Source organism: Salvelinus fontinalis, chromosome 13 (assembly GCF_029448725.1).
Source record: "Salvelinus fontinalis isolate EN_2023a chromosome 13, ASM2944872v1, whole genome shotgun sequence".
Taxonomy (NCBI): Eukaryota; Metazoa; Chordata; class Actinopteri; order Salmoniformes; family Salmonidae; genus Salvelinus; species Salvelinus fontinalis.
The window spans coordinates 53172379-53243175 of NC_074677.1; the positions used below are offsets into that span (position 1 = coordinate 53172379).

General features: G+C 43.2%; 4 protein-coding genes, 1 long non-coding RNA gene and 1 pseudogene across 16 annotated transcripts; 2 read left to right on the forward strand and 4 right to left on the reverse strand.

The window, feature by feature from the left end:
• Nucleotides 1-19233: 19233 nt before the first annotated feature.
• On the reverse strand, nt 19234-20946 carry LOC129869019 (uncharacterized). Of its 2 annotated transcripts, XR_008761845.1 has the most exons (8): nt 20790-20946; nt 20575-20646; nt 20275-20328; nt 20031-20072; nt 19779-19915; nt 19648-19680; nt 19459-19501; nt 19234-19326 (listed from the first exon to the last, which is right to left on the reverse strand). It is a non-coding gene; the product is annotated as an uncharacterized LOC129869019 (long non-coding RNA). The 2 variants fall into 2 exon arrangements; XR_008761844.1 differs by lacking the exon at nt 20790-20946 and having other exon boundaries at nt 20575-20747.
• A 710-nt stretch (nt 20947-21656) lies between these two features.
• Nucleotides 21657-22690, reverse strand: LOC129867875 (cystatin-B-like; annotated as a pseudogene).
• Nucleotides 22691-24786: 2096 nt separating this feature from the next.
• On the forward strand, nt 24787-32242 carry LOC129869018 (thiosulfate:glutathione sulfurtransferase-like). Its single transcript, XM_055943456.1, has 4 exons — nt 24787-25240; nt 31366-31488; nt 31698-31860; nt 31974-32242. The coding sequence occupies exons 1-4, from the start codon at nt 25114-25116 to the stop codon at nt 32035-32037; spliced, it is 477 nt and encodes a 158-aa protein (XP_055799431.1). The 5' UTR covers nt 24787-25113; the 3' UTR covers nt 32038-32242.
• A 2660-nt stretch (nt 32243-34902) lies between these two features.
• Nucleotides 34903-40102, reverse strand: LOC129869016 (palmitoyltransferase ZDHHC23-A-like). Of its 6 annotated transcripts, none has more exons than XM_055943451.1 (5): nt 39640-40100; nt 37744-37892; nt 36952-37623; nt 36273-36440; nt 34903-35929 (listed from the first exon to the last, which is right to left on the reverse strand). In XM_055943451.1, the coding sequence occupies exons 2-5, from the start codon at nt 37860-37862 to the stop codon at nt 35656-35658; spliced, it is 1233 nt and encodes a 410-aa protein (XP_055799426.1). In that variant the 5' UTR covers nt 37863-37892; nt 39640-40100; the 3' UTR covers nt 34903-35655. The 6 variants fall into 6 exon arrangements, with proteins under 6 accessions (XP_055799426.1, XP_055799424.1, XP_055799423.1 ...); XM_055943449.1 differs by having other exon boundaries at nt 39678-40099; XM_055943448.1 differs by having other exon boundaries at nt 37744-37906; nt 39678-40099.
• A 7566-nt stretch (nt 40103-47668) lies between these two features.
• Nucleotides 47669-53940, reverse strand: LOC129869020 (V-type proton ATPase catalytic subunit A-like). The gene is made up of 15 exons (XM_055943457.1): nt 53802-53940; nt 53150-53231; nt 52331-52459; nt 51946-52160; nt 51690-51827; nt 51422-51573; nt 51125-51287; nt 50865-50973; nt 50185-50307; nt 49963-50077; nt 49694-49757; nt 49401-49604; nt 49182-49276; nt 48911-49082; nt 47669-48756 (listed from the first exon to the last, which is right to left on the reverse strand). The coding sequence occupies exons 2-15, from the start codon at nt 53229-53231 to the stop codon at nt 48664-48666; spliced, it is 1854 nt and encodes a 617-aa protein (XP_055799432.1). The 5' UTR covers nt 53802-53940; the 3' UTR covers nt 47669-48663.
• Nucleotides 53941-57789: 3849 nt separating this feature from the next.
• LOC129869021 (actin-binding protein WASF3-like) lies at nt 57790-65768 on the forward strand. 6 transcript variants are annotated; one of them, XM_055943459.1, is made up of 10 exons: nt 57790-59048; nt 59768-59861; nt 61000-61165; nt 62323-62457; nt 62651-62804; nt 62888-63005; nt 63262-63443; nt 63566-63805; nt 63948-64249; nt 64368-65768. In XM_055943459.1, the coding sequence occupies exons 3-10, from the start codon at nt 61033-61035 to the stop codon at nt 64523-64525; spliced, it is 1422 nt and encodes a 473-aa protein (XP_055799434.1). In that variant the 5' UTR covers nt 57790-59048; nt 59768-59861; nt 61000-61032; the 3' UTR covers nt 64526-65768. The 6 variants fall into 6 exon arrangements, with proteins under 6 accessions (XP_055799434.1, XP_055799436.1, XP_055799435.1 ...); XM_055943461.1 differs by lacking the exon at nt 59768-59861; XM_055943460.1 differs by lacking the exon at nt 57790-59048 and having other exon boundaries at nt 59060-59861; nt 60984-61165.
• The last annotated feature ends 5029 nt before the right edge of the window (nt 65769-70797 follow it).

Sequence of the window (70797 nt, forward strand, 5' to 3'; positions counted from 1 at the left end):
TTTACAGACAGATTATATCACTTATAATTCACTGTATCACAATTCCAGTGGGTCAGAAGTTTACACACACTAAGTTGACTGTGCCTTTAAACAACTTGGAAAATTCCAGAAAATGATGTCATAGCTTTAGAAGCTTCTGATTGACTCAAACGATGTCAATTAGCCTATTGGAGGTGTACCTGTGGATGTATTTCAAGGCCTACCTTCAAACTCAGTACCTCTTTGCTTGACTTCATGGGAAAATCAAAAGAAATCAGCCAAGACCTCCTTGGGAGCAATTTCCAAACACCTGACGGTACCACGTTCATCTGTACAAACAATAGTACGCAAGTATAAACACCATGGGACCACGCAGCCGTCATACCGCTCAGGAAGGAGATGCATTCTGTCTCCTAGAGATGAACGTACTTGGTGCGAAAAGTGCAAATTAATCCCAGAACAATAGCAAAGGACCTTGTGAAGATGCTGGAGGAAACGGGCACAAAAGTATCTATATCCACAGTAAAACGAGTCCTATATCGATATAACCTGAAAGGCCGCTCAGCAAGGAAGAAGACACTGCTCCAAAACCGCCATAAAAAAGACAAAGATTGTACTTTTTGGAGAAATGGTCTGGTCTGATGAATCAAAAACAGAACTGTTTGGCCATAATGACCGTTGTTAAGTTTGAAGGAAAAAGGGGGAGGCTTGCAAGCCGAAGAACACCATCCTAATCGTGAAGCACGGGCGAGGCAGCATCATGTTGTGGGGGTGCTTTGCTGCAGGAGGGACTGGTGCACTTCACAAAATAGATGGCATCATGAGGGAGGAAAATTATGTGGATATATTGAAGCAACATCTCAAGACATCAGCCAGGAAATTAAAGCTTGGTCACAAATGGGTCTTCCAAATGGACAATGACCCCAAGCATACTTCCAAAGTTGTGGCAAAATGGCTTAAGGACAACAAAGTCAAGGTATTGGATTTGTCATCACAAAGCCCTGACCTCAATCCTATAGAATATTTGTGGGCAGAACTGAAAAAGCGTGTGCGAGCAAGGAGGCCTACAAACCTGACTCAGTTACACCAGCTCTGTCAGGAGGAATGTGCTACAATTCACCCAACTTATTGTGGGAAGCTTGTGGAAGGCTACCCGAAATGTTTGACCCAAGTTAATCAATTTAAAGGCAATGCTACCAAATACTAATTGAGTGTATGTAAACTTCTGACCCACTGGGAATGTGATGAAAGAAATAAAAGCTGAAATAAATCACTCTCTCTACTATTATTGACATTTCACATTCTTAAAATAAAGTGGTGATCCTAACAGACCTAAGAGAGGGAATTTTTACAAGGATTAAATGTCAGGAATTGTGAAAAACAGTTTAAATGTATTTGGCTAAGGTGTATGTAAACTTCCGAATTCAACTGTCCATATGAGATGAGTAAAGCACTATGTAAACGTTATTAAAGTGACTAGCGTTCCATTATTAAAGTGGCTAGTGAGTCGATGTCTATATATATACGGCGGAAGCCTCTAAGGTGCAGGGTTGAGTAACCGGGTGGTAGCCGGCTAGTGATGGCTATTTAACAGTCGGATGGCCTTGAGATAGAAGCTGTATTTCAGTCTCTCGGTCCCAGCTTTGATGCACCTGTACTGACCTCGCCTTCTGGATGATAGCGGGGTGAACAGGCCGAGGCTCGGGTGGTTGATGGCCTTCCTGTGACATCGGGTGCTGTAGGTGTCCTGGAGGGCAGGCAGTGTGCCCCGGTGATGCGTTTGGCAGACTGCACAACCCTCTGTAGAGCCCTGCAGTACCCGGCGGTGATACAGTTGGATGGGGATCGTCGCTGCACAGCTATTTTCAGGTCTCTCCAGAGATGTTCTATCGGATTCAAGTCCGGGCTCTGGCAGTGCCACTCAAGGTCATTCAGAGACTTGTCCCAAAGCCACTCCTGCGTTGTCTTGGCTGTTTGCTTAGGGTCGTTGTTGTGTTGGAAGGCGAACTTCGCTCCCAGTTTGAGGTCCTGAGCGCTCTGGAGCAGATTTTCATCAAGGATCTCTGTACTTTGCTCCGTTCATCTTTCCTTCAATCCTGTTAGTCTCCCAGTCCCTACCGCTGAAAAACATCCCCACAGCATGATGCTGCCACCACCATGTTTCACTGTAGGGATGGTGCCAGGTTTCCTCCAGACGTGACTCTTAGCATTAAGGCCAAAGTGTTCAATCTTGGTTTCATCAGACCAGAGAATCTTGTTTCTCAAGGTCTGTGTCCTTTAGGTGCCTTTTGGCAAACTCCAAGCAGGCTGTCATGTGCCTTTTACTGAGGAGTGGCTTCCGTCTGGCCACCCTACCATATAGGCCTGATTGGTGGAGTGCTGCAGAGATGATTTTCCTTCTGGAAGGTTCTCCCATCTTCACAGAGGAACACTGAAACTACGTCAGAGTTTCAGAGCATCGGGTTCTTGGTCACCTCCCTGACCAAGGACCTTCTCCCCCGATTTCTCAGTTTGGCCAGCTCTAAATCAAATCAAAATGTATTTGTCACATACACGTGTTTACCAGATGTTATTACGGGTATAGCGAAGTGCTTGTGTTTCTAGCTCCAACAGTGTAGTAATATCTAACAAGTAATATCTAACAATACACACAATCTAAAGAAAAGGAATGGAATTAAGAATATATAAATAAATATTTGGATGGTGTTTCCAAACTTCTTCCATTTAAGAATGATGGAGGCCACTGTGTTCTAGTGGACCTTCAATGGTGCAGACATTTTTGGTACCCTTTCCCAGATCTGTGCCTTGACACAATCCTGTCTTGGAGCTCTAAGGACAATTCCTTCAACAGCATGGCTTGGTTTTTGCTCTGAAAGGCACTGGTAACTGTGGGCCCTTATATATACAAATCATGTCTAATCAATTGAATTTACCACAGGTGGACTCCAATCAAGTTGTAGAAACATCTCAAGGATAATCAATGGAAACAGGATGCACCTGAACTCAATTTCGAGTCTCATAGAAAAGCGTCTGAATACTTGCAGTACCAGTCAAATGTTTAGATACACCTACTAATTCCAGGGTTTTTCTTTATTTTTACAATTTTCTACATTGTAGAATAATAGTGAAGACATCCAAATTGTGAAATAACACATATGGAATCATGTGGTAACCAAAAAAGTGTTCAAAATTGAAATATATTTTATATTTGACATTCTTCAAAGGAGAATTTGCCTTGATGAAATCCTTGCACACACTCTGTTGTTTTCATACAATTATTCTTAACTGTACCATGCTCGCCTGTCTTGCAGACACCGTATATTTTCCTACATTTACAAATCAGAAATGATTGTGTTAATCACTGCTAGAAGCTAGTCAGACAGACAGAAAGGACAGACAGACAAACAGGTAGACAGATATTTCTCACCAACATCAACCACTTTATGAAGCCAGTTCATCACTGAGGGGAAGGAAATGACAACACAGTAACTTCACAGTTAACCATGTGAACACCTGAGCAATGCCATCACCACTTCCATGATCACAACTCACCTTGGGTCGTCACTAGAACAAACACAAAATAAATACCATCAGTTTTTCCCAAAATATCTGAATAAATATTGTGTTCCGAATGCAGATTAATCCTTATATGCTTGCAATAATATTTTTTACTTACATCTCAAATGTTCATTTACAATGGCATCCTCTATTACTTTAGCTAAATAAGAAATAGTAAAAAATGTTTGTTTAATCCTAGAATTGAAGTGCACTAGAAGCTGGAATACTACAGACTAGATATGAATGAGTGTGTAATAGATGTGTGGAGTCTTTAATGAGTCTTTAATGATTGGTTAGGGCAATATGAACTCATCCTGTTGATCACTGTTTTGGGTACAGGAACAAATATTATGGGTCTTTGGATCTAGTTTTTACAATCACCACACAGTGTCACATGCAACTACACATGCAAGGAATCACCCAGAAAAGACAGTGGCGGGGGGGAGAGAAACAGAGAGGAAGAGGACAAAGGCAAGCAAGTAAAGTTATAACATATGACTCACCCAGGGCCTCTTGAATCTTCTTCACTCCTCTGGGTAATGAGATCCTATTTTTCTTGGTTTTATGTTTTCCATCTAAAAATATAAAACAGGGAGGTCCGGTCAACTGAGTCAGTCACTCAAGGTTCTCCTGTAGCCTACCCTGTAACACTGTTATCATAATCACATGACTATGTCCTGTGTGTTGTGCTGCATGTCGTGAGTTATGTCATACTCACCAGATTCAGTCAGCAACAGACACACCACCACAAGCATCACGATCAGCAATGACTTCATCCTAGTGCTGTGATTCTTTGCATACCTCCCGTCTTATTCTGGTGACTTATATTCCAGTTCTGTTCCTTTTCTCCTCCCAACAACCTCTACTTTAAAAAAATATATATATTTTTGTATAAAAAAATAGGCAAGTCAGTTAAGAACAAATTCTTATTTACAATGACAGCCTACCCCGGCCAAACCCAGATGATGCTGGGGAAATTGTGCGCCGTCCTATAGGACTCCCAACCACGGCCAGATGTGATACAGCCTGGATTCGAACCAAGGACTGTAGTGACACCTCTCACACTAAGATGCAGAGCCTTAGACTGCTGCGCCACTCAGGGGCCCCTCATCAATTCCCCTCATCAAACCCCCAAAGACAGAGGGATAACTATCAGTTTTCAGCTTTGTGTGTTTTGGTGAAATATGGTAATCACAGGTTAAAGCAGCCATCAGCCAATCATATGCTGTCATTACAGGTTGTAATCACCTCTTACAATGGGCGTGGCCCTATTTTGGGTTGCATACAGCAGACAACCAATTGAGGGAAAATGTTTTCTGCAAAAAGAAAAGGAAGACTGCACACCGCAATTGACTCTCCCCTTTCCTGTTGCCAGAATTATATTTTAATGTCCAGAACCAACTCAAAGTCTGTTTCGATCTTAAATGCAGAAAATGTTTCAAACAATAGGAGGTATAACCTGAGGCTTCTTCGATGAAGGAAAACTGTACCACTATAGTGTCAGAAATCAAGCCTCTTCCTCCAGACGTGCCGGTTTTAAAAGGAGAACATCCCGATTTGAGGCCTCGATTGGAAGACTGCACTGCACTGCACTGACTCAACTGACAGAATCTCTACCTGATATATGGTACCATAAAATCATAAGAAATGTCAGTCACTACTAGGGATTACGCAATAGGTGTACAGTAATTGCTGTGATAGAGTTGGGGGAAATGTCATCACCTACAAATATGCAAATTGAAATTGTACAACAAGCCACCCACATACGCACTTCACAGATTTTTTATAGATAAAAAAAAAAAGTTTTACAAAAACTAAAGTCAGCTGTCAAATGTTTATTTACATTGTATTGTACCAAAAGACATTTAGTCAAAGGTGAAAACGTATTTTAGTAAAGACAGACATTTACCAATGTAAGTATACAATAAAGTATAGTACAATACAGGTGAGCATAAAAACAAGGGTACACATGATCTAGAGCAGGCATGGAGGCTGGATTATGGGGGTGGCATCCTCTGCAGGGAGTTACAGGTATTCAGAAGAAACCAATAGGGTCATGGTGAGCTTTGGGAGTCTAGATTCCATGCAGCTCCAGGTTCCCGCCAGCGTGGGGTAGTGTTTTATGGACGAGCAGGTGCATAAATTCATCTCCACCAACATGGACCTATGAGAAAGGGAAGGATTAGGGCCTGATGAGTGATGCATAGGTGATAGAGAGACATGACTCTCAAGACTCTTATGTACTGAGTAAAGATCCATTTGTTTAGTGTTTACAAAGCTCTTCCAGTACATGTTTACACCCTATACATTTTTAACACAGCCCAATGCTTTGAAACCCATACAGGGGTTGTGAGGGTGTGGCAGGAGGTCACAGCTCTCACAGAGCTTGAAGATAAAATAATGACTCAATGTATTGCAGGGGTCTCCAACATGTTGATCGCGAGCTACCAGTAGCTCGCAGACCACTTATGAGTAGCTGGCCAAACAATTCTGAAAGTACTTGCAATTTTCAAGTGTTCCACCCAGGGCCTGGCGCCAGAACTTATCAATTGGACAGGCCTTTGATTTTCATAGGCGGCACGTTTTTTCACGGATCTCCAATGTGTGCACGCACAATTTTTGGAACTGGTGTAATAATAAAGGCAGCCTGTCAAGCTTACAATTTATTCTACCAGTTATGATTATGTTATTTGCGCATTTTCGTAGAACAGTATAATTTCAATAATAAAGTTTTAGTTTCTCAAAATCATTGTCACGTGGGGGGAACCGGCTGCAGAAGGCTATATCGGTCCGCTAATACAGGAATATTAAAGCCCCAGTGCACTACTTTTGTGAAAAATTATAAATTTTTCAAAATATATTTGTATTATTTTATATGGGATCATCAGATCATGATATTTTGCTCTATCATACCGAGGCTTGGTGAAGATCAAGGCCGGGAGTGTTGGAAAGATTTAAAAAAAAGACTTTGTTGACTTGTTTGAAATTAAGAACAATTGACTGAGAAGCTCAGCTTATTAGTGGTGTACGTGATGAGTTAAGACAATCAGACACTGCCAAATGGGAAAGTCATGCTCCCGGTTCAAGTATTTTGAATTATTTTATTTAGACTGGAGTTATTATATAATAATAAATAAATAACTTTAGGGCAATCCAGCACTGTGCACCCTCCAACCCTTTCCAGTTCGCAAGAGGCTGGAACCAGATATCTGTATATAATGTCGAGATGCTCATGTTCGCCCTAACAATGGGACTCTTTGTCCCAAAGGCGTGAAGGCAGGCGACAAGCTTAAGCCTGCATATTATTCCCATAGAAAGGCATTGGGATTACTCTGTACAGATTTGGTAAGAGTGAGTCCTCTCGCTTCGCCTCTTCCTCTCTGCTGAAATTTGGCTATATCACTGGAGAAAGGGACATAAATGTGTATATATATATATATTTTTTTATCCGGTCGGATAAACACTCCAAACAGCCGACCCGACTGCTCGGAGGCGTCCGCATGGTCCTAAAGAACACCATTGCCTTGTTTTGTATCACATTCCAATGATACAATTGGGGGGGACAAAAATGCTATTTCAATATGTCCCCGTCCCCGTCCCCAGTGAACGTTACACCCCTGCATGCCATAATCTTTAGTCTTTCTGTCACGGTCAAATAAATGATCAATATTTAAATAATTTATTTGGACAGGCAAGGAGGTATGGTAGGGTGGGCCAGGACCCCTAAGGCCAGCCCTATGGTTCCACTGTAAACTGTCATGAACATATCTCTCAAATATCAGACACTGCAAGCTTCCAGCTCTAACCAACTTAAGAAATATTTATATTATCCCAGCCCTGGTTAGCCACTATTGGCTTAAAAATCAAAACCTAACACAATATGTGCCAATTAATTTCCAACAATATTGCCCATTTCTGTCTGTGTGTTGTGGCCATTTGTCTATTACTCAGTGCATAGCCATAGCCAGTACTCATATGTGAAAGAGCCGTTAATTTGTCTCCCTGATGTGCATACTTTTCCTATTACATTTTGAGCTCCAGACATCGATTATCTGCAGATAAATTATAAAAACATCCTCTGACGATGGCAATTCCTCAGTGCAGGAACAATATAGTGAGACAAGAGCCTCATTCAGTATTAATATTTTTTGCAGGACGTCTAACAATTTGGTCAGGTAAAGATGTATTTGAACTCACATTTCACGATCTGACATCGTGGTAGACAACGGTTTAGGCTTTAAATTCAAGATTTTTTTTTATAGTTTTGGTACATTTCTAAGCGATGAGCAGTTTGGGAGACAAATTAACGGTTCTTTTAAGTGAACGGAGGCAAATGATCCCACTCACAATGACCATGAATGATGTCGCTCTTAATGCTGGTGATTCTCTGATCCACCTCTACGCAGACGACACCATTCTGTATACTTCTGGTCCTTCTTTGGACACTGTGTTAACAAACCTCCAGATGAGCTTCAATGCCATACAACACTCCTTCCGTGGCCTCCAACTGCTCTTAAATGCTAGTAAAACTAAATGCATGCACTTCAACCGATCGCTGCCCGCACCCGCCCGCTCGACTAGCATCACTACTCTGGACGGTTCTGACCTAGAATATGTGGTCAACTACAAATACCTAGGTGTCTGGTTAGACTGTAAACTCTCCTTCTAGACTCACATTAAGCATCTCCAATCCAAAATGAAATCTATAATCGGCTTCCTATTTCGCAACAAAGCCTCCTTCACTCATGCTGCTGAACATACCCTCGTAAAACTGACTATCCTACCGACCCTTGACTTCAGCGATGTAATTTACAAAATAGCCTCCAACACTCTACTCAGCAAATTGGATGCAGTCTATTACAGTGCCATCCGTTTTGTCACCAAAGCCCCATATACTACCCACCACTGCGACCTGTATGCTCTCGTTGGCTGGCCCTCGCTTCATATTCATCGCCAAACCCACTGGCTCTAGGTCATCTATAAGTCTTTGCTAGGTAAAGCCCTACCTTATCTCAGCTCACTGGTCACCATAGCAACACCCACCCGTAGCACAAGCTCCAGCAGGTATATTTCACTGGTCATCCTCAAAGACAACTCCTACTTTGGCCGCCTTTCCTTCCAGTTCTCTGCTGCCAATGACTGGAACGAATTGCAAAAATCACTGAAGCTGGAGACATATATCTCCCTCACTAACTTTAAGCATCAGCTGTCAGAGCAGCTTACCGATCACTGCACCTGTACATAGCCCATCTGTAAATAGCCCGCCCAACTACCTCATCCCCATATTGTTATTTATGTTTGCTCTTTTGCACCCCAGTATCTCTACTTGCACATCATCATCACATCTATCACTCCAGTGTTAATGCTAAATTGTAATTATTTTGCCACTATGGCCTATTTATTGCCTTACCTCCCTAATCTTACTACATTTTCACACACTGTATATAGATTTTTCTATTGTGTTATTGACTGTACATTTGTTTATTCCATGTGTAACTCTGTGTTGTTGTTTTTGTCGCACTGCTTTGCTTTATCTTGGCCAGGTCGCAGTTGTAAATGAGAACTTGTTCTCAACTGGCCTACCTGGTTAAATAAAGGTTAAATAAAATTAAAATCTTTCCCCAAACCCTTCTCAATTAAATGTTAACTACAAAGTAGGCTTACCTGGCAGACGTATATAATTTGTTTTGATTATTTGTTAATTGGAAACTTTGCCATGAAATTAGCATCAGCAGTACAGAACCATTGCTAGACCTGCATATGAGACAGTGCACTAGATAAGCAATTAAAGGGCCAGATGCGTGATTGAAAGGTAACTACATTCAAAAAATAAGATCTGTTTGTTTTCTTCCAGACCTAAAAAAAATTGTCTTCTGATGTGATTTAATCATTGACATCAACTCAGAACATTCAATTTAGTTGTTTCTCTGTGAACAAATATAATTTTGAGAATGAAAACCCTCAACTAATCTAAAACCAGGAAGAATAAAACTGAATAAAAAAAATCGCAGATTTTAATAGGGCCCACCTTCGTTTTTTATTAACCATTATTTTACCAGGTTTATTGACAGTAAACATAGTGTACTACTTTCTCTTGTACACTTAAGGACCCAGGGAAGAGTTTCAGGGGAGAGGAGAAGAGAAGAATGTGCATATTTGAAAGCTAAAAAAGATAAGTAGCTCACCTCATGCTAGAAAAGGTTGGAGATCCATGATGTAGTGGAACCCCGAGACATTTATTTTTGCAAAACATAGGCTAGAAATAATACAATAATTTTTTTATTCAAGAAGAGTGAAGAAGTTGGTCTCCACCACAACTTGTGTTGTGAATGTTTTGACAACGAAAACATCAAACTTCTTTCCAGCATGTGGCTTCATCTGGAAACATTTAAAAGACAATCAGGCAATGACTTAGTTGTTCCAGCAGCATTCCAAATGTACTCCATATAGCCTATGCACACCTATAGGTTTGACATTTGTTATTTACCCACAAATGGAATAACATGGTCGAGGTAATTATTGTGTGTCATCTTTGTTGAAAGATGACCATATTCAGTTGGACAGCTAGACTAAGCAGGCTAAATTAAGGAATTATGCTCACTTTATAGCAGATTTGCTGCACTTCAGGAGTGGCATCCTTCACGTTCATGGCTAAAAGGGATCCAGTTTATGTCAAATTAACGTTAAAAGTAGATTTTTGTTGCATTTTAGCTAACCCTTTTCCTAACATTAACCTAATTATTCTAACCTGCTACGTTAATTATCCTAACCTGCTGTGTAAATGTTCCTTACCGGCAACAAAACGTCAAACCTGAATTTAAATTGACAAAATCTGGATCCTTTCTAGTCATGATCTTCACCTCGAAGGCACCGCTACACATCATCATGATTAGTTACAGCTGAAAAAACCTACGAAAGATTTCACAAATTAATTTTTACTTTCTTGTTTATATTGTCACGATCACATGACTCGAGTCATGCTTTTTGAAATGTACCATTATATTTATGAAGTGGATAAACTGCCTCTGTTTAAATCTACAAGCTGTTAGTATTCACACAATGAAATTGACATTCAACTGATGAGAAAAAGCAGATCCACTGAGCAGTGATCGTCCATTCTAATTAAGCAATAAGGCCGGAGGAGGTATGGTATATAACCGATAGGGCTGTTCTTACGCAAGACGCAACGCAGAGTGCCTGGACACAGCCCTTATCCTTGGTATATTGGCCAAATATTACAAACCCCCAAGGAACCCTATTGCTATTTTAAACTGGTTACCAACGTAATTAGAGCAGTAAAACTAAAATGTTTTGTCAAACCCGTGGTATACATTCTGATATGCCAGAATTCAGGGCTCAAACCACCCAGTTTATCGTAGCACTTAGAAGATATATCTTATATTCGTGGATTCGTTTACCCAATATATTTTTGAAGGTTTTTGATTACGGAAAATTCAAATTAATCGTAAATATTCATGAAAGACATCAGGTAGAAGTAAACTAATCCATAAATACAAATAAAATTCGACATACATCGTAAATGACCACGTTTTCATGAATTTTATAAACTTGACGCCAGTTCAAAAACAGTAGAGGATTTGAACAAGGAAATAGGCGGGACTTTCATAGCGTATTGCGCTTACTGGTGCTGACCCCACATCTTCATATCTTTGTTGTTTTGAGTAGAAATGTCTGTCTGGTCATGGACAATGCCTGGAGAAAGAGTTGACTGCATCATAGCAAATAGCCATGTCCATTGTAAAAGCTGCGGCTTCAGAGCGGTTTCTTTTAGTTGATTCACTTCTTTACACAAAATGAGATACTAGATGTGGTTGTTTATCCCATGGGGGTGGGGGGGATCTAACAGGTAAGCAGTATCATTTAGAACCAACCCATAAACCCATCTTCATACAGATTATTTAACCCCTAATAAACTTGATTATCAGACACCTGAAATATGATGCAGTGCCAGCAAGGCCTTCAGAGTTAGATTGCACTAGATCTGGTACCACAGACTCATGACCACAACATACTTCCTTTACCCAAACACACATCTACTTATGCCAGTGGCCAGGGAGAGGCATTAGTCCCCTGAGGAGAAATACAACTTGTAAAGACTGGTGGTATATTTGTACTCTGGCTTTGACAGTTCCTTCCTCTGTGATCATTTTTGTTTTTATATTTATTTCATCATCATGAACTTTGTTGTATAATTCAGTGTAACTAGAATTCTATAGGAGGCCAATTATTGTTTTGTACACATTTGTAAATAAAGTGTGTAAACACTTAACAAACAAAAGGAGGAATCAGAACTGTGTTATGGATGTACTTGCAAGGAGTAGGATAACGTTTACAATAGAATGATGGTACACCAAGGTTACTTTTAGAGCTGGGTTTACATGACATTTGATCAACACAGACTTCTAAAGCAGCTAACATCACATCTTAGGATCAGAGGTATTAAATACCCAACATATTCTAGTCATCTGAAGAGTAGAATGACTGACAAACGGAAAAAGCACTAGACAGTATTTCATTGGAGCAAGTCAGTGAAGTTAAAAACTAACAGAGCTTACAGCTACGCTGGGCTTCACTAGGCAATTCAGATGCAAGTTAAGGCGGAGCCTGAAGCTAATGGGCCAATGGAGCTAAAGGTGGTTCATGGTTGCCACAGTTGCCATGGGTCTACCGATCGAGTAGCAATGCCATGCAGACTGATCAAGGGAGCATGTTTAGAAAGTAAAAAACATGGATGAAATTACACAGCAGGACACTCATCTGCAGAAAGAGAGAAATAAGGTTGATAATTATGTCTGAAACATTCCACACTTCTATCAAGAAATATTGTGCAACTTAAACACACTTCACAAATGGGCTGTACCGTTTTTGGGGAGGATAGCCTGGTGTCCAGGGAGAACTGCCTAAACTTCTGCAGCATGTCAGGGCTCAGGTCTGTCCCACGGTACAATACATGGCAGACTAAATATACTGTGAAGGATGCAATATTTGGTAATATAAGATTTCTAACAAAGGATGGGGAAAGGAATAGTGAAACAATGAGACTCAGTCATAGGATTTTGCAGAGGAGTGGAAAGGATCGTACCATACAGGTTGGTGAGCACAGCTGAAACACCCTTGGTCTTGGTGTGAATAAGAGCAAACTCGTCATACTTAACGTCAACGACACGCATGTCATTTTCATTACTTCAGCCTAGAGGGGACGAGAGGGAGTTGAATTGACAATATCACACATAGGCCCATTAGTGCACTGTGTGTGTATGTGTTTATAGGTTCTAGACTTACGCTCGCTCTTGAAGATTAATTTCCCCACAAGGTTTGTCTTCTTGGCCAGGTGGTTCATTCTCCAGCAGGAGCCATCAGCGCTACAGAGACAATACAGTTCATACAGAATCAGCACAATGTCTCTCTCTTTCTCTCTCTCTCTTACTTCCGGCTAGAATATGCCATTTCCTGGTCTCCGTCAGCAGTTGGTGTCAGCATGGCGTTGCCCATCTTCATGCTGGCCTTGTGGTTGATGGGCATTAGTGGCAAATCCAATCACATAACACTTTCCTCCCACCTGCAAAAAACATCCCTGATTAGATTACATCACCTCCTTATTCCTGTCTGCAGGAGTCACAGAAAGTTTAAACCTTAAATCTGTGAGAGCTGATACTGAAATATTCCTGAATCATTCATGAAGGAACATCTGAATAACTCTTGTCTCAATATGAACACCCGACAATGTGTCACTAGAATTCCCACATTTCGTTCATCCCTTCCATTTGAATCTTGTTTTCATCACAGGTTTCTTTCTGTATTCTTTCTCCTAATGTTTCTTTTTTCTCCATAACAATCCCTAGTTTGTTCCTCGTCATTTGATTTTCAATGTAACGCTGATTTCTGATCCCTCTCTTCATTTTCTCTCTTACCCCCTGTAGATTGAAGTCTCCTTGGGGCATGACCTCAGCGGTGACAACCAAGGAGCAGAGCAGTGCTCCTAGTGCGCTCAGCAGCATGATCGTCATGGCTACAGCAGAGCAGGGTCGGTATCAAGAATTATAAAGGACAAAACAGGAGATCTGCTTTTCTTTGCCACATCTCACTCCTATATATACTGTAGAGTATGGGTTTACATAAACACCCCCTCCCATACACACAAGCTGCTACCTGCTACCATATCTATCCCCCGCCCCTTAGACACACACACACACACACACACTAGTTATACAATACCCATGGAGATGGGGCTTATGGGGTCACTCCTCCCTCTGTAGAACACTGGAAGTGAACTTATCCACAAAAAGGTAAACCATGAACTGAATTTTGAGATGATGAGAGCATTCATCAAAGTGCAAGTACATAATACACATTTAATCTCAAATAAATTGAAATAACTTTAGAAAACATATAATGAATTGTCTTGGTGATTGTCTGCATGCTATGAGTGTGTACAGTACCAGTCAAAAGTTTGGACACATCTACTCATTCAAGGGTTTTTCTTTATTTTTACTATTTTCTACATTGTAGAACAATAGTGAAGACATCAAAACTATGAAATAACACATATAGAATCATGTAGTAGCCAAAAAAGTATTAAACAAATCAAAATATATGTTATATTTTAGATTCTCCAAAGTAGCCACTGTTTGCCTTGATGAAAGCTTTGCACACTCTTGGCATTCTCTCAACCAGCTTTACCTGGAATGCTTTTCCAACAGTTTTGAAGGAGTTCCCACATATGCTGAGCATTTATTGGCTGCTTTTCCTTCAATCTTTTTTTTTTTTTTTTCACCTTTATTTAACCAGGTAGGCTAGTTGAGAACAAGTTCTCATTTGCAACTGCGACCTGGCCAAGATAAAGCATAGCAGTGTGAACAGACAACACAGAGTTACACATGGAGTAAACAATAAACAAGTCAATAACATGGTAGAAAAAAAGAGAATCTATATACAATGTGTGCAAAAGGCATGAGGTAGGCAATAAATCGAATAATTACAATTTAGCAGATTAACACTGGAGTGATAAATCATCAGATGATCATGTGCAAGAAGAGATACTGGTGTGCAAAAGAGCAGAAAAGTAAATAAATAAAAGCAGTATGGGGGGTGAGGTAGGTAAATTGGGTGGGTAGTTTACAGATGGACTATGTACAGCTGCAGCGATCGGTTAGCTGCTCGGATAGCAGATTTTTAAAGTTGTTGAGGGAGATAAAAGTCTCCAACTTCAGAGATTTTTGCAATTCGTTCCAGTCGCAGGCAGCAGAGAACTGGAAGGAAAGGCGTCCAAATGAGGTTTTAGCTTTAGGGATGATCAGTGAGATACACCTGCTGGAGCGCGTGCTGCGGGTGGGTGTAGCCATCGTGACCAGTGAACTGAGATAAGGCGGCACTTTACCTAGCATAGCCTTGTAGATGACCTGGAGCCAGTGGGTCTGACGACGAACATGTAGCGAGGGCCAGCCGACTAGGGCATACAGGTCGCAGTGGTGGGTCGTATAAGGTGCTTTAGTAACAAAACGAATGGCACTGTGATAAACTGCATCCAGTTTGCTGAGTAGAGTGTTGGAAGCTATTTTGTAGATGACATCGCCGAAGTCGAGGATCGGTAGGATAGTCAGTTTTACTAGGGTAAGTTTGGCGGCGTGAGTGAAGGAGGCTTTGTTGCGGAATAGAAAGCCGATTCTTGATTTGATTTTGGATTGGAGATGTTTGATATGAGTCTGGAAGGAGAGTTTGCAGTCTAGCCAGACACCTAGGTACTTATAGATGTCCACATATTCTAGGTCGGAACCGTCCAGGGTGGTGATGCTAGTCGGGCGTGCGGGTGCAGGCAGCGAACGGTTGAAAAGCATGCATTTGGTTTTACTAGCGTTTAAGAGCAGTTGGAGGCCACGGAAGGAGTGTTGTATGGCATTGAAGCTCGTTTGGAGGTTAGATAGCACAGTGTCCAAGGAAGGGCCGGAAGTATATAGAATGGTGTCGTCTGCGTAGAGGTGGATCAGGGAATCGCCCGCAGCAAGAGCAACATCATTGATGTATACAGAGAAAAGAGTCGGCCCGAGAATTGAACCCTGTGGTACCCCCATAGAGACTGCCAGAGGACCGGACAACATGCCCTCCGATTTGACACACTGAACTCTGTCTGCAAAGTAGTTGGTGAACCAGGCAAGGCAGTCATTAGAAAAACCGAGGCTACTGAGTCTGCCGATAAGAATATGGTGATTGACAGAGTCGAAAGCCTTGGCCAGGTCGATGAAGACGGCTGCACAGTAATGTCTTTTATCGATGGCGGTTATGATGTCGTTTAGTACCTTGAGCGTGGCTGAGGTGCACCCGTGACCGGCTCGGAAACCGGATTGCACAGCGGAGAAGGTACGGTGGGATTCGAGATGGTCAGTGATCTGTTTGTTGACTTGGCTTTCGAAGACCTTAGATAGGCAGGGCAGGATGGATATAGGTCTGTAACAGTTTGGGTCCAGGGTGTCTCCCCCTTTGAAGAGGGGGATGACCGCGGCAGCTTTCCAATCCTTGGGGATCTCAGATGATACGAAGGAGAGGTTGAACAGGCTGGTAATAGGGGGTGCGACAATGGCGGCGGACAGTTTCAGAAATAGGGGGTCCAGATTGTCAAGCCCAGCTGATTTGTATGGGTCCAGGTTTTCCAGCTCTTTCAGAACATCTGCTATCTGGATTTGGGTAAAGGAGAAGCTGGGGAGGCTTGGGCGAGTAGCAGCGGGGGGGGCGGGGCTGTTGGCCAAGGTTGGAGTCGCCAGGAGGAAGGCATGGCCAGCCATTGAGAAATGCTTGTTGAAGTCTTCGATTATCACGGATTTATCGGTGGTGACCGTGTTACCTAGCCTCAGTGCAGTGGGCAGCTGGGAGGAGGTGCTCTTGTTCTCCATGGACTTTACAGTATCCCAGAACTTTTTGGAGTTAGAGCTACAGGATGCGAATTTCTGCTTGAAAAAGCTGGCCTTTGCTTTCCTGACTGACTGCGTGTATTGGTTCCTGACTTCCCTGAACAGTTGCATATCGCGGGGGCTCTTCGATGCTATTGCAGTTCGCCACAGGATGTTTTTGTGCTGGTCGAGGGCAGTCAGGTCTGGAGTGAACCAAGGGCTATATCTGTTCTTGGTTCTGCATTTTTTGAACGGAGCATGCTTGTCTAATATGGTGAGGAAGTAACATTTAAAGAATGACCAGGCATCCTCAACTGACGGGATGAGGTCAATATCCTTCCAGGGTACCCGGGCCAGGTCGATTAGAAAGGCCTGCTCGCAGAAGTGTTTTAGGGAGCGTTTGACAGTGATGAGGGGTGGTCGTTTGACCGCGGACCCGTGGCGGATACAGGCAATGAGGCAGTGATCGCTGAGATCTTGATTGAAGACAGCAGAGGTGTATTTGGAGGGCAGGTTGGTCAGGATAATGTCTATTAGGGTGCCCATGTTTACGGATTTAGGGTTGTACCTGGTGGGTTCCTTGATGATTTGTGTGAGATTGAGGGCATCAAGCTTGGATTGTAGGACTGCCGGGGTGTTAAGCATATCCCAGTTTAGGTCACCTAACAGAACAAACTCTGAAGCTAGATGGGGAGCGATCAATTCACAGATGGTGTCCAGGGCACAGCTGGGAGCTGAGGGGGGTCGGTAGCAGGCGGCAACAGTGAGAGACTTATTTCTGGAGAGATTAATTTTTAAAATTAGAAGTTCGAACTGTTTGGGCATAGACCTGGAAAGTATGACAGAACTTTGCAGGCTATCTCTGCAGTAGATTGCAACTCCTCCCCCTTTGGCAGTTCTATCTTGACGGAAAGTGTTATAGTTGGGTATGGAAATCTCAGAATTTTTGGTGGCCTTCCTAAGCCAGGATTCGGACACGGCAAGGACATCAGGATTGGCAGAGTGTGCTAAAGCGGTGAGTAAGGCAAACTTAGGGAGGAGGCTTCTGATGTTGACATGCATGAGGCCAAGGCTTTTTCGATCGCAGAAGTCAACAAATGAGGGTGACTGGGGACATGCAGGGCCTGGGTTTACCTCCACATCACCCGAGGAACAGAGGAGTAGTAGGATGAGGGTGCGGCTAAAGGCTATCAAAACTGGTCGCCTAGAGCGTTGGGGACAAAGAATAAAAGGAGCAGATTTATGGGCGTGGTAGAATAGATTCTGGGCATAATGTGTAGACAGGGGTATGGAGGGGCGCGGGTACAGCGGAGGCAAGCCCAGGCACTGGGTGATGATAAGAGAGGTTGTATCTCTGGACATGCTGGTCTCAATGGGTGAGGTCACCGCATGTGTGGGGGGTGGGACAAAGGGGGTATCAGAGGTACGGAGAGTGGAATCTGCGGTCCAACTCATCCCAAACCATCTCAATTGGGTTGAGGTTGGGTGGTTGTGGAGGCCAGGTTATCTGATGCAGCACTCCATCACTCTCCTTCTTGGTCAAATTGCCCTTACACAGCCTGGAGGTGTGTTTTGGTCATTGACCTTTGAAGACTCTCAAACAAAAAATATATATTTTGACACTTTTTTGGTTACTACATAATTATATATGTGTTATTCAATAGTTTTGATGTCTTCACTATTATTCTACAATGTAGAAAATAGTACAAATAATGAAAAACCCTTGAATGAGCAGTTGTGTCCAAACATTTGACTGGTACTGTATGTAATATGTTTGTGCATGTGAAGTGGGCTGAAAGCTCTTGTAAGGATCAGCCCATCAATTTAGAAAAGAAAATAACAGGAGCAAAAAAAGACGGACAGTGATAAACAAAAGCAGAATCTGTTCCTCGAATTTGCTTTCTGTGGGCAGGAACTAGTGAATCAAATCTAACTGTCAGCACTTTAGATAGTAAACAGAGCTCCACCTAAGCACCAAAGCATCTCGCTTTGTGTGTGTGTGTGTGTGTGGGGTTTAATGTGAAATTTAACTATCAGTGTAAAACCTTGCTTGAAAAGGAAGACCAATCCTTCATGTAATCATATCATCTCAGTTCAACACAATTTTAAAGGTATAGTCAACTAAAAATACAACCTACCAGGATTTTCCACATACCTTTTGAGTCATATATCCATATATTATACTGTTTCATGCAAGTAATCCTTACATAAGTTCTAAGAAACTGTTTGCCAGTTGGTTATTTTCCACTCTTTTGGCAGTTGGAGGCGAAAGACATACTGTGATGAAACACCTGAAACAAGTGTGGGCAAGTCTTTGTGTCACAGACACACCTACAGCTCACAAAAACTTTCCCACCATCTTACCAGTTGAAACAGTGGTCTCGAAACATATCATTATTCAATCCAATACTAAGAAATCAAACCAAGAAATGTTCTCAGCATGTAATGACAATATTTGTGTGCTTACTTCAGGTGTGTAAATACAATCAAACCATGATTGAGAGGCTAAAATAGTTTATGGGAACATTATTTAATTGAACAAAAAATGTAATTCACATCATTCCAAATAATAAAACCACAAACGATTGTAGTCTATTGACTGAACAACCATGCATGCAAGTTTAGGTATTACTGTGTTATGTTCTATGGTATAGATGAACTGGTATGTACTATGAGCAAGAAATCTGACAGTTATCAATTGTGCTGGATCACTATAAGATGCCTCTATGTTCATTCTGACAGATGGCAGATTCAGCTTGTGGATTGAACTGGGGAAGTTTCAAGATGTGTAAGTCTTTTCACACCAGCTTTGCTCCCAGCTGTCCCGTAGAAAATGTTCATGAGAAAGGTGACCTCTGCTGTCCATCTACAGTATTGACACTGTGTTCTTGAAGTGGAGAGAGGACAGACGAGAGTACAAGTCTTTGTATGATTGGATTAGATGATAGAAGGTAGAACATCGATGACCCAAGTTGCACTAAATAGGAGGCTACTCACTCATATAGTCTTTGGTACTCACCATTACTGTCAAGTCTAGCTTCAAGTCCCTCATACATAGCTGACTGTGAGGGTAAAGGACAAAAAAAATGAGGGAAACAATGCAGACAATCCTCCACTCTAAGGTGTTCATATAGAATGAACAAGATGTGTAGTTGACAGTAGGTTTATGTTGTTTTCATACAGTTCTTCTTAACTGTACCACGCTCACCTGTCTTGCAGACACCGTTAGCAATGCCTTTTCCTAAATTGAGAAATCAAATCAGAAATCATTGTGTTAATCACTGATAGATGCCAACCGGACAGACAGACAGAAAGGACAGACAGACAGCTATTGCTCACCAACGTCAACCACTTTATGAAGCCAGTTCATCACTGAGGGGAAGGAAATGACAACACAGTAACTACACATTCAACCATGTGAACACCTGAGCAATGGCATCATCACTTCCATGATCACAACTCACCTTGGGTCGTCACTAGAACAAACACAAAATAAATACCATCAGTTTTGTCAAAAATATCAAAATAAATATTGTATTAATAATGCAGAATAATCACTATATGCGTGAAACAATATTATTTTTTACTTACATCTCAAATGTTCATATACAATGGCATCCTCTGTTACTTTAGCTAAATAAGAAATAGTAAATTGTTTTTGTTTAATCCTAGAATTGAAATGCACTAGAAGCTGGAATACTTCAGACTAGATATGAATGAGTGTGTAATAGATGTGTGGAGTCTTTAATGAGTCTTTAATGATTGGTTAGGGCAATATGAACTCATCCTGTTGATCACTGTTTTGGGTACAGAAACAAATATGTGTTGTACTTACCCAGATCTTTGGATCCAGTTTTCCATTTCAAAGTATTTACAATTCGATTAGGGTCTGCAACAGACACAGCCAACCACCTCATGAATGAATGAATGGCCACAACACTTACAGTATTAAACACGTGGACATGAAACATTTTTAAATCAAAGCTCTCAATTCTCAATAAAGTTACAATCACCACACAGTGTTACATGCAATTACACGTGCAAGGAATCACCCAGAAAAGACAGTGGCGGAGGGGAGAGAAACAGAGAGGAAGAGGACAAAGGCAAGCAAGTAAAGTTATAACATATGACTCACCCAGGGCCTCTTGAATCTTCCTAACTCCTCTGGGTAATGAGATCCTATTTTTCTTGGATTTACGTTTTCCATCTAAAAGTATAAAACAGGGAGGTCCTGTCAACTGAGTCAGTCACTCAAGGTTCTCCTGTAGCCTACCCTGTAACACTGTTATCATAATCACATGACTATGTCCTGTGTGTCGTGCTGCATGTCGTGAGTTATGTCATACTCACCAGATTCAGTCAGCAACAGACACACCACGATCACGATCAGCAATGACTTCATCCTAGTGCTGTGATTCTTTGCATACATCCAGTCTTATTCTGGTGACTTATATTCCAGTTCTGTTCCTTTTCTCCTCCCCTCCACCTCCACTTTTTATTCCCCTCATCAAACCCCCAAAGACAGAGGGATAACTATCAGTTTTCAGCTTTGTGTGTTTTGGTGAAATATGGTAATCACAGGTTAAAGCAGCCATCAGCCAATCATATGCTGTCATTACAGGTTGTAATCACCTCTTACAATGGGTGGGGCCCTCTTTTGGATTGCATACAGCAGACACCCAATTGAGGGAAAATGTTTTCTGCAAAAAGAAAAGGAAGACTGCACACCACAATTGACTCTCCCCTTTCCTGTTGCCAGAATTATATTTTGATGTCCAGAACCAACTCAGTCATTGCATGTGTGTCTGTTTTGATCTGTTTAACTGACATAATCCCTACCTGATGTGGTACCACGCAATCATGAGAAACATGTCAGTCACTACTAGGGATTATGGAATAGGTGTATAGTAATTGCTGTGATAGAGACATTTTATAACTTCCAAAACACAGAAATGATAGAACAAGCACTTCACTGAGTGTTTTTTAGTTTTACAAAAAGAAAAGTCAGCTGTCAAATGTTTTTTTTACATTGTAGTCCAAATACATTTAGTCAAAAGGCGTCGATGGCTTTTAGTAAAGACAGACATTTACCCATGTAAGTATACAATACAGTATAGTACAATACAGGTGAGCATAAAAACAAGGGTACACATTATCTAGAGCAGGCATGGAGGCTGGAGTATGGGAGTGACATCCTCTGCAGGGAGTTACAGGTATTCAGAAGAAACCAATAGAGTCATTGTGAGCTTTTGGAGTCTGTACTCTATGAAGCTCAAGTTTCCCGCCAGCGTGGGGTAGTGTTTTATGGACACGCAGGTGCATAAATTCATCTCCACCAACATGGACCTATGAGAAAGGGAAGGATTAAGGCCTGATGAGTGACGCATAGGTGATAGAGAGACGGGATTCTCAAGGCTGATATGTACTGAGTAATGACCAATTTAGTGTTTACAAAGCTTGTACAGTACATGTTCACGCCCTATACATTTGTGACGCAGTTCAATGCTTCGAAACCCATACAGGGGGTGTGGCAGGGAGTCACAGCTCTCACAGCGCTTGAAAACAAAATGACTCCCCCCTGGAGTTCAGGCTTTCCCAAACTCGGTACACATTTTGGTTTATGATTTAAACTATGATTAGTTCATTATTTGAACCAGCTGTATAGTGTTTGGGCAAAAACCAAAACGTGCACCGAGTTTGGGAAACAATGCTGTAATGGAACAGAGACATTTATTTTTTCTAAACATAGGCTAGAAAGTAGAAAGAAAACGATTTTAAAATTGGAGAAGTTGGTCCCAGCTACAACTTGGGTTGTGAATGTTTTGGCGGTGATAACATCAAACTTCTTTCCAGGTTTCTCTCTGCATGTGGCTTCATCTAGAAACATGTAAAAGACAAATCGGGCAGCATTCCAAATGTATTCTATGTAGCCTGTGCACACGCACACCTTGAGTCCTATAGGTTTGGAATGGAATAACACTGTCAAGGTAATTATTCAATAACCGTTAAGGTTGATGATTAAACCTTCATCAAGCTTGCATGAGTGTTCTATGTTGAAAGAAGAGTATATTCAGTTGGGACAGTTAGACTACACAGGCTAAATGAAGTAATTATGCTCACCTTATCGCATATTTGCTGCACTTCGGGTGTGGCATCGCTCACCTGGGAAACAGCGCCACACATCATGAATAGTTGAAGTTGGAACGTTAGTTACAGCTTAAAATACCTACTAAAGATTACGCGAATTAATTTTCACGTCCTTGTTTATATTGTCACATCACATGACTCGAGTCATGTTTTTTTTTTTTTAAAGGTACCATTATAAGTGGAGAAATGGCTGCTCTATAAAGCCTATAATCAACACAAAAAAACATAGGGTACTTAAGCAATCTAACATTTGCAGCCAATACATGTTTAAATCATATATTTTGTCATTGAGGGTATATAACCAGAAAGGTGCTCTTTTGTTGATGAAAAAAATCAGCATCTCTGCTTTGGAAAAAAGGTACTTGTCACGGTTCTCTAAAGTAGAACCCAGAAGCAGACCAGGACAAGGAGAGTAAGACGAAGGTGAGTATTTATTTACAAGTTTAAATGTAGTGATAGAAAAATCCAAGTAGCGGAGCGGGCAGCGGAGGTGAGTTGATGGAATTGAGTAAGCAGATCCAAGGAAGTAACTGAAGTCACCGACGACCAGGTAGGGATGGGATGAGTGTTCCGGGTGAATGACTGTAGACAGAAAAAACGAAGGTAAGTTCAAGGCAAGCAAGACGTACAAAACAACAAAACAAACTCTATCAAACTGGAGGCTGATAAGCTGGCACAACATACTGTTCATTGCTAACGATCCGGCAGGGAATGGATGTCAGGTCAGCGCTTATGAAGTGGAGGGGTGATGATCAGGACCAGGTGTGCAGATAGCTGATGGGATACAGGTGCGGGTACTCAGAGATCCTCCAACTAGCTACGTCGCCCGGCAACCAGACAGGGTGCGTTCCAGGACACCGGAAAAAACACTCCAGGACAGAACACAGGCAAAAACAGACTCAGGAAGCGGGATTCGTGACAGTACTTGTATAATTAAGAACAGTATCTTGCAGAATTCAATAGCTGGAATTGTAAGAGCTGTTGCCCTGTCCCTTTCTTGCGATTGTCATTCTAATGGTATCCAGAAATAACAAAATCCTGTCCTCAAACACTTACATCAAAATGTACAAAGTTATGGGAAAAGACACAAAACATCCACATCAAATTAAATATTTTTCTTGATCAAATAACATGGAAAACAACCACTTTTTGTGCAGTATTAATTTACTATCCTTACAAACCACTTAATGTAAATGTACATTACTGTAGGTTTGTACCTGCAGACTTTCTATCACCATGAAGAAAAACAATGACCAATACAGTAACTGAGTACATTGAGGCATCAAGTGGTTTGTGATGATGTGATGTGATGATGTGGCTCAGTTAGTAGAGCATGGCGCTTGCAATGCTAGAGTTGGGGGATTGATTCCCATGGGGGGGACCAGTATGAAAAAGTATGCACTCACTACTGTAAATTGCTCTGGATAAGAGTGTCTACTAAAAAGGAATGAAAAGACCATTTCCGTTTTCATATAGAAATAAGTTGCATTTGAAAAGTATTTCAAGAAACTGGAAAACATATCAAACAAGTCATTTTATATTCCACAAGTATTATCAAATTAACTGTTTGAAGAGATAATTATCAGACTCAAGTTACAAATACTGGTAAACACTCAAATACATTTAGTTTTAAAAAATCACAAAAGTAGTGCACTGGGCCTTTACGAGTCCTGTACTAGTCCTGTGCTAGTCAATGCCCCCCGCACAAATTGAGGTCCATACAGAAATGGTTTGTCGAGATCGGTGTGGAAGAACTTGACTGGCCGGCACAGAGCCCTGACCTCAACCCCATCGAACACCTTTGGGATGAATTAGAACGACGACTGTGAGGCAAGCCTAAGGACCAACTCCATATTAATGCCCATGATTTTGGGATGAGTTGTTCGAAGAGCAGGTGTCCACATTATTTTTGTCATGTAGTGTATGTGCATCACGTCATTGCTTTCTCTCGTCCTCTCGCTCGCTCTACTGTGTCTGCTGAGCATGCCCTGCAAAGTCATTGGATAACGCTCGGCAGGCGTCACTCTAATTGCTAGGGATCTGGCCCATGTGCCGAAAAAGTCATGGCACAGCTTCAAGAAAACTTTGCTTTCAAACTAGGGATTTCGTGGCTAATTGGCGTAAAACAATAATTCTGCTCATATATTATGCTTTTATGAACAACACATAGACACATCCAGCCCAAAGCGGGAGGTTTAAAATTACTTTCTTAGTCGCCAAAGTACTAGAGCATGTCTTTAACTTTTGGTTGAATGTGACTTCACTTCCGTTTTATTTAATAGGCTATCTTGTTTGCGTAGATTTGACTTTTTTTTGTACATACAGTCATTGGGCTGGACAAGGGCGAGACATAGCCAGTGATACAATTATTTGAAATGATGTCGCTCATTAATATCTTTAAATGTTAAACTGTTTGAGTCACCAATGACACACTTGCAGGGCGGGGAGATAGCCTACATAGAGGGAAAGCATGCACTTAGACACGTAGACTAATAACTCTGGACATTGTTTCAAGCGACGTTCAAAGATGCTTCTCGTGGTATGCGCGCTGTCGGTGGTGGTCGTGGCACAGGAGACGCACTGTGGTGGCACGCCCGACCGATTATGTGATGTGAAACCTGAGGCAGTCTACTACAAGGAGCCACCGATCACAGGTAGGCTATTTCTTGACTCGTGACAGGTGCAGCGTCTAAGGTATTCTAACTAGTACTGTGCGTATTGTTGATTTTAAAATGTGCCATGCACATTTCTAGCCAGGGTATCTGGGACACTATACCGAGACAAATTAGCAAACAATTCACTAAATGGATTCAATTGAAAAGTGTGCATAGTTGTAGACAAGTCTATTTGTATCAGTTCCAGAGAGTCAGTAATGGAGGTCAATAAGTGCTCAGTCATTTTTGATAAAGTGAAGGCCAACAGAGTGACACAAACTCAAGATTTCACCACTGCCTAAATGTTATTGGATTTTTTTGGGGGGCACAATTTCACATGTACACTATATATACAAAGTGTGACACCACTTCAAATGAGTGGATGTGGCTATTTCAACCACACCCGTTGCTGACAGGTGTATTAAAAATGAGTACACAGCCATGCAATCTCCATAGTCAAACATTGGCAGTAGAATGGCCTTACTGAAGACCTCAGTGACTTTCAACGTGGCATTGTTATAGGATGCCACCTTTCCAAGAAGTCAGTTAGTCAAATGTCTGCCATGCTAGAGCTGCCCGGGTCAACTGTAAGTGCTGTTATTGTGAAGTGGAAACGTCTAGGAGCAATAATGTCTCAGCCGCCATGGGTTTCCATGGCTGAGCAGCTGCACACAAGCCTAAGATCACCATGCGCAATGCCAAGTGTCGGCTGGAGTGGTGTAAAGCTCGTCGCCATTGGACTCTGGAGCAGTGGACACGGATTCTCTGGCGTGATGAATCAGGTTTGACCATTTTGCAGTCTGGCGGATGAATCTGGGTTTGGAGGATGCCAGGAGAACGCTACCTGCCCCAATGCATAGTGCCAAATGTACAGTTTGGTGGAGGAGGAATAATGGTCTGGGGCAGTTTTTAATGGTTTGAGCTAGGCCCCTTAGTTCCAGTGAAGGGAAAATCTTAACATTACAGCATACAGTGACATTCTAGATGATTGTGCTTCCAACTTTCTGGCAACAGTTTTGGGGAAGGCCCTTTCCCGTTTCAGTATGAAAATGCCCCTGTGCACAAAAAGCAAAGTCCATAAAGAAATGGTTTGTTGAGATCATTGTGGAAGAACTTGACTGGCCTGCGCAGAGCCCTGACCTCAACCCCATCGAACACCTTAGGGCTTGAATTGGAACGCCGACTGCAAGCCAGGCCTAATCACCCAACATCAGTGCCTGACCTCACTAATGCTCTAGTGGCTGAATGGAAGCAAGTTCCCGGAGCAATGTTCCAACATCTAGTGGAAAGCATTCCCAGAAGAGTTGAGGCTGTAGCAGCAAAGGGGGGACCAACTCCATATTAATACCTATGATATTGGAATGAGATGTTTGACGAGCAGGTGTCCACATAGTGTGTGGTGCACTACATGACCAAAAGTATCTTGTTTGTTAATATGGTTGATGTACTGTCAATCAACTACACCCACTATCATTCAACATCCATTCAACACCAATGATTCATCCACCTGAATTGGGTGGACGCATGAAGGGCTAGTTCCAGGCATGAGTGGTCGATTGCTTAGGGCCACCGGCCGCTAGGGGCCCCCCAATCGGGGTCTCCACTTACTGTTGAGGGAGAATAGTAGAATACACCAGGTGCAATTTCAAAAAAATGTATTGTGCATCTGCAGTTTTTCTTTTAGGTCAGTCAGTAGCTATGTTTCCATTTACCTGTCCATTGAATAGTGTTTGAATTCATTTTTTTACATTTAGAAAGTTTGCATGGAAAATGGATACAATTGCCTGCAATGGTGCGTTTCCATGCAACTATTTTGTGTCGATGAAAAACAGCTGGACGTAATGGCGTCCCACCCAAAAAATAAAAACTGTATTTATAAAAATAAAAAGTAGTTGAAGGGTTTCCATTACACATTTAGGTAAATTGTGCATTAATACATTTGGTGACAGCCTGTATGCTCTCACACCGATCTGTTTCATGTCTCAGGTAGCCCGTGAAAGCCAGCATGGATAGAAGGCAATAATTGAATAATATTTGACATATTCTAATAATTCTCATGTGCCAACGTATCACACCAATGATTAACCACCTGAAATAATTGGAGGGTGAAACTTGCATCCAGCCAACCAAAAAAGCAAGGCGACGCCATTCTTGAAAGTCAGGATAATCGAAAAACATTGTTTCCATCATGATTTGTCGTAAGAAAGAAAGTTAGACAAATGAAAAATCCACCCCTATTGAACAGATCAGAATATTGTCAATCTTTCGTTTCCATTACCCAATGTTGCAAAATGTTTTTTTGGCAATACTATTTTTGTCTAATAAACCTGGGTCAACTGAAACCTGCCTTCTGACAGGCACTCAATTAGCCATGGTAGCTAACCATTTTTTGATCGTTAGTTTGTCTAGCCGTCTATCTAAACTTGTAGTAATCACGGCCAAATACTGACTGGGCGCGCAAGGCAGTTGATTTATTTTATAGATCATGCGTCTCCCTAAACAGCAGGTTGTACAGGCAACATTCCTGCCAGCTTTTGATTATGGTGACACCATTTATCAGATTGCAGAAGCGTTTACTCTCAACCCTTGGATGCTGTGTACCATAGCACGCTTCACTTTATCACAGGTGACAGGTTTAATACTCCTCACTACATCTCTCCAAATTCCCATATCAATTTGTTTCTCCCTTTTTATTTTTTTTGTCTTTCTGTCTAAGCTCAGCTGCACACGTTTCCAAGATATCTAATTTCTCTTCAAGTATAAAGAGACAAGAGCACCAAACCTGCTCACGGGGTTGGTTAAATCTTGAGGTCCCTTGTGTCTCTGCCCACCTAGGTAAATCATCTTTTAGTTTTAATGCCCCCCCATGTTTGGAATAATTTACGAACCTCATTACATCTTGAATCTCTGGTGCCAATAGGGCAGTTTAGAACACTGAGGAATGAATTCATTGACGTTTGCGAGTGTTTTGGTTTATTGTAATATATTTGTGTTGTTGAAATGTGTATCTGTAACTGCTGTATTTTGTAGTTTTTTTTTCTTCTTAATTTAAATATCATGCTGATTTGTGAATTGTTTGTTCTCAAGGCACTATTGAGAATAAGACCCTGAATGAATGTTACTTTTATTTATTCAATCTACCTCCTCAGTCAGATGAACTTGTGGATACCATTTTTATGTCTGAGTGCATTTTGAATAAAGTTGCACAAAGAAACGGCTCTTTTTCAGGACCCTGTCTTTCAATGATAATTTGTAAAAATCCAAATAACTTCACAGATCTTCATTGTAAAGGGTTGAAACACTGTTTCCCATCCTTGTTCAATGAACCATAAATAATTAATGAACATATTCCATTTCTGTTAGTCACATGTCTGTGGAACTTGTTCAGTTTGTCTGTTGAATCGTACGTTCATACAAATATTTGCACATGTTAAGTTTGCTGAAAATAAACACAGTTGACAGTGAGGACATTTCTTTTTTTGCTGAGATAGCACTAACACAATGACTGGAAGTTGTATTTTTTTGGGGGGGGGGGGGGGGGTTCAGGTACGTTATACATTTATGAAACATGTTCCTTAGGCTGCCACTCAAAATAAATACATACAGAAGGAAAACAAGTGTTTGTATTGGTCCCAAAGAGTCCAGTAGCTTGTGTAATGGAGGTCAATGACTGCTTCGTTCTCTCTGTGTGTATACAAATACACCCCCTTGGAAAGGACACATGGGTTTCTACTTATGACTCCCTCTGATAAAGTATTAGGTGGACAGGCTAAGTTCAGGACTGTTTCTACCGCCATGGTGCATCAGTCAGGATGTAGGAATGAGGAGAGGGAGCAGAAATCCAAGTACTGGGTTTTTCTTGCAGACACAGGAGTACATGGAGAAAGCTTGCAGGATAATGTTGTGGATTTACTAGGGAAATACAAGAGTGCGATACAAACACAGGTTAATATGCAAGCATGACTGACAATTGCAAAAGGGATAAATAACTGAAATGCATCAAACTTAGAATAGATCTGACAGGAAATTGTACTAAGGAACATGGCTGCAGCACAAACTTTAACTAACTAAAAGGATCTTACTTATTCTTCAATAATGAAAGTTACTCACTTTGTCAGGGTTGTCACTTAACACGGCTACATAAACCCTGACTTTCTACAATTTCTCTTAATCTGTTTTTAAACCTAACTTTAATCACACTGCTAGATATGGTTTATACACGGAGTATACCAAATGTTAAGAACATCTGCTCGTTCCATGACAAAGTGACCAGGTGAATTCAGGTGACAGCTATGATCCCTTACTGATGTCACTTGTTAAATCCACTTCAACCAGGGTTTCCCGAACTCTGTCCAAGTGGGTGCACGTTTAGATTTTTTCCCTAGCACTACACAGCCGATTCAACTAATCAAGCTTTGATCATTTGAATTAGCTGTGTAGTGTTAAGGCAAAGTCCAAAACGTGCATCCCTTGGTGTGCCGAGGACCAAGTTTGGGAAGTGTAGGTGAAGTGGAGAAGACCGGTTAAAAACCCCTAGAGTCGATGTCCATTGGAAATCTTATTTGAATAATATAACAAATCTGTCAGTTTAAGCTAGAGCTCTATTTATTTGCATTGGATGTGTCTCAATCCACCATATCCACCAATGTCGCACTTCTGCATATGTGGTGAAAGGTGGCAGAGCTAGAGCGGCGTTTGTCAGACCATGAGACATCCCGAAAATTAGCCATCTACCATCGTCTGTAGCGTCCGAACGGTTTGGCATACACACTATGACCTCTCTGTGGGAAGGTGAGACTCTCATGAACACATTTAGCTCTAGAACACCCGCATTACTTACAAGACTTGTCTGAAGGTCCCCCGGGAAGAGTTGAAAAAATCCCGGGGTCGCCTCTTCACTGTTGAGACTGGTGTTTTGTGTGTACTATTTAATGAAGCTGCCATTTGAGGACTTGTGAGGCGTCTGTTTATCAAACTAGACACTAATGTACTTGTCCTCTTGCTCAGTTGTGCACCGGGGCCCCCCACTCTTTCTATTCTGGTTAGGGCCAGTTTGCACTGTTCTGTGAAGGGAGTAGTACGCAGCGTTGTAAGAGATCTTCAGTTTCTTGGCAATTTCTCAGAACAAGAATGGACTGAGTTTCAGAAGAAAGGTCATTGTTTCTGGCCATTTTGAGCCTGTAATCAAACCCACAAATGCTGATGCTCCAGATACTCAACTAGCTCCAGATACTCAACTAGTCTAAAGAAGGCCAGTTTTATTGCTTCTTTAATCAGCACAACAGTTGTCAGCTGTGCTAACATAATTGCAAAATGGTTTTCTAAAGATCAATTAGCTAATCCAAGTTCATCATTTGAAAAGCCTAACACAATGTGCCATTGGAACACAGGAGTTATGGTTGCTGATAATGGGCCTCTGTACACCCATGTAGATATTCCATTAAAAACAATACTACAATAGTCATTTATAAATGTCTACACTGTATTTCTGATCAATTTGATATTTTAATGGACAAATGTGCTTTTCTTTCAAAAACAAGGACATTTCTAAGTGACCCCAAACGTTTGAACGGTTGTGTGAGAAAATTAGACACTGCTTAGACCTGATTTTTAAATAATGATCTTAAATTCAGACATGGATTGTGTGCCATTCAGAGGGTGAATGGGCAAGACAAAATATTTAAGTGCCTTTGGGGGTATGTTAGTAGGTTCCAGGCGGATCGGTTTGGGTCAAGAACTGCAACGCTTCTGGGTTTTTCACGCTCGTGTGTATCAAGACTGGTCCACCACCCAAAGGACATCCAGCCAACTTGACACAACTGTGGGAAGCATTGGAGTCAACATGGGCTAGCATCCCTGTGGAACGCTTTCTCATCCCTGTGGAAGGAGTCGAAAGCGTTCCACAGGGATGCTAGCCCATGTTGACTCCAATGCTTCCCACAGTTGTGTCAAGTTGGCTGGATGTCCTTTGGGTGGTGGACCAGTCTTGACACACACGAGCGTGAAAAACCCAGAAGCGTTGCAGTTCTTGACCCAAACCGAGTCCATGTCCCGATGAATTGAGACTGCACTGTGGGCAAAAGTGTATATGGCTGACTGTCTGATTTTGAATGTGTTTTGTGTAGATTCAGAGGTGTCGTACAAGCAGTTGAAGTCTATGTTTCCCAGCAGCAGTATTCAACTGTTTGACGTCCGCAATCCAGATGAGTTTGAGGCTGGACATATTCCTGGCTCCACCAATGTCCCACGTGAGTAACACACAACGACCAACTTATTTTGACATGTTTGAAACATTCCCAGAGCAGCACTGTGCACACTTTTTCTCTGTTTTGTTTGTTTCGTGTTTTTTTTCCTGTTATGATTCATGTTGTCATGTACTTTATTTTTTATTTAACTGCTCTAAACCAATTTCCCATTGTGGGGCAATAAAGTCAAATACTTGTACTATTACTAACAGTTGGGGAACTCCAGGAGGCTCTGAGACTGAGTTCAGACCAGTTCAAACAGAGGTTTGGAGTACGTGCCCCTCATAAGGAGGATAGCAGCATTGTGGTCTACTGCCAGAGAGGTAGACGGAGTGCTACTGCACTTGACATAATGTGGGCTCTGGGATTCAGCAGGTGACGACCGTTTGCAATCACCTTTTTGTCTGCTAGCATCATAACCTGAGTGACGTACCCATACATATGAGTTGTAACTACACCGATGTGCTCATCTCTTATTTCTCTCCTAGAGCTCGTCACTATGCTGGAGGATACAGTGACTGGGTCCAGCATGAAGAGCAGGGAGGTGTTTAAATTGCTTCAGGGCCATTCTGTGTGTTTGAATTCTGCTTATTGGAACAAAAGATATTTAGGAAGCATAGCCATTAAATCGTTACTTCAGAGTAGGGGAAATGCTACACTGGAAATGACAACACAATGCTAGTCTTATTTCATAGTAATTGATTGATTTTTGAAATGGTTGTCCCAAACCAAATAAAGGTCAGGTGTGTGAATGTTACTGCTTTTGTGTGTGTGTATATTGTCTCTTTCTGAATGCATGTCTGTTTGTATGAGAGTGCAGTATTTTCTCTCTCTGCAGAGGAGGCACTAGGTGGAATTTGGGGGAGGGGAAGTGCTGTGACCATGAAGTAATCCCTGTCCTCCTCCTCACTGTTACTCCTCTGTGGTGGGGGAGCATGAGCCTGGCTCTTCTGAAGGGTGGAGGGGTTGTTTTGTGGAAGCACCACCTCGATGAACTAACACGTCCACAGGGTCCTGCTCTGGTCTTCTACACCGCTGTGAATATAGGAACGTCCCATTAAACACTTGGAGTGGGAAAAGGGGTTGCATAGCAGCTTGGCATCACAAGATGCATCAATCGAAGCCACCAAGCTACACTGCAGTCCTGATTTTTATAGCCACCTGAGGGCATTGGAGACTTTCATTTCAAGACCTCTGGACCAGGCTCAAATATAGCTTTGAAGTGAGTGAGCTGTTAGGGTGATTTGTGGGTCTCGTCTTACAGAGCACCGGTGCCGTTATGGTCCCTCCCAGAATCCCACTCGCAATGGACACAATCATTATGAGAGGTTCACTGGCTGACAAAACCTAGAGAGCTCGTTAGAAATCTGTATTACAATAGCTGACGTATACACTCTTAGAAAAAAGGGTTCTTCGGCTGTCCCCATAGGAGAACCCTTTTTGGTTCCAGGTAGAACTCTTGGGTTCCATGTAGAACTTATGTGGAAAGGGTTCTACCTGGAACCAAAACGGGTTCTGCTATGGGGACAGACGAAGAACACTTTTAGAAAAAAAGGTGCCATCTAGAACCTAAGAGTATAGGTTAGCGTGAGACTTCCTATGTCAGAACAACTTGGCGTAGCAGAAAAGGGTGTGTAGTGCATGCTAGCCTGGTTTGGAGCTTGGCGGAAGTGGGCAGTATCTGTTTGTGTGTCCAAATAAAGGTGCCCATCCAGTCCCAAGCGGGAAGGTTGTGAGAGAACAGCAGTACGGCCCAGCATCATCCTTCTGTATCTCTATTAACGTGTATCCATGCATCGTCACAGCAGAGACACGGTCGATATAATCCTTCTCTACGAAAACGGTAGTTTGTGTTAGAAACCAGAGTCCTACGGCCATCGCACCCGCCATGTTCCAAATGTCCGAACTGAATTTGGTAAAAGGGCTTTTATGTACTCTGCGCCATCGTCTTGGAACACCTTACAAAATACTTTTAAACTGGAAGAACTTGTCCCGATTGGTGTTTTTAAAACACTGATGAATGATTTTGAGGCTGATTCCCTGACCTGTCAATGTTTTTAATTTATTGTTTTTGATTTTGTTATACTCTTGTGAATTCTATGGTTTTTACTAGATGTAGTTTTTCATGTTGTCTGTCTGTAATTTTTGTAATGACTTGGTGCTGCCTATCTTGGCTAAGACGCTCTTGAAAAAGAGATTTTAAATCTCAATGAGCCCTTCCTGGTTAAATTTAAAAAATTACAAATTTAATCTACTGGATTTCCAGTCTTTAGTTTGTTATGTGTATTTGTTATTCATTTCTATGTCCTCTCCCATTCTTTATGGAATTATAGCCAATATACTAATTAGCACACAAATTTAAGCATATTCATACACTATAGAAACAGAATATATAGTGTTACTTCTCACAAGTGAAAGGAATTGTATAATATCTGTACATTATAGGAACACGTGTGATAACATCACTGTACTTTTGTATTGCTAGAGATTAAGAATCAGTGGTAGACACATTGCAAGTGCATGAAGAGGTAAACTGTACAAAGTCATATGCCTGTATGTTGAAACTATACTTTTCGGTATCGGCTGGATAAAGGGAACTAAGAGTTCCTGTTGATGCTATGTTAGCAATAAGAGGAAGAAGGATTTGGAAACTAACTCCCAATAACACAATCTGAACTCTGCCTAGCAGAGACAACTTTGTTTTAGCAACTGATAATTATGAGTTTATATGGTATTAAAGTTAAGGGACATCACCCTGGGATGGGTGAACCTCAGTAGGGGATAAAAAGGGAAAACACCATCTTGAGAACGGAGTATCTCGCTTGCAAATTACTGTAAGTGTGTACTCCGGGTTGCAATCCTTATTAAACAAACTAACCTCTGATCAAAGACGTTTTCCTGTGGTCTTTTGTGTGCACATAGGGAAGAATTCCTTTTCACAACATAATGTCTAACACATTTATCAACACTGAGTCTCAAGTTGGAATTTCGGTCTCTTACCAGAGCAGAGGAGCAGGACGACCACTGGTGCGGTGGACCGTAAGTGGACGAGCAGAGACTTGTTAGTAATGACACTCATGATCTGAAATACATCAATGTTGAGGGTGATTGAGAACATCTCTGAAGAATATGCACTGACAGGAAATGAGAGTCAACGCCGAAGATTAAGGGGAGGATTTAAAACCAAGAAACAGAAGCCACACCAGCAAAAAGGATTTTGAGTCATGAGAGGGACAGAGCATGTGCATATCTTCAACAGTAACCAAGCTTGCTCTCATTCTGTAGATTTGTTGCGGTGATGCCACAGATGAGGCCTGAGCTCTCTAGCCACTTTCTTAGTAACCCCAGAAGCCCTGGCCTACTTGCATGAAGGTTTTTTATGGCCCCCTAACCAGCATTGTCTCTCACTCTCATCAGTTGGATTTGATATGCTTTATTGGCATGATAAACAAGATACAAAGGAACATGAGTCTTAGTCTTCTACAGCGAACAGGATAGTTGAAATATAAGACATTTACTGCACATGCAAACTTAATATCAAATTTCACTACAAAGAGTATGTGGGTGAGAGGATGTGTGTTGCTCATGTCTGTCAGAACATGCACAGCTTTCTTCCCTTTAAAGTAATCTTCGCCTGTGTCACCTTATGGCCAGGCACACCAAAAGGGCAATGTGTAGTTTACAGCGTCATAAACATGTTCTTTAAGTCATGCATGTCCATTCATCCATTGCTATTTAGTCTGCCATGTTTAAGAATCTTTACATCCTTTTGGAAAAAGATAGCCAGCAAAATCAAACAGATATTTGTCAACGGTTAGAACTTTATTAAATCAAACATATGTTTGTCAGAGGTTAAAACTTGATTAAATATGCAGAGCAGCCCTTTATATTTACACCATGTTATAACTAATACTAATAGTCATATCCATGACAACCTGGAGGAACATGGTTATTTTCTCTACCTAAGTGTTTGGAATATAGAGGTCTGTTTAACAATTCAAAACGAACATCTTTGAGTTGCAATAAGTTTGCGTGACCCAAGGGCAGTTGAGAGTTCAGAGATGCTCACAATCCCACACAGACCACCATCATGGTTGAGAAAAGGCGTTTCTAGTTGAAACCCAGCAGTGTTGAACTAGTTGGTCAGAGTGGCATGGTGTTAAGCCAAGGCTAAACCAAGTCAGTGAGGGCAGAGGGTTGTCTATCTGCAGGTTCTCCCATGGTCAGGAATTCAGCCCAGTTCTGCCAGAAGCCACGTGAGTAGACCCCTGTGTCGACAACGAGGCCACGCACACGACTCTGGCCATTTTTCTTCCGCAGAGCAAGTTGTGCCTCCCGCTCCGTCAAATTGTAGCTGATATTGATCATTTGCAGCAGCAGCAGGTGCAGCAGACCTCCTGTGACAATACTGCTGTACCAAGCACAGGTGAAGCACAGGGCTGAGCTGTAAAGACATCCACATAGTTACACTACGAAAACAACATAACACTTTCAGTTCTCTTTCAGTTGGTTTAAGTTAGCAGATTTTTAAACAAAATCTTTAAGTACTTATTTCAAGTAACTCAAAACAGTTGGTAACTAGCCACTGGGCACAGATAATTTTGGTTGAAATGATGTGGAAACAGCATTGATTCAACCGTTTTTTGCCTAATGGGTACCTGGTGCCTAACAGTAGGCAATGAAGTGGTGCTTGTTTCAATGAATCCCAAATAAACTCAAATAAATTCTGAATTGTCATTTTGTTTGTGTGTACAATTTTTAAGCAAATACCAGGTACCGTAGTGTACCTGTACTGATTGTAGACACCAGGGCAGTAGAGCAGGGCGGTGAGCAGGTTCTGTCGGGGACACACGCTCCGCAGTACCAGACTGATCCCATACAGAGAGGTCAACAGAAAGAGGAGCAGGGTCAGCAGGAAGTTGCGATGATTGGCCTTGCCGACACAGCTGTTTATCCTGCCTCCGGAGTGACAGACACAACACAGACAATACACCCTCAGTTCAAATGACCAAGTTCTGCTGTGGTTGAACATGTGAAAGCACAATTAGTATGAATGTGAGGTAATGAGCACATACACTGTGTCTGGTTGTGTATCTATCTAAATGCCACAAGTAACAGATTGTCCTGGTTTGAGGTCGCCTCACCCTGCTGAAGGGTGAACCCCTGTGGGCCCTGCACATGTCTCTACAGCCTGGTCTGCTTTAGTGACGTCTTCTTGGCCTGACAGTGTGACACTTAGTGAGATTATGATTATGTGTAGAAGAGTATTGTTGAGCGGATATAAGTGTGAGGGTCTGAGAGATTCAAATATTGTGTGTTTGTATAGTAGGGAAATGTAGGCAGATATGATAAGGCTTTAGTCACTTTTGTGTTGCAGAAGGTATTTTTTATCCTGTTGTTGCACAAATAATAGCATAATAATACTCACTTCCTCCACAACAGACAAAGACGTTTAATGAAACCCACCAGATACAGTGGTGGTCCAGGCGCTGGACACAGCCTCCACAGATCCGGCAATGTCCCGCCCGCGGGGGACGCACCACTTTGCACAGAGGACAAGTGCCCCCCTTCTCTGTCAGGGACTGTGTCTGCTGTTCCACTGGTTTGGCTAGGGATGCTGGCATCATCGACTGGTCCACTCCATTCTGAGAGGCAGAGTGTTTGTCAGGCAGTTGGCTTTGATTGGTGCTGTGTATGTCAGCCAGGGAAGGCTGCACGAAGCCTGGCCCCCTCTTAGTGCGCACAAGGGAGATGAGAGTGAGAACCACACCCGTTGTCACGGTCACAAGCTGCAGGTGACTTACATCCCCACGAGGTAAGATCTCTGTGACAAAGAGGAAGTACATGTAGGCTAGGGAGAAGAGCGCCAGGCTGAGGAAGAAGAGGGTGCGGCCCTTCTTCCGGTGTGTGGCGTAGTAGTACCACAGCACCAGGCCAGGTAGGGCTGTCAGAATGACCAAGCCCAACAGGAAGTGCAGGGCTGCCAGACGCAATAGCAGAGGAAGCAACACTAGAGCTGGGACCATGGAGATCTCCACCCGCCTGTCCCCTGGTAACAGTCTCACCCTCAGCCGGTCCATCACTGCGCCAAACACAGGCAACACACAGTCAGGTTTCTGAGGCTCACCCTTTAGCCACCTGGAAAAGACATGAGGTTAGGGATGACAGAGAGGGGAACACAGAGAGGGCAGTGGGTTAGACCTGAACGCGGACTGCTGAGTCCTGCCATGATCCTCCTCCTCATTCCACCCCCCTCACCTGCTGCAAGCTTCGTCCAGATCGTCACAGTCACAGCAGCATCCATGTGGGTCTACATCACACTCACAACAGCACATGGGATCATCTGGCTCTGGAGGTTTAAACTTCTCCCATTTCATTCTGACTGGTCACGGATCCACTTGAAGGTCCTGTGCAAAAAAAACTGCGACAGTAAAGAGACACAGTCAAACTATTAATAGCTTCTCTCTGGGTGTGGTAAGGGTGTGTGGAGAGTGGTATTCATTCTTCATTCAGTGAAGTGCTTCAGTAATATGGACTGTGTTGGAAATTTTATTCCACCACTGAGGTTGAGGTTACACAACATCTTACATTTGCATGGTGACATCACCTTTGTCAAGGCCGGATGTCAACAGTTGCCTCCTATATGTAAAGCTAGCTTGTTGCTTTACTGGTTTGTATGGTTGGGGTGGGGGATCCTTCCCTTTCTCAAATTTGGACCTCAAGGTGCGCAGGACTGATTCAGGGACTGACTGGCACACCAGATGAGGGGTATGTCTGGGTGCCAATAATCAATCACATTTGACTTGAGTACTCTCTTAGACAGTCTAATTAATGGAGTTAAAGGAAACCTTTGTATTGATGTCCCACAGACAATTGTTCATCATAATGAAGACATTAAGGTTAAGCTATCTGAAAAGGTACTCATTACTTGCATTAACAGACTCACATTGACAGCACGTGTGCATGTACACACACACACACACACTACCAACTAGGGATATGCCTACTAGACCAACCTCAACCTCAGCCTCATGAAAGTGACAAGAAGTTTAATAAACAACTTTTTTAGGTCGTTAATGGAATCGATTAAAATAGCTTTTGATTTTAACAAGTTTTACAATACAATTACTTTCCTCTAATATAAAATTGGCTTTTAGAAATAAGGCCACCATGTCCCTAGGGAAGACCTATCTGGGCCAACTAAACCCGGTTCTCCAAATACGCCTATCATATGGGGAGATGGAACGTGCATTGTTGGAATGACTGCCAGTGTTGGCTTTGTCATCTGACATACTACTTCAAATATAGCCCAGCTCTTCGACAGTCTAAATATTGACTACCTACAATATTTTATTTCTTAATAAGTGAACTTAAAATAACTGTAGACTATAGTCACATTCTAAAGGGAAAGCTGAACAAAAATGAATATCTTTTTTATTAATAACTAAATATGACAAATCAATGTTTCAATTCAATATTCTAAAGGAATGGGGTACCGCATACCAATAAACACATTACCTTAAACCCTTTAACCTGACTCCTAAACTTAACCCTGATAACCTGACTCCCTAACCCCTAGCCTAGCTAACGTTAACCACCTAACCACCTAGCTAAAATTCGTAACATATCATACGTTTTGTAACTACTTAGTACTTTTAGCTACTTTTCAACTACTTAGCATGGTAGCTAACTCTAACTCTGTAAGATAACTCCTAACCCTAACCTTAACCCCTAGCCTGATGTAGCATATCATACTAAAGCAATCAAATGTAATATATCGTACTAAAGCAGTCAAATGTTATATATCCTACCAAAGCAGTTGAACGTAGCATATCATACTAAAGCAGTAGAACATAATATATCATACTAAACAATCAAGATGTAGGATATTATACTTCCTACAATTCATATTATATTGTATGACCGCTATTACATTGGTAGGCCAATGTAATGTAACATATTGTAATGAAACAGGCTGAAGCCCAGCGCGCTATCGACTGTGCCATAAAAGCATGCTCAATTGGCAGAGTAGAAGTCTGCAATTATAAACCTGGGTCGCTACAATATCATACTACATACAGTCGCACGGATTTTAGTCAAATATAATATGTTTTGCTTTGAGACCAGGTTGAAAATGGTGTGCATCTAACTTACCTTTTTGAGAAAATAATAATTGCATAGCCTACATTTACCTGGACTGTAGGTTTTTGGGGAGAATGCACCTTTCCCTTTATTTCATTTATGTTTTTCCTGTAATATATTTCAGACTTTCCCTGTCAAATAGGAGATCCGTATCATCACACCACAATAAACTTCCGTCCGAACTAATTATGTGGCGGCGAATTCCAGGTACCAGGGTATCCGGTAAGCGTTGGCAGGTGTGATATCCCTTTCAGTTAAAAAAAAACTTTTTATCGTTTAATATCCTGTAATCCAGCAGTTTTAGGGGAAGAGCTTGATTATCTTCTATTCCTCATCATTTCGTTGGGAAAGCAACATCGGTCATTGAAGAGGAGCACACGGTTTATTATGAGAGGAGTAGCCTGATTGGGTTGGGTGACAGTGTTGAAAAATAAAATTGGCATGCCTTGCAGTGGCAGCCAGCGACAGCGTGTGGCAGCGTTAGGAGGTGGTATGCATTTCGCGGATTCTCAGGAGGACAGCGTCACCACTGCGCCGGGATAATTTGAATAGATCAAATGGTCTATTGGAATTGCAATACAGCATGGGGGATGGTATTCTTTTAAATGTGCTGATGTAAACAGAATGCTAAACGCTTTGTTGGTCATTAACAAAATGTACTTGTTTCTCACCACATATCCCTTACCTCCGCTTAGTGCTGCATATGGCTGAGGCTGTTCGTCCTGTCAAAGTCAATGTTCTGCACCTGAGACATTGAATAGCTTGCTTATCTATAATTTATCACAACCTGGTCTCAGAGCATTTTGTATTATTCTGTTCGAAAGCCGAGATGTTCCTTTGAGTATGATATGTTTCGTATGGTATGTATTAATTTGTGGATGTCCATCACCCATTTCGTAAGATATGCTACAAATTACAATTGTATTATATGGTACGAATTTACAAAAAGTACAATATGTTACGAATCTGCTACCTGTCCCAGACCTGCTGTTTTCAACTCTCTAGAGACCGCAGGAGCGGTAGAGATACTCTTAATGATCGGCTATGAAAAGCCAACTGACAATTACTCCTGATTGTTATTTGACCATGCTGGTCATTTATGAACATTTGAGCATCTTGGCCATGTTCTGTTATAATCTCCACCCGGCACAGCCAGAAGAGGACTGGCCACCCCTCATAGCCTGGTTCCTCTCTAGGTTTCTTCCTAGGTTTTGGCCTTTCTAGGGAGTTTTTCCTAGCCGCCGTGCTTCTACACCTGCATTGCTTGCTGTTTGGGGTTTTAGGCTGGGTTTCTGTACAGCACTTCGAGATATTAGCTGATGTACAAAGGGCTATATAAAATAAACTTGATTGAAACTTGATTGATAAAGTTAGCTAGGCTAGGGGTTAGGGTTAAGTTGAGGAGTTAAGTTAAATTGTTAAGGTTAGGGTTAGGGGTAGGGTTATCTTAAAGTGTTAAGGTTAGGGGAAGGGTTAAGGTTAGGTTTAGGGGAGGGGTTAGCTAACATGCTAAGTAGTTGCAAAGTTCTTATTAGCTAAAATGATAAAGTTGTCTGTGATGAGATTCAAACTCATAACTTTTGGGTTGCTAAACGTTTGCGTTATACGCCCACCCATCCACCCCGATCAACCACCGTCTGGCTTATGTAACCATACCAAATGTAACATATACTAATTTGAGTGTCCCGGGTTCACATTTACTATGTTACATCTAGTCTATGAGACCAGGATGTTTATCAAAGTCTGTAGAAAGACCTGATATTAGACTATAGTGAAATTGCCTTCATTGAGCATAGAACTCATTTAATTGAGCATAGACCTCACCCCTGACATAACGCTACCGTCACCCTGTGCTGCCATGTGTTATAGGTCAACCACCCTTCTCTAGCCCTTGCTTTAATGGCCTTTAGTTATTACTCTGATACCATTTTGGTTTTACTGCTGCCAAATTGTTGGCTCGGTAAACTGGTGTGCTGTTTTGTTTTGCTGCCACCTTTGCCTAATGCTGCTGTAGCTACATGAAGAGTGTGGGTATTGTTGACCATTTCCACGGATGATCATACTGAGGTGTTAAAAAGACAAACAACAGCCCTGATAGTCTACACTGTTGAGTGGGGGTTAGTGGGGGAGCCAGACAGATGATATGCAGTCATGCAAGAGGAGGGAGGGGGAAGATCTGTGGTACAGCCCCACCCTTCGGCATCATATTTCCTCCAGCCAGCAATATGACCCGTCCACCCCCCTCCCCCCTCCCCCGCCCCCTCCACTCACAGAGAAGACTCTAGAAGAGTCAAGCATGTGCCTGATGGGAAGCAGGAGTCCAACTCTATGTTTATCTATGCCTTGTACATGTTTGTATAGGTAGAGTAATAAAGCAGCGCTTTCTAATGTAAATGGTCTGATACAGAGATGGTGTGTGAGCTGATCGTTATACTCAAACTAAATAAAATGATAATTGACTTTTGACAAATAAGGGTTATGTGCATATTCAGAGGTGACTAATTATAACTCAAACCTAAATGGGGTGTCTGAGTGAACCGTGCCCCAGGCGTGTGTATCGCAACAATGAGCAGCCAACAACCAAAACAGGTATTGTATACCGACAGACAATTGTGAGTGCAACTCACAATGTACACAAACAATTACAAAATAATTATGTAATTTGTACCAGTTGACATGGATTTTGATTATAGGGTTATGAAAAAACATTATAATCATTGACGGGAAGTAAAATGTTGGAAGTGTGCTTATTTAGATTGCACTATTATAGGCTGCTATAGATTTCATTTGTGAAAGAAATTCCCAATTATCACACAATATCCATGCACACACAAACGCACGCACGCACGCACGCACACACACACACACACACACACACACACACACACACACACACACACACACACACACACACACACACACACACACACACACACACACACACACACACACACACACACACACACACACACACACACACATTACAGGTTAATTCGGATGGGAGACAGCTGAATCTTCTCTTTACAGTAATGTCCACTCTGGTGATGCTGTGTAGACGGACTGAATCAATACACAGGATGAAGCTCCCTCTGCCCCTATAGGGTATGCTCCCATTAGTCAAGCTGTAGTCCAGAACCAAGCAGCAGTTAAAAAGCCTGGACCATAAGCTCAATCAGATACAGACTCTCTAATCTATTTTGGTAGGGTTAATGCAGTCAGTCGCAGACAATAACAAAGGCAACGTCTGACTAGCGTTTACAACTGTTGTCAGCAAAAGTAGAATGAACTAGTGTCGGCCTATGTGTAGAGTCATAATAGAGTTAAGGAGGGTATTGTATGGCTTCTGCCTGTGTGTGATGACTTAAAGCTACCACTGGGGGGCCCCAGATCCATGTGACATTTTTAATTTCATCGTAACATCGTCTTCTTCGTACACACACGGGATAATACACGTTTTTAAAATCTGTATATGTGTGTGCGTGTGTCTTTCGGTGGGTTGGGTTAAACGCGAAAGACACCTTTCGGTTGGACCTTGTGTGCAATTGACCAATAAAGTCATCTTAATGCAGTTCTACCATGAGTGGCGTTTCAGTAAAGCAGCTTGATGTTAACCTTTCCTTTGATATCCCATCAAAATGTGAAGATAAAAAAGGTATTGCTTATGCACATAATTTCGTTATGCAGCACATACTGTGGATCTGTTGTAAGTCCTTGTGAACAGGTTTTATTTTTTATTTTGACACTGTTAGAATGGCTGTGATGTCTCTAGGCTGTCTATTCTCAGATTATTTCTGTGTAAATCCTTAGTGTCCATGTTGTCTTTACTAGCAGAGTTGCGTGCCAAGTGAAAGTGTACTGTTGGAAGAGCAATATCTCTGTAGAGGGTGTGTGTGTATGAGGGTATGTTAGTGGGTGAGGGTGTTAGGTTCTATGTGCTTGTGTTGGGTCGTCAGAGGGAGGGAGAGGGGCACCAGAGGGCGGAGGGCTGATTTAGAGGCACTCCTCTTCAACATATCTGTCAGTGCTGCTGAGATCTGAGAGGATTACGGGCCTCTTGTCTTTCTCCCCACCCCGCTCATCCTCGCTCACCTACTGGTCGCCACACTTGCAGGTAAGAACTTCTGCTCACCCCTCATCTCACTCACACACATCATCACACGTATGTCCACACACTCAGACATGACTATAAGACACATGCACAAACATGTAGACATAAGTATACATACCAACCAGTGGAGGTTGGTGAGGGGAGGACGGCTCATGATAATGGCTGGAACGGAGCAAATGGAATGGCATCAAACTCATAGAAACCATGTGTTTGATGTATTTGATACCATTCCACCTTTTCCGCTCCAGCCATTACCACGAGCCCGTCCTCCCCAATTCAGGTGCCACCAACCTCCTGTGATACACACATACATACACATGCACACAGGTAGACATACTAGTAACAACACAAACCACAATCTCAACACATACTGTAGCAATGCAGGCCCACAGATGAGAGACAGACACTACCATAAAACCCACACCACACCATACACACATGCTTTTGTCTTACTCTGATGGCATTGTTAATAATCAGTTATATCACTGTTATAGGGTACTTTATTAAATGTTCACTGTATGTTCACTGTATAATATACTGCAGGCCTAAGCAGCCTTAACAAACACTAGAAACCTTACATCAGGTCAATAGAGTATGTTTGATGATTCTGGTGTTTTGTGTTTATCTGATGTGTTTGTCTAATGCCCCATAAACTTCTCTGAATTGATTTTGAATTTGCTTGGTTTCTGCCTGAATAACTCGTGTTGTGATGGAAAGTTTGTGCTGGGCCCTGTACCTCAGCACAGCAGCACAGTGATACTTTAATCCATGGGATTAAAGTATCTCTAATTTTAGAGGAGATTTGGTGTCACTACTCTACCCAGAACATTTTCAGCTGCCAGACTGGAGCTGTGTGTGTGTGTGTGTGTGTGTGTGTGTGTGTGTGTGTGTGTGTGTGTGTGTGTGTGTGTGTGTGTGTGTGTGTGTGTGTGTGTGTGTGTGTGTGTGTGTGTGTGTGTGTGTGTGTGTGTGTGTGTGTGTGTGTGTGTGTGTGTGTGTGTGTGTGTCTACATTGTGCCTCTCTGTTTGACAGGGGGGATTCTCTCTCTCTGTTTAGTCTGCGATGGTGCTACTCTGCCTAACCCCACTCAAGATGCTGCCCATACCGAAGGCCCTGTAACAGACACCATGGCAGTGTCGGCACTATCAGCGCCTGGCTCTGAGACAGAAAACACCTCACTGTCTACTGATGTCCCTACTGATGTCCCTGTGGAGGAAGGGGGCCATGTGGTGCAACAGCAGCCCGATAAAGAGAAGGCAATGTCGGGAGACGATGTGGTCTTCTCCTGCTTGCTGTATGGAAGTGACCCAGAGGGGATGGGGGTGCAGTGGGTGGTCCATGGGCACAAGGAGAGGCACACCATACTGGAGGGCAACCAGACTGGACAGGCACACCATACTGGAGGGCAACCAGACTGGACAGGCACACCATACTGGAGGGCAACCAGACTGGACAGGCACACCATACTGGAGGGCAACCAGACTGGACAGGCACACCGTACTGGAGGGCAACCAGACTGGACAGGCACACCGTACTAGAGGGCAACCAGACGTCTGACGATGCGTTTGCAGGCCGGGCATTCCTCTCCGGGAACCTCACTGCTGGGGACTCATCCATGATGCTGAGGAACGTCTCGAGAGTGGACTGCAGCGTTTACCACTGTCTCCTCATTCCCCATAAATGGCACCACTGTGGATGGGAGTGGGACCAAGCTCAGCATCCACGAGGAACTGGGACAGTACTGAATGCTAGTGTGCTGCTTGAGGATACAAACTCAGCAGTGTAAAAACACATGTAGCCAGACGAAACAGAGTAACTGGGTCAGTTCTGTAAAGTATCTGGATATGTATAAATAGATCTGTCTTGACACAATCCGGTTCAAAGCACATTGATATGAGTACCAAAAATGGCATTTGGCACAATTCTAGAGTAGTCTTTGTTGTTCAGTTTTGATTCTCACCAGGTCTCCCTCCATAGGTCAGGATGGTGGGCATCATCACGGCAGTAGTTGGTGTGGTGGGGGGGCTAAGCGCTGTGACATTGACGCAGTTCAAAGAGAAGCTGCCATGCCTGAAGAAGTGAGAAGGTGCTCTTGTCAGGTGAGAGAGTGAACTGTGGGTATGTATCCATGTGAGGGGAGGAAACCCCCCAAAAGAACACGTCAGGTAGAATGAGATAATATACTGTATGCCATTTAGCAGACACTTTTATCCAAAGCAACAAACAGTCATATATGTTTTACTTATGGGTGGCCCCAGCAGGAATTGGACCCCTGGCCCTTGGCATTGCTAGCACTGTGCGCTACTGACTAAGCCTCACAGATATCGCTGCCACTGGGACAGTTTGTTCATTTGGCAGCTTAGATGGAGAGGAACTGTAATTTAAACACACAGTGTCAGACTAATATCAGCACACAGAACCAAATCTCTATGCTACTCAGTCTGTCACAAGAGAGACTATTGCCAGATAGACTCCAGGACCATAGACAGGAACAGGCAACAGAAATAAAGAGAGAGTGATTAGGAATTATGTTTGATTCATTGGTTTAATCTGTCCTGTGCACTTCTCTTCACATGTGGAAACAAAGATAATATCGTGCCTCATCAGCTCATTGTTATGGATGTCTCCAAATAAATGTCACTAGAAAACAGCTTATGCAAATGCAGCTACTTTGCTGTTATTCTGGCTGCACTTTTTGACGTGACTAAGTTAGCCATAGTTGGCTAGCTAGCAAGTAAGTGATAAGAACGTTACCAGCAAGTATGGCAATGAAACATTTAGAATGAACAACTGGGTCGCGTCTATAGATACAGAACAAAAAGACTGAACGACTGGGTCAAGTCTCTGGCAACCAAACCAATAGAACCCTAGATTTGTGTCGGGACTATATATTGTGGAAGGATGAAATAGTATGAATAAATTCATCAAAATAATGCTTTTATTTAAGATATGTCAATCATTATTTGAACATGCTGGTAACCCGTTGTATAAAAGTGATAATGCCATCGAAGCTGGTGTTTGGAGAATATACTGGTACAGTTTGCTGGACCTTGACTTCATCTCGGGCCTAACAACACCCGTGCCAATATATCCTCCGAACACCGGTTCCTCAGACTTCATCACTTAAATTGGACCAACATCTAAAACCAAGTCAGTGGATGGTCTCTAGGTATGAGCATCAACCACAATATAACTAATAGGCCCCCATTGTCTTGAGTTTGGTGAAACAGTTCCCCTTTATTTCCTGGTTTGTTCAAGTATCAAAATAATTCACCTTCTCAGTGGTACAAGACAGATTTACTAACTTGCTACGGTTTCTGCCTGACTGCTTCTGGGCATACGTCTTCCAATCAAAAGTCAACCTCATCCTGAGTGACCAACTCCATATCAGGACAATTACTTATGTTGTCCTGTGTGTTCCTTTTCAAAACATTTGAAACCGTGGGAAACTGATGCCTAATAGGAGTACATTGCACGTTTGTTTAGGATTTACGTAAACGGATTTTGATACAATTTCAAAAATACTTATTCTTGTTTTCCAACTATTTTCAATTATTTGTATTTTGGCTTCGCTGTAAAGAAACAATGCATTCTTTCAATATAGGATATTTTTTTATTTTGGGGGGGAAACAGCTGCTATAATGGCTGACTGGCCTCTAGTGTTTCAAATGGTTGCACTAAAAACAGTAACAGTATGAATAAGGAGCTTCTATGCCCATAACTTTTTTCCATTTTGGATTCATGCAAGAAATGTTTATGAAAGAATAAAAACATAAGTAAAAGTAGATGAGAAAGATAAATATGGTTTGGGAAATGATTGTCCTTGGTGACATCAAGGGTGCTAGCTGTAATTACATCTTAGAAACATGTCACCAATACATTTAAGTCAATATTATTTCACTATCTCCATCCAGAATAAAACACCAGGCAAATTGTTCCTCATTCATTTATTTTCTTTAGACTCCATACAATACATGTGACATAAATATACCTTTGTGGAGACAACCGATTCTAACATACACACTGTCTCCGTCGCACACATCCACACAACACAAAAACAGCATTAACGTCAACTACATCAATATATCCACAGAGAGATGGAAGAGCAAAAATCACATCTGTGAGGCGGGGAGAGGAAGAGGGCCTCAACCTCCTGAAATAAACAAGGTGCCTCTGTCCCTTTAACCATGTGTACGTTCCCATTTTTGTTAACAATCTATTGTTGGTGGTCACACCTGGGAGATGAAAGTGACACTCTACTTGAGAGGCCCTGTGTTGCAGCTAGTAGTTAAGTGCAAGTGTAGCACCTGATCGGGGCCCAATGATTATTGGCCTGCAATAACGGCTGTAGTAGTGTGCTCATCATGGATGACGAGGGGGCTGAAGGGAGAGGAGCAGCACATCCATGCGATGTGGTCAGGGATGATGGTATTGTAATGTTAATAAACTAATGGTGAGATTTGGTATCAATGAATTCAAGTTAAAAAAATTCAAATTGAACTTTTATTTAACTAGGCAAGTCAGTTAAGAACAAATTCTTATTTACAATGACGGCCTACCCCGGACAACGCTGGGCCAATTGTGCGCCGCCCTATGGGACTCCCAAGCATGGGCGGATGTGGTACAGCATGGAATCGAACCAGGGACTGTAGTGACACCCCTTACACTGAGATGTAGTGCATTAGACCGTAGCACCACTCAGGAGAAAATATTCCAGTAGCCTCGTACAAGACAATATGGTGAAATAAAAAAAGCAAGGGTTGTAAACGAGGGGCTTGAACATAGTGTTGGAATGTAGAGGAATGAACACTTAGGAATGACTGAGGTGTGACGGTCACTGCAGCAAGGTTTCACAAAACAGGGGCCACTGAGATACTGCACGGCACAGCACAGGGACTGGGGGGGGGCTCAGAAGGGAGGTGAGAGCTCAGTCCTCCAGGGTACGGAAGGCGTTCTGCATGTCCTCCAGTAGCTGGGCGTAGTCTGCTTTGATTTTGACCTCGCCCTCCTTCACTGGGTCCTGAAACAACAGAGGTATACAGAGACACTTAGGAGACACAGCGAAGTGCAATGACACTCAAAGACAAAGTACAACATTGGATGTACAAAGAAAACCAGAGGTGGTAGAGGGACTGGGGAAGTTGGTTAAAGCAAGGGGCTGAACAAGCATGTACCTTGAACTTCATGGAGCTGAGCCTGTAGAGGATCTCTCCCATGTGCTCCCGGATCATGGACCAGGTGATCCTGTTGTCACTCTGAGCCGTGGTCTCCACTGCATGTCGCGCCAAGTCGTAGAACGCAATCGTATTGGAGAGGATGCCCACCGTTTTGTAGAAAGGGCAGAACCTTCAGGAAGGGGTGAAAAAGTCAAATCAATTCGCGCTTAATAACCGACGATTAAGTCAATTTAGTATGTCTATGACACACAGATGTGTGTGTATTTACCTGTCGTATGGAGTATAGCCATTCTGCTGCAGGAAGTCATCCTTGAGTAGTTTAGCAACCTCCAATGTGATCTTGTCGGTCTCAGCGAGAGATGCCTGTTGAGGTGGCAGGGGGCACAGAAATGAGTGCACAGTGCGTGCATACACATGCTCACCGTCAACCTAGGCCGTATATATAAAATCGACCCATAACCTTTACTCACATTGGCCCCTGCCTCACCTTTCCCACAAGCTGCACAATCTCAGCCAGATCCTCCTCCTCCTGCAGGATCTCCTTGGTCTTGGTGCGAAGCGGCACAAACTCAGGGAAGTGCTTGTCGTAGTACTCGTCCAGCGCCCGCGTGTACTTGCTGTAGCTGATCAGCCAGTTCACTGAGGGGAAATGCTTTCTCTGCGCCAGCTTCTTATCCAGACCCCAGAACACCTGTCAGACAGATAATAAACAGAAATGAGGAGGAGGAAGGGTACAAGTTTAAATTGTCCAAACTTTAATATATACAACTGAGGCATTACCTGTACAATACCCAGCGTAGCTGAAGTAACAGGATCCGAGAAGTCTCCACCAGGGGGAGACACACTAGGGGAAAATAACAAGGCCAAGTTATTCAGACACTACAGTCTGCCATCACTGTATCATACTGTAAGTTCCAATGAGGATTACACTACATGGTCCAGGTATCTGGTGTTGCAGGACTGGTACAGGTCAGAACCTGTCTGACCCTTAGAGTCAGGAGGGAGAGTGATAGAGGTTCCCCCTGCTGGTAGAATGATGTAGTACTCACGCTCCAACAATGCTGACACTGCCCTCTCTCTCTGGGTTGCCCAGGCACTTCACCCTGCCAGCACGTTCATAGAAGGAGGCCAGTCTGGCTCCCAGGTAGGCAGGGTACCCGCTGTCTGTGGACAAACAGCACGCAGAGCTCTGACTGGCTCAAAATGGCAGACATGTTTCTGTGATAGGTTTACAGACAACCACCCTCCATTGCTATTGGCTGTGTACTCACCAGCAGGCATCTCAGCTAATCGTCCTGAGATCTCCCTGAGAGCCTCTGCCCATCGGGAGGTGGAGTCGGCCATCATACTGACGTTGTAGCCCATGTCTCTGAAGTACTCGGACAGAGTGATTCCTGCAGTGGCACACACAAGTAAGACTCAAAAGCACAGAATCAGAGTCAATACAAGGTTGAGTATATCCAAGTGGTGACTCATCCCCCAACCATCTAGAACAAAGGATTCACAACTACCAACAAAAATTATTTACAACTGTAAACTCCAGCTATACCGAACAAAAATATAAACACAACAAGTGTTGGTCCCATGTTTCATGAGTGGAAACAAAATCACAAAAAGCTAATTTCTCAAATTTTATGCACACATTTTTTACATCCCTGTTAGTGAGCATTTCTCCTTTGCCAATATAATCCATTCACCTGACAGGTGTGGCAAATCTAGAAGCTGATTAAACCGCATGATCATTACACAAGTGCACCTCGTGCTGGGGACAATAAAAGGCCACTAAAATGTGCAGTTTCGTTATCAAACACATTGCCACAGATGTCTCAAGTAATTAATTTATTTCAATTGACTGATTTTCTTACATGAAGTGTAACTCAGTAAAATCTTTGAAATTCTTGCATGTTGCGTGTATATTTTCGTTCAGTGTTGTAATGTGGTTGCCTGGTACCTGTGTAAATGGAGGCCTCTCTAGCAGCGACAGGCATATTGGAAGTGTTGGCCACTAGCGCTGTTCTCTTCATGATACTTTCCACCTTTCCATCCACTTCCATTGTAAGCTATGGAGCAGGGAGGAACACCATTAATCAGACTGAGGACACATCACAAACTGGTGATCGGCTCTACCAGACACCCTAGTAGTGAAATTCCCTGTAATGTCATGAACCACGTTGTCAATTATTACAATTTGACACGCGTACGGCCACTAACCTCAGGGAAATCTCTCAGCACTTCAGACATCTCATTTCCACGCTCTCCGCAGCCCACATAGATGATGACATCACTGTTGGAATACTTGGACAGGGACTGTGAGATCACAGTCTTGCCACAACCAAAGGCTCCTGGGATAGCGGTGGTGCCTCCCTGGACACACCTGTGAGAACAAGCACAGAGCCAGAAGCAGATGGCTTGTTAGAGGGTTCACGCCAAGGAAGTGTCAGGAGGAAAGGATATAAAATGGAGTGAGTAGAAAAAAAGGTAAATAAAGTAGAGATAGGTATGACTCACGGGAAGAGGGCATCCAACACTCTCTGGCCGGTGAGCAGGGGGTGATTGGCAGGCAGCTTCTCTGTGACCGGGCGAATCTGTCGCACTGGCCAGACCTGGATCATGGTAAACTTCTCCTTCAAACCCTCAAACTCCAGTTCCAGCACCACATCCTGCCGATACACAAACACAATTGACCAAAACAGCGACAAGATAATGGGATTATGCCATTCACATCAATTTTGTATTATTCAGCTGCAAAGACGTTTGTAGGCGGAGGGTGACTCACATTGACATCATAGTTTCCAGGTGGGGCCACGTAGGTGACAGTGCCTCTGCTCCGTGGTGGGAGCATCAACTTGTGCTTGATCAGGGAGTTCTCAAACACCGTGCCATAGATATCCCCACCTGTTATGTGACTGCCGGTCTGAGGTAGAGATGGACAGGGGGAGGAAGAGGACATAATATGTAGATTTAGGAGATGGATCATATTTCAATGGGGACACACCTTACACACACTCAATGAAAATACATTGTTTTCTTACTCGAAGACTCTGGCCAGGTGTAAACTCCCACTTGAGGTCCCGATTGAGGGCTCCAATGTTGACTCCTCTAGGGATATAAATGCTTTGAGTGAGGTCATTGATGTCTTTGAGGGGACGCTGGATACCATCAAAGATGGACCCCATGATTCCCGGCCCCAACTCTACAGACAGGGGCTTTCCTGTCCGAAGGACAGGGTCTCCGACAGACACACCAGCTGCAGCATACATTCAGGAAACCTAACCATATAGCCTATATGCCTTATAAGAAGAAAGGCCAGAACACATCTGAATAGAAGTACACAAGAGTAAGTGAACCATCAACGTTAAGTGAAGGTGGGTGTAACTGTATGTTTAGCAGTAGAGCAGGTATGACTGAAAAGGATACAGGTCTCCTCGTAGACCTGAATGGTTGCCATGTCTCCCTCCAGCCTGATGATCTCTCCCACCAGCTCACTGTGGCCCACACGCACAAGCTCGTACATGGCCGCTCCTGCCATGGCGGTGGCTGTCACCACTGTTGGTTAAACAGGTTAGACAAAGAACAGATGACAGAAAACATATTATTTGCAAGTAGCACTGAGTTTGGCTACATGATCAAGTCTAAATAGATCATATTTTTTGCCATATTGGAACAGAGCAGACCACTCCCGGGGCAGAGCCTGGGATCCTTGATTGGAAATTCAGACACTGACCTGGACCTAGCCTCTATTAACCAGAGAGTGGAAGACTCCTCTCTCATTTCTAACATGTAGGCTCACTTTTTGTGAACAGTCCCATCACAAGTCAGACTGTTGAATAAACTTAATTTGAACGTACTTTACCTGTTGTCATCTGATTTTGTCCTTATGTAGGAGATAATCTGATACAAAATATCCAGAACGCGTTTCAGTAGACAACAGTCAGTTACATTCGGTTAATGTTTACATATTGTGCATCGCGTGAAATACTCAGGAGATGTAAAATACAAGTAACAGAACATTCCGGTGCCGCAAATTGTCAGGGTAACCACGGGAAAGTGTTGTTTACCCATCTCCACTTCTTACCACCAAAAGGACCAACAGCATGGACAAGCGGTAAAGTAAGTTTACATATCATTGTATTCAACATTCTGGCTTGTAGAGACTATCACGTATTTTTTACGGACACTTATTTGAGACTGATATCCATGGAGTAACCATAGTAAAAGTCTAATGTTTAGACAAACCTGGACCAGAAACTCCATGTACATATCCAAACTCGCTTTCCCTCTCCTCATCACGGATTTTAGGAAGCTTGGAAGTGTTCATCTGCAAAGTGTACAGAGGAAAATGAGAGATCCATCATGTGACACTTCACTATATTGATGGTGCATGACACTTAGCTATAGTTACTTAATTGTTTCAATAAATCAAATTACTTAATGGATTTAAAATAATTCACCATGAACACACAGAATCAAGACATTTCATTCATTGGTAGATACATGTATGTAGCTAGGTAAACTAGCTTGCTCAGGTCCTAAAACCTAAAACCCGAGCGAAGCTTTTGCTTCGCTAAAGCAGGAAACAAACAAGCTAGGACTCAGGAAGCTAGCTAATTAACTAGCCTCTACATACCATATTACAAAGCCAAAAAAGTATCAAACACAGTTTTAGTTGTTTATCACAAACATAATATAACGTAACGTTAGTTACTGGTTAGCTAACCTAGTCGTAGAGTCAGTCAGGTGACACTGACAGAACAGAAAGGTAACAGCTAACGTTAGCTAGCTAAGGTTAGCTAATCTGCGTGGTATATCATCATTTACTAGCCAGTTGCAATGAATTGACATTCATGTTAGCAAACTAAATTCGAATAATACGATTCGGTTTGATTACCTTCTCTTACTGTGAAATGTTCCAGGGCCCTTAAGAAAATGTATTTCCGAAGGGGATGAGCCGTGATCAGCTGACCCACGCAAGACTATCTTGGGAAACAATAACCATTTTGGCTCAAAGCCCTGTTTTACATTAGGAAAGACGGGCTGTGGGAGTCAAAATGGCGTAACAGCGCCACAGTTTCATTCCTTTAGCTCGAACGCGGCTGGGGCTGCATTCTAATATCCTTGAGGTTATTTCCTCAATGACATAGTTTACAAGGATACAGTCAGAGTCAAACTATTTCTTTGCATAGCAGCTTAGTCAAATTATATACTATATTTTTATACCCGGTAAATTGACTGAGAACACATTCTCATTTACAGCAACAATCTGGGGAATAGTTACAGGGGAGTGGAGGGGGATGAATGAGCCAATTGTAAATTATTAGGTAGCCATGATGGTATGAAGGCCAGGACACCGGGGTTAACACCCCTACTCTTACAATAAATGCTCCTAATCACTGCCCTGGGCAGTGTTGCCAACTCCTCAGTAAGGAAAATAGCTATTGGCTGTCCTAAAAGTCGCCAAATGACGGCATCGCCTAATTTGCATAATTGGCCATGTGCATGTAATTGTGATGGATGCTGTAGGACAGAGGAATAACATCGTGGGAGAGACAGAAAGTGAGTTAAAAAACACCCTAAATATGTTTAGAACTACAAATGAACTTTCTTCTGTTGATTCTTGTTTTTTTTAATGTCACAATTCCAACCCTTCTCCTTTATCCATACCAGTACCACCCTGCATACCACTGCTGGCTTGCTTCTGAAGCTAAGCAGGGTTGGTTCTGGTCAGTCCCTGGATGGGAGACCAGATGCTGCTGGAAGTGGTGTTGGAGGGTCAGTAGGAGGCACTCTTTCCTCTGGTCTAAAAAACAAAGATCCCAATGCCCCAGGGCAGTGATTGGGGACACTGCTCTGTGTAGGGTGCCGTCTTTCGGATGGGACGTTAAACAGGTGTCCTGACTCTCTGAGGTCATTAAACTTCCCATGGCACTTGTCGTAAGAGTAGGGGTATTAACCCCGGTGTCCTGGCTAAATTCCCAATCTGGCCCTCAACCATCACTGTCACCTAATAATCCCCAGTTTACAATTGGCTCATTCATCCCCCTCCTCTCCCCTGTAACTATTCCCCAGGTCGTTGCTGCAAATGAGAACGTGTTCTCAGTCAATTTACCTGGTAAAATAACGGATAAATAAAAAATATCCGGGCTTGGGACTGGCAAAAGAGACACTCTTGCGGAGTTACTTCGTATTTTGTTTCTTATTTTATTTTTTTGTTTTTTATTTTTGTTATTTTACATTTACCTCCTGCCCTGAATGTAAGCCAGGGCGGGATCAGCCAGCGGTGGCATCCCGCATGCGCGGTTCATTTGCAGTCTGGACAAGGAGGGGTGAACATCTCCTGCTCTGACTGCAGCTGGGAGGGACTGCTGCGTGAGGACTGGGCCGCCTGTGAGTGCTTTGGGACGGGGTGGGGCCCACGGCAGCCCCCGCTGCACGTTGAGAAGAGTAAGAACGATACGTGCTTTCACATCAGTCTCAAAGTCTCCAATAACACCAGGAAAAGTTGCTAGATTTGTCGCGAGTAGCTTTTTTGAAAATGTGTCGCTAGAGGGGTCTGAATAATCGCTAAATATAGCGACAAAGTCACTAACACTGTCCCTGGGGTATTTAATATTTTTAGATCAGAGGAAAGGTTGCCTCCTACTGACCCTCAAACACCACTTCCAGCAGCACCTGGTTTCCCATCCAGGGACAACCAGGACCAACCCTGCTTAGCTTCAGAAGCAAGCCAGCAGTGGAATTGCAGGGGGATATGCTGCTGGCATAGGCTTATTGATATACAATCACTAAGCCTATTTTTACTGTGATAGGCCAACATTGGAAAAATACACTTCGGATGCCTATTAGCCAAATAAAGTGCCCAGCAAAAATTATAGGATTCAATTGGCCTAGCTATGATAGGCTATTTGATCAGCAAAATGCATATCTATAGTCGTGTGTGCTCGTGTAGTACGCTAGCCTCTATAAGGATTTATATTAGTGGTCTAAAATGACTGTGTCCCATGACACAAATTATGGAGAGAACAAATCCACAGAGCAGAACGCACTCATGTTATGATGCATCACACGGCGTGAATCCAACTGTAAGCCTATGAGTTCATTTTCCATATCTTCCCTGTATGATTATTTTTATTGGCCTATTCTGGATATGTCTACTTGCCCCTTTGACATGGGAGCAAGCACTGCGCTCATACATTTTGCTCATTTTAAATAGCCTTGTCACAGGCTAAGCCTAGCAGTGATCCTATCCTATCGCAGAAAGGGTGATCGATTGAGCCTTATAGTCATTTATCTTCTTTTAGAATGTATTTTGTAATAACAACACATACGGACACAGGATTCCTATCTCCAGTTGGAATGTGGACCGAGCGTTTTGCTGTTGGGACTTTTATCAGTCTGATTCTCCAAGTGGGCATGACGCACCAGAGGACGAATGGTGAATATTGCCATGGTTGGAAGGACGCGCAATCTACCTGGCAAGAGGGTTTCCACTGTCCCGAGCGCAACGATCAAAGATAAGCGGTGATCTGCTGCGGAGCTTGTGGGCTGCGCTACTGTTGCGCACTCATGGGAGCAAGACTGGATCAGGGAAACTGCAACAACCAGGAGCAAGTTCAACAGCCTGGCACTTCTGATGACAAGAAAGATGCCAAGAGCGCAGGTAAGTTGTAGCCTAGGCTACTGAAATAGGACCAAATACTTCGATGTTTATCCTTGCATGGTTATTATAAAGGCCTAATATGCTGGCTATATAAGGCCAAGGCTTTTTAGGCATGTCCTCGCTGGTCACACACGGGTTGAATCAACGTGGAATAGACGTATGTGCCCAGTGGTTATTCCTTGATAACACACACCGTGAGATTCCTTGTAGCCTAAATTGTATTGGTGAAGGAGAAAGCCTAATGCCGTGTGTGCTTGAATCCATCCAACCCACCAAATTGCCTTGAAGTGTGGCCTCATGTCCAAGCATTTATTAAACTCTTCAACGTGCAGTTAGCCTACTCCTGCACACTCGGAGAATCATGTTAAGACTTGATCTGCTGCCAAGGAGCTTTTCAATGAACTGTTTGTTTTTAGTGTTGCATGTTTTGCACAGTTTACTGACTTACCCTGTTAGAATGTTCTACTCTTGAGCAAATTGGAATATGGACACATCCCTGACCTTGCAAGAACTGAAGAGCAGGGGAGTCACATGAATGTGCATAGTCTATACAACTATGTACACAGGAAGGTAATCCTTAAAATGTCTTCCCTTTTCACTCTATCTTCCCTTCCACTTCTCTCCTGCCCTCTTAATTTTTGTGTTTTCTTTTCACTCTGTAGTACCTGTCTATGTTCCCTTTGCGATTGTGGGCTCTTCATTTCTGGCCTTTATTTTTCTGGGCTCCATGGTGGCCATGGGTGTCTGTCTGAGTCGTAAACAGGAGATCTCCCAAAGATATGGCATCGCTCTAGGTGCTGCTGGGCCCCAAGGTGGGAGTGGAAAGCAGCAGCAGGAGGCTGGACCCATGACTGTGAGTACAGGGATGTCCTGTGGTTCCTCTTCATCTCTCTACCCTCCCAATGCCAGCCAAGCCTGTCCAACTGGACCCTCATGTGTCCACCAAACCTTACAGAGGCAGGAAACTCCCACCAGCCTACAACCCTCCATGGCTCAACCTTCTACCATGCACCCCTCCATGGTGTTTTCCACCCTGGTTCACCCCTCCATGCTTCACCTTTCCATAATGCATCCTTATATGGCTCAAATGCCTACTTTGTATACCTCACAAGAGGGAAGCCGTCTTCTACCATCTCCCTGCCCCCCATCTGGCTATACCAGTACTAAACCCAGACACACTGAAGGGATCATATAATTCGTGGCGTTGACATTTACAGACTCCAGTGCGGAGTATTTGGGTATTCAAATATGAAAATATTAATAAGCCTAGAAAATGGAAAGTAATAAATTGCTGACCTATTTCGGGTGTTTTGTCCATAATAGAGTTATATTATTGTTAAGTATTTCTGATGCAGCTGCTAAACTCTGTACATAACCCCATCACATGATATCATGACTCCCTCATTCACCACTCTTTATCTGAAACATTCTTCCCCATGATCTTTATACATGAGTAGAATTCACTCTGGGGGTTGAATGTCCATGGTACTGAATGTTTGCGCGTCTAGCTAGACGTCTTTTACCAACTGCAGCTTTTACAATTGAAGTTACAACATTGTTTTTACCTCCCATTTTCAGACTTAATTCCATACTTCCATGTGTCCATCGGAAGCATGCATCTTCAGCTTTAGGCTAGGCTATCTTATTAGGGAGACCGTTATAGGCATAGTCAATCACAATCACGTTTATTGTCCTACAAGAGGAAAATCTTTGCACAGCTCACAAATGACATACACAAAACATAGAAAACGCAGTGGGAAACAAGCTATAAGTCACACACAAATAGTAGCCCCATCCCCCACATGCCCATATGAAACTACTTGGAATTGGTAATGAATCAGGGAACCCTAGGATAATTGTGGGGTAATGTGATGGTATAGCAGACCTAGCTATAATCATCCCAGAGGAAAAACAAAAAGATAAATGTGATAGTGTCTGGGGGCTCAGTGTCATGGATAATAGAGGTATTAGAGGCTGGGGGTGTAAATGGGTGCAGTGATAGTGATGTGTGAAAACATTGAGGTCAACAGTGGCATTGTCATTGAGGGTAAATACTGTATTAGGGTTAATAAGGTTGAGCTGGCCAAAGATTAGGGCTCTGTTTGAATCACAGAAGCCCCAATATGTTACTCTTCCTTCGAAAAGCGAACCCATTATGCCATTGAGTACATATTGAGGCCCCTCCCTGCCATCCGAACATGCATTAGCGCACCGATGATGTCTTTCGTACAGTGATCTACAGACCTCCATTAAAGCCACAGCAGCAAGAATCACTGTGCCTTTAAGCCCCCAGACCTCCATCCCACTTCCATGGTTCATGTGCCATCTGTCAGGATGGGCTAATCTGAAAGGGTGGGGCTTATGCCCAAACAAACCATAAGGTGGTACCTGGCTGGAACCCACTCATGTGGTTCTCCTGAGAGACAGTATCCAGCTGGACTGAAGAGAAGGAGAGAAACCAAATGGAGAAAGGCATCCGTAAGTAATTACTCACCTGTGTGCAATATGGAATTGCACTGGTTATATCAATTTGGTAGAAGAATAAGAGTTTAAGAGGAGTTTCCATAACTAGAAGGCTGATCATGTGGTCTGAAACGTTGAAAAATCTATCTTATAACAATTTGTCATTCAACTGTAAAATTCCCTAATCAATCATTATTACAACTAAATCACAAAGCTCACTAATCGTGACAATTTGAGATGAACTATTTGGAGAGCTGCTAGACAAAAAACGCTTGAATGTACCAAAAAACGAATTCATAGGCCTACAAGTGAGAAAATAGGTCGTCTGACAATGGGGTGTGACCGTCGTGGGGTTGCGATGCCCGCAGTGGGCTGGGGGGGGGGGGTCATGAGCGGTCACCCGCTGGCTGCATCCATTCTCTTCTGAAACTATTAATTGACGGCCCGAAAGTGGTAATATATTCAGACACATTCTTCAGCGTTTAAATCAAATTTTATTTGTCACATACACATGGTTAGCAGATGTTAATGCGAGTGTAGCGAAATGCTTGCTTATAATACATTTCAGAATAACTGGGCTAAATCAAAGACGCATATGCCTAATAATGCTTCCCAATAACTCACTCGTCGTGCTGTCAATGGTTATCATGATGGATGTTTTTGAGCGAACCTGATTGGACGGCACAAATAAATCTACTAATTAAATCTCCGAGCCTGGATGCTGATTTGTGCAGGAGATTGCTCCTCACAGAAAGAATCCGGCTCTGGTGAGATGAGGGGACAGGATGGCAACTCGACCGGTGGACCGCAGCTGAAAGGACACTTTTGGTGAGCGTTCCGTCTTTATCATGTTGTTAATCATATCCCCATGTCTTCCCTCTCTTGTTATGTCTGTTTAAGTCTATTTTATATATATACTACAATTAGGATGATGCTATTTAAAAACCCTCAGTCACGGGTCACAGACCACCGCTCTTTGATAATAAACCGGTCCACCTCGATTTGCAGGCACTTAATTATTACTATGTATCAAGATATGGCATCGCTCTAAAGTGGTTTGAAACAAAGTAGGCCTATCAATAATGCACTCACTGTTCGCACAGTTGAGACTTATTGTCTCTCCTAATCTCCACAGAGCTTTTGGTTGGGGACAACCTTGCTATGCGTGCGAAATCCATTGCTGTTAGATGCTTTGCCTTTAAGGGTTGTTGTTCATAAATGTGTGATCAAGCTTGCCATGATAATCGCTGTCATTCTGTTTGTTCTATTGTTTATGGATTTTAACATAGCTAAACTTCTTCCCAGTCTTGTGTGGCATGTGCCACCATTCATAATATTTGCAGAAAGGCCCCTAACTTTCAAATTTAGCATAGTCCTTACGTCAAATATGACTTAACTCATATATCCTTCCCTTAGATAAGCCAAATCATCATTTATAATAGCATAACTATTACAGTTGCATGAGTATGCTTGCCTTGACTGAATGCTAAAACCTGCGTTTCCCAGAGGTAACGTGGGCTTTAGCTCAGTTGAACAACACAATCTTGAAAATCCCAGAAATGGGGTTTGATTCCCGGTTGTTTACAATAAGCATAGTTTGAGTTTATAGTCACTCAGTGGGACTCTCTTGTGATGGAATGCTATCTGTAACTCTTTTCATGCAGTTATAGGTCTGGAAACAAGTCTTGATTGAAGGGGTGTTGAGTAATACAATGAATTGTCTCTAATGAATTTTCCATGAATGAAATGAAAGGCTGTGGGGTGAAGTAAAGAGTCGTTTGTGGCCTGATGAAACCTGTACGTGTCCTGATGGCATTACGTAAAACGAGTGGGATTTGGTTAGTAATGTAATCCGGAGAGGTTTGGGTCGATTGTCTCTGCCTCATGATTTAATCTGGTCTGAATTGATTGTTTGTGTCTGGCTGTGCGGAACGTGACTGTCATTGTCAGCGGCTGTGTGTCCCAGCAGGTGGTGTGTGGCGCGGTGTGAGGGGAGGTCATGCCCCTGGTCAAGAGGAACATAGAGCCCCGGCACCTCTGTCGAGGGGGGCTGCCCGAGGGGATTGGCTGTGAGCTGGAGTGTGTCACCAACAACACCCTCTCTGCCATCATACGCCAGCTCAGCAGTCTAAGTAAGACATACCTTCCACACATTCACAACCCCTCATCATATGCATTAAGCAGTCACCTATCACTTAACCAGCCTTATGCCAGCATACTCTAGAATAGTGACCTATACAGCCTCATCCATCAGTGTTACACTGGAAAAGTGATCAGCTTAGCCAGATACATTAAGTCAGTACATTTAAGTGTTTTTATTGATTCAATTCTATTTGGTAAAATACATTTGATATTGACAGATGTGGTGTGTGTGTGTGCGTGTTTGAGTGTGGGGAGGGAGAGAGAGAATTAGAGTAGGAGAATTTACCAGACATCTGTCCTATATATACCCACATTACAGTGTGTGTGTCTGCATGCTGTTTGTGTGTGTTTGTTTGTGTGGGGTAGGGTTTTATGAAGTCACTGGAGATTAGAGCTTAACGTAGAGCTTAGTGTCACAGAAACAGATAAAGGAGAGAGTGAGGGAGGTAGAGAAAGAGATAGAGTATGGAGACAGATTTCACAGTCACATGCTCTTCACTCAGTGTTGTTTGAAATGTGCAAATCTCAATCATTTGGTTGGTTTCCCGGCCCATCAGACATGTGCAAATCTCCATCACTCCATCACTTCGTCATAAGACATTCTTTTTTTAATGATTATTACTACTACAGGAAATTAGCTTTAAAACTGCACTATTTTGATGGCAAACTGTGTAAAATAGCATGAGATTAGCTATAAAACAGCAATTTTTGCTCTCTGCCACATGACCAAATGTTAATAAATAATCCTACAAAAATATATAGAAAGACCTGGCGGGCCCCGCGAAACTGCGCTACGCACTGTTGTACATTGAAAAGTATCGCTCGAGTCCAACAAAATGGAATACAATGTTGCGGATAAAGTTACAAATTGCACATTTTCATGTGTACAACACCTAAAGACTTGTATCACTATACTGAGAGCTTTTCAATTTGTAAAAGGATGTAATTTGAGTGTTTTTGGAGCCTTTGTTAATGTTTATCCGTCGCCCCCATACTGCAGAAATAGCAATGAGGAAGTCTACTGGTGGTGGGGCAAGTTTCTCAAAACCAATTGAAATTGTAAAAAATTGTGTCTTTACATCAAAATTAGAGATTTGGTTAAAAAAAGTTAATTTGTCCTTGGCTCCTCTCTTTCTTCATAACTCAGGTAAACATGCGGAGGACGTCTTTGGAGAGCTTTTTAGTGAGGCTAACACATTTTATGTGCGTGCCAACGGTCTCCAAGACCGCATCGACCGCTTGGCTGTCAAGGTCACCCAGCTGGATTCCACTGTGGAGGAGGGTCAGTTGGGGTCAGGGAATAAGAACAAATAAAATAATAATTCTCTCTAATGTTGAAAGACAATTAGTTCTCCTGCTCCTCTTTGGTTCTGCATGGCCCGTCATCTACTTATTGTTTTCTATCTCAGCATCTTCTTATTCCTTATTCCTGTTCATCTTCCTATCAATCTCACATTCACTGTAATGTTTTCCAGTCTCTCTGCAGGACATCAACATGCGCAAGGCGTTTAAAAGCTCTACAGTCCAGGACCAGCAGGTGGTGTCCAAGAGTAGCACGTCCAACCCTGTGGAGGACATGTACAACACCAGCGACAAGCCTCCTTCTCTCAGCATCCTCTCTGCTTACAGGTACACTGCACAGATACACCCATTCAGACGAGCATTAACCTGCAGTTGTGACATATAGCTAACTAGTCTCTCTTTTGACACAGAGATGACCATACCGATGGGATGAAGTTCTACACGGACCCGTCCTACTTCTTTGACCTGTGGAAGGAGAAGATGCTGCAGGACACGGAGGACAAGAGGAAGGAGAGAAGAAGACAACGCGTGAGAGCCTTTTAATGTCACCCTTTCAGAAAGCCTCATGCATTTTGCTTCTTAATAACAACTAATTTCTTTGGTGCAACTTGTGTATACAATATCCTGTATAACTCCACATCTACAGTATCAGCAAAATGACCTCTCTCTCGCCCCCCCCTCTCTTTTCCTCTCTTCCTCTCTCACCCCTCTCTCTCTTTTCCCCTCTCTCTCTCTATTTTCCTCTCTCTCTCTCTTTCTCTCTCTCTTTTTCTCTCTCTCTCAGGAGCAGAAGCGATGTGTTGACGGCACACTTCAGCGCGAGGTGAAGAAGGTTCGTAAAGCCAGAAACCGCCGTCAGGAGTGGAACATGATGGCGTTCGACAAAGAGCTCCGCCCAGACCACCGCCACCCTCACTCTCTCCACCGGGGGGCGTCGTCTGAGGGCTCCCTCTCCCCAGAGAGCAGGTCAGTGATTAGGACCATTGTCGTCTGAATCCGCTTCCTTCACCATTTGTTTTGCAGATGACATATTAACATGTCGTGTTAGTGTAAAGAGTTAATCACAATGACTTTTTGTTGTTGTTTAGATATGGTCATGACCTGCCAGACTACCCAACTGCTCCAGGCCTTCCACATTCTGCATCCAACCATGCCCTGGCTCACCCCTACCCGCCTGCAGACATTCAAGAGTCTGTAGAGCATGAGTACCACAGCATCGGAGTCAGTTACAGAGAAGGGACTCTCAACCGCACACACCACTCCCCACCTCTGCATCGCTCCACTGAGAGAATAAATGGCACTATGACGCTTCCACCTGCGGACTACAGGTACTGTTATTGTAACAACTCTCAGTACAAGAAATCTGGAATGTAGATTGGTAACTCTCTGATTTGTAAATACTAATGTGTTGTTAGCTTAAATTCTGCGTTCAGAAACTGAAAACCTTCTCTCTGACTTTCTCTCTCTCAGTATAATGGAGTACTATGCCAGTTCCGGACCACCACCCCCTCCCCCAGCCCCTCTTATCCCATCCGCACAGACAGCCTTTGGCTCTCCCGTGGTATCCCCCACCCCCCTTACTGGACCTAGGCCAGGGGCCACAGGCTATGGTCTCCCACCTCTACCTCCCCCAGGACCTCGCATGATTCCACCTCCCCCAGGTCCCCCTCCACCACCAGTACCCCCTGCCCCCCCCCAACGGGCAAGACTTGTTGACGGGAAGAGACAGGACATCCAGCCTCGAAGTGACCTTCTGTCAGCTATTCGCATGGGTGAGTTTTGCTGCAGTCAGACGTTTACTCTTCTTCTGGAGATGGCAGAGTTGTTTTATACAGTATAAATGAGTTTAGACTGTGTGTGAATGTGTCTGTGTGTGTTTGTGTTCCTCAGGTATCCAGTTGAAGAAGGTGCAGGAGCAGCAGGAGCAGCAGGCCAAGCGGGAGCCTGTGGGGAATGACGTGGCCACCATCCTGTCCCGTCGCATCGCAGTGGAGTACAGCGACTCGGAGGATGACTCCGAACTGGAAGAGAACGACTGGTCCGACTGACCCTGACCCCATCCTTCACAGTGACCTCACACCATGGACACATCACTCCTCCAGCCCAACTATCCCACAATGGTGATGATGCAGTACAGATGAATTATGGGAGTCATATTTTCAGTATGCATTAAACGGGTATAGGCTGAGAACACACTTGCATTTTAGTGTAAGTCCTGTAGGTGAGTGGACTGGACTTAAAATGAAGGCAAATTAGTGTTCCTGATGAACTGAGATTCAGCTGAAATCACTCAAAGGTACACGGACCAAATAACCAAGTAGCGCATTTCCCTTTTCCCTACAGAGCTGTCTAATCTCTCTTTATCAGACAACAACCTTACCATTTCATCTGACACAGATCACCAACACTGTCTTCTCAATGTCACTAACCTCATGTATGATTTGATCTGGATTTAGAAACCATTAGAAAGGCTCGAGGTTCTCTCTGTAGCATAGACTGGCTCTGAACAGACATAGCGGGTACGTTCCAGCCCGACTGTGTTTAAGATGGGGTGCAGTGCAACCAGTGACAATAATTATGAATTGCTTGTCAATGTAAACATGTCTCTTCACATGTATTCTAGAAATACATTTGATATGATATGCAGATCAGCAAGCTGACCACTGAGTGGCACTGTGCTCATGTTTAATGCTCACTATTTGAATGATTTATTTTTGAGATTCGACATTTAATTTTTTTTAAATAATTCTAGATGACTAGCTATCAACAAACTGCAAATGTTTGCATCATGCTGAAATGTTGAGTGAAGAGTGACAGGGTGACAATGTGAGTAGATGACCTTAAATAGACCTCAAACTGATGAGGTCTCTAATATACTGTATGAACAGGCTCCTATTTGACTAGATGTACTGCTGTGACACCTGTGCATGAATTCCATACGTACAAATGGAATAGTGGGAATAAATGTTTGTTTGCAGTGAAAAACAATAGTTAACAAGGGCAAATTTTGATGTTTGCATAATAGCCCCATTTCTGTGCTATTGCAACCCACAAAACCGATAACTCTGAATTGATTCGAATTCAGTAAGAATGTCAGAAACAATTTTATATTTAGTAAATTCTTATATTGAATAACTGAATTTGGTTAAAAAATTGTACGATGGCAAAAGACAACCATTGGATAACCAATGTTTATTATTATACAAAAACATTCATACCTGTAATTAAATGTTAGCTCTCTGTGCTTTTACACAAAAAAGTAAGAGCCTTATAAACCTGGTGCATAATTCATTATTTGCCAAGTAATTTTTTCCCCAGACCAGTTCAGAGCAAACCAGACCATAGATGGAATAAAATCCCCCAGAGCTTCAACTGTATCAAAAGTCTCACACAGTTCCCCAAGCGCTGTCTTCAGAGAGGGTGACTCCCAGAATGCCTCAGCTTTTTTGTCTCATGGTTTAAGTGGTGCACACAGCCATGGAAAGATCATCAAATCACTGTTTTACCACTCAGCTTCATCTCCACAACAAAGAGAAAGATACAAAATGGAGAGAAGTGGAGTGTGAGATTTAAGTAGAAACTTGATGGATGCAAATTGACGGCTCAGTTTCCCAGTGTTGCTAAGGGGAGTGAGGAATCTTGATTTCAAACCTCCCAGGCTGGAGAGTGGCTGGTGATCGGACGTTCCCTGTTACCTCTGCAGTAGCCAGCCGCTCTATTAGTGTCCGCTGTTGTGGCCATCTGCCGGATTACCCAGCAGGCTATATTTTCATAGAGAGCATCCCATTCTTATCCCGCCTGCAAAGGTTTACATTAAGGTTGAACTCGGGTGCACTTACAATAGCAGATGAAGTAAGCTCTATCCTTCTAACAGCAGCCCTTCCCATCTTCTCACTGTTAGAGAGGCTGGTTATGCTGGGTTTAAAAGGGCTGCTTTACTATGGCATGAAAGAGGATCTCATGCAATGCCACTGTCGCCGATTTCTTTTCATGCATCATCAATAAGTGATGCCCAGGATAAAAAAAACATTTGTATGTGCCAAGTGTAATTGTCTCATTCTAGTAGGCATCAAAAGGCCAACTTTTCTGTGTTACCATACAGGTGAACTCATTCCTGGGAAAAACGTTTTTTTCTCAGCCTAGTAGGAGTGATGGCGTCCCCCTTTTTCCCTGGTCTAACGGGATTAGTCGTGCCAGTGCTCCCCTGGCTGTCACGGTACTGTCTACTTCCCATCTCTCCCCCGGGCCTCTAATGTGATTAACCCAGCCCCTGTGGTCCGCACAGTTCTGGAGGGTAATTAAGGGGGGGGGGGGGGCACCTCCCTGGCATGTCCCTCCCCAGGCCTTACTCGCTGTCTTTGGCACCTTTGTAAGATTGGATGGGCTGGTGTGTATGAAAGTGAGAAGTACCAGTGACTGAAAGAGAACTTTCTGAAAGTGTGTAGAATTCATGAATGATTCAATTAATTTTGGTATCGATTTAATCTGATACACGTCCACATATAGATGTATCATGTAATCCTCACCCAGCTCGGAGCTTGTGATAACATACATTGTTGGAAATGAGTCATTTAAAATTTGCATGCATTTGGTCCATGCTTAGTCTACTAGGAATAGTCTAAGTGATCTTTCCTCTCAGATATCTATCAAGCCGATTTATAGCGATTATCAAATCTCAGTAAAAGCTTATAAATACTTGACAATGGAATGCAGATTATTATACCATTGATGTGGCGACTACTGACAATCTGTTCAAACCATTTGCATCCTGACATTTATAGATGTCTTTTAAAAAGAGCAGTACTGAATATTCATCACAGGCTTAAGTGAAAGTAGTAATGATTGATTCTGCCCATCATCTTGTCAGACCTCAGCGTTATGTGGATGCGCCTGTTTAACACATGTCACGCTCATGTTCGACTTGTCTGTCACAAGTTTTCCATCATGGCATCTGTTCCTTAAAAATAGGTGGGGCACTAGGTCTCCCTAACCACATGGCCTTTACCACCCCACTGAATAAAAAGCTTATCTGATGAATAAATGCCTTCCCAAGGACAAAAGTAAATACTCAGAGCATCAAACACCTTTCTGTTTAGAGAAAATAGCCTTGGTGTTGAAAGCCATTGTTTCAGTATTTGCCCCATATTATCATGACACAAGGCGAGACCCAGACACAGGAGGCAGATGGTTGGATTCTTAATGTTTAGTAGTCCTAAAGGGGTAGGCAAGAGAATGGTCGTGGACAGGCAAAGAGTCCAGAACAGGCAAGGGTCAAAACCGGGAGGACTAGAAAAGAGAATAGCATAGGCAGGAATACGGGGGGGAAAAATCTAAAATAAAAAAAGCTGGTTGACTTGGAACATATAAGACGAACTGGCACAGAGAGACAGAAAACAGGAATCAATATACTGGGGAAAACAAGCAACACCTGGAAGAGGGGGTGGAGACAATAACGAGGACAGGTGAAACTGATCAGGGTGTGACAGTACCCCCCCCAGGGACGCCACCTGGCATCCTACCTGGGTGTATACCTGGTTGACCAGGGTGTCGGCGGTGGAAGTCGGTGATGAGAGCTGGATCCAGGATGTCTCTAGTGGGAACCCAGCACCTCTCCTCCGGGCCGTAACCCGCCCAGTCAACCAGGTACTGGAAACCCCTGCCCCGTGGTCAAACACCCAGGAGACGTTTTACCGTGTAGGCCAGATGGCCATCAGTGACACAGGGAGAGGGGGCAGAAGACAAAGAACAGTGAGACACGGGTTTAAATCCTAGACACATGGAAAGTAGGGTGAATACAGAGGGTACTGGGTAACAAGATGGACAGCAGTGGAACTCAGGACTCCGGAGATGGGAAAAGGACCAATGAAACGAGGGGACAGTTTGCAGGAAACTACCCGAAGGGGCCACTGTCAGAATGACAGTGTTGCCACCAGACAGAGGGAGCCCAGTGATCTATGAAACCAGGGACCTGTAGAGGCTGAAGGAGGCCAGAAGGAGCTTGCCGTGGAGTCTTGTTCTGAGCACATACTGTGCACGCGGCGAAGAAGGCAGAGACATCAGGAGCCATGGTGAGCCACCAGAAATGTTGTCGGAGGAAGGCTAGTGTACGACGGGACCCTGGATGACAGAGCCCAGTCCCTAACCCGGGACTGGGTTAGGGACAAACAGCCGGTTAGCCGGGCCACCTTCAGGTCCAGGCTGGGAGTGTTGTGCCTCGCGAACCAGGTTCTCAATTCACAGTGGCAGCAAGGCATGAGGTAGGGAGAATGGTTTTGGAGGTCGAGGGTGTGGCAGAGGAACTGTATAGGCGGGAGAGCGCGTCAAGCTTCACATTTTCTTACCCTGGGTGGTAGGAAATGGTGAAGTTGAATCTGGTAAACAGGAGGGCCCACCGGGCCTGCCTGGAGTTGAGGTGCTTGGCTGTACAGAGATATTCCAAGTTATGGTCGGTCCTGACCAAGAATGGCTGTTCTGCTCCTTCCGGCCAGTTCCTCCACTCTTCCAACGCCATCTTAACCGCCAGTTCTCGGTTGCCGACATCATAGTTCCTCTCTACAGGATTGAGACAGGAAGGCACAGGGATGAAACTTTTGGTCCTGGGCAGATCGCTGGGACAGGATGGCCCCCACTCCAACAGCCGAAGCATCAACTTCCACCACAAATTGACGCGAGGGGTCCGGATGGATGAGGATGGGTGCGGTTGTGAACCGATGCTTCAGGTCAAATACTTTGTCGACAGCTGGAGATCATTTGAACGTACCTTGGGAGAGGTGAGTGCCGAGAGGGGGACCGCCAGGGTGCTGTAGTCCCAAATGAAACAGCGGTAGAAGTTAACAAAACCAAGAAACCATTGCAACTGCACCCTGGATGTTGGTTGAGGCCAATCCACCACTGCTTTCACCGTTCCAGGATCCATCTGAACATCGTCCTCAGCAATGGCATATCCCAGAAAGGTGATAGTTGAGCGGTGGAACTCACTTCTCAGCTTTCACAAACAGTTTGTTCTCCAGGAGGAGCTGAAGGACCTGTCTGACATGAAGAACATTTTCTCGTGCAGATTGGGGGGGGGGGGTGTCGTCAAGGTACACGAACACAAACCTGTTTAGCATGTCCCGAAGCACATCATTGACCAAAGCCTGGAAAACAGCAAAACAGTTGGTGAGTCCAAATGGCATGACCTGGTACTCATAATGACCACTTGCTGTGTTGAAGGCTGTCTTCCACTCATCCCCCTCGTGTATCTGAGCCAGGTGGTAGGCATTCAGAAGGTCCATCTTGAAAATATGGTGGCCCCCTGGAGAGGTTCAAACGCTGAAGAAAGGAGAGGTAGGGGGGGGTAACGATTCTTGAAAGTAATATCGTTAAGTCCCCCGTAGTCAACGCACGGACACAGGGTCTTGACCGTCTCCACCAAGAAAAACCTTGTTCCGGCAGGAGATGCAGACGGATGGACGGCCCCAGTGGCCAGAGACTCCTCCACAGCTTTGGTCTCTGGTCCGGACAGAGAATACAACCGACCCTGAGGTGGTGTAGTGCCTGGGAGAAGATCAATGGCACAATCATAAGGACGGTGTGGGGGAAGGGAAGTAGCACGTGCCATACTGAAGACCTCCAGGAGGTTATGATACTCCGTGGGAATGGCAGAGAGATCCACAGTCTTGCTAACGTCCTGAGGAAGACGACTTGGAAGGCTGTGCTGCTTGAAGGCAGTGGGAATGGCAAAAATGGGCTCCAACCCAGGATGGAGCTTGTGATCCAGTCAATCACAGGATTGTATTTTTGTAGCCAGGAAAATCCCAAAACGACTGGAACATGGGGAGAAGCAAAGAGGAGGAACTGTATGGTCTCACTGTGGTTACTAGAAACCCGTAATTGAATGGGCACAGTACTATGGGTGACTTCCCATATAGAGCGGCCGTCCAGTGCCCTAGCATCCATGGGAACAGAGGCTGAGTGGGAATACGAAGTTATCGTGGACATTCATCAGCCCCAGAGTCAATGAGCACTTGGAGAAACTTGGATTGGTCTCCCCACAGCACAAGTACAAACAAGGGTATGCAGGTTATGGGAATTAGGGAACTCCCAGTTTGACTCACCTTGGTGCTGGTACCCACTAGAGTCAAGGGTTTCCTAATAGGACAGGTAGCTATAAAATGTCCTGCCCCTCCAAAGTACAGACAACAGTTACTGTTCATCCTCCGTGAGCGTTCCCCAAATGACAACCTAGCTCTTCCCAACTGCATAGGCTCAGGAATATCCAACTAACCCATCGTAGATTCACGAGAGGGCTCAGGTGGCTTCGAATCTTCTCGGAAAAGCT

Excerpts from the sequence above, each read along its gene's own strand:
- LOC129869018 (XM_055943456.1), top strand. The coding sequence starts at position 25,114 with ATGCTTCTCGTGGTATGCGCGCTGTCGGTGGTGGTCGTGGCACAGGAG. Across the intron at positions 25,241-31,365 it reads CAAGGAGCCACCGATCACAG|ATTCAGAGGTGTCGTACAAG; the intron begins GTAGGCTATTTC and ends TGTTTTGTGTAG. Across the intron at positions 31,861-31,973 it reads TGGGCTCTGGGATTCAGCAG|AGCTCGTCACTATGCTGGAG; the intron begins GTGACGACCGTT and ends TTTCTCTCCTAG.
- LOC129869016 (XM_055943451.1), bottom strand. The coding sequence starts at position 37,862 with ATGAAATGGGAGAAGTTTAAACCTCCAGAGCCAGATGATCCCATGTGC. Across the intron at positions 37,624-37,743 it reads CTGGACGAAGCTTGCAGCAG|GTGGCTAAAGGGTGAGCCTC; the intron begins GTGAGGGGGGTG and ends TGTCTTTTCCAG. Across the intron at positions 35,930-36,272 it reads GGTGTCTACAATCAGTACAG|CTCAGCCCTGTGCTTCACCT; the intron begins GTACACTACGGT and ends ATGTCTTTACAG.
- LOC129869020 (XM_055943457.1), bottom strand. The coding sequence starts at position 53,231 with ATGAACACTTCCAAGCTTCCTAAAATCCGTGATGAGGAGAGGGAAAGC. Across the intron at positions 51,288-51,421 it reads GTGTTGGATGCCCTCTTCCC|GTGTGTCCAGGGAGGCACCA; the intron begins GTGAGTCATACC and ends TTGTTCTCACAG. Across the intron at positions 49,758-49,962 it reads AGTGTCAGCATTGTTGGAGC|TGTGTCTCCCCCTGGTGGAG; the intron begins GTGAGTACTACA and ends ATTTTCCCCTAG.
- LOC129869021 (XM_055943459.1), top strand. The coding sequence starts at position 61,033 with ATGCCCCTGGTCAAGAGGAACATAGAGCCCCGGCACCTCTGTCGAGGG. Across the intron at positions 62,805-62,887 it reads AGCATCCTCTCTGCTTACAG|AGATGACCATACCGATGGGA; the intron begins GTACACTGCACA and ends CTTTTGACACAG. Across the intron at positions 63,444-63,565 it reads TCCCTCTCCCCAGAGAGCAG|ATATGGTCATGACCTGCCAG; the intron begins GTCAGTGATTAG and ends GTTGTTGTTTAG.